This window comes from Ostrinia furnacalis, unplaced genomic scaffold, assembly GCF_004193835.3.
Source record: "Ostrinia furnacalis isolate ACB-3 unplaced genomic scaffold, ASM419383v2 OfSCF7680, whole genome shotgun sequence".
NCBI classification, from domain to species: Eukaryota; Metazoa; Arthropoda; class Insecta; order Lepidoptera; family Crambidae; genus Ostrinia; species Ostrinia furnacalis.
In genome coordinates, this window is record NW_021137919.1 from 657,474 (window position 1) to 729,562 (window position 72,089).

Below are 72,089 nucleotides of genomic sequence, written 5' to 3' on the forward strand. Positions count from 1 at the left end.
CACGCGCATAAAAATTGGTCAAAGATCCAATGGGTCTCAATGTCCAGTTACATGTGATTTATTTGGAGTTGTTGAAAAAAGAAAGCGTTTTGCATCGGTTTGTCTTTCGTTTTGCATCGGTTTGTCTTTCTACTTTTCCATTTTGTTATGAGTAGGTACAAGTATGAGACAGTTTTGAATTGTTTTAGTCGAAGAACTTTTAGGCTTTGCAAAAAGAAAACTACTAGAAGTATGTAGTACTTAACAATTATTTTGGAGTTTCTCTGCATAATAATATGAATATTTTGGTTACGTATTTATTTACATCATCGTCATTTCAGCCACAGGACGTCCACTACTGAACATAGGCCTCCTACAATCTGGTTCCCATGTCTAACTAGATTTTCTAAGTTTGTAATTAGATATATTAGTGTAAGAGTCTCTATGGATATTTATTTATGAAGTAACCATTCGTTTTTAATCTGGCTTATGCACAACTACATAATGTTACTCGTACAATGGCACTAAGTTTAATCTACATTTCGCCTTCATCTGCTTACATTAACGTCGCTCGTGTTCTAGAAAGTCATTAATTAACAATAACACATTTCATTACCGATTTAATGTAACAAAAACAAGCCATCAGATTGCTATTAAGCCGGCGACAAAATGTAAAAACAATTACTATAATTAAATATGAGAACAGCGCTTTACATCTAGTAGTTTCCTTACACCTGCCCTAAAAAGAATTTACGTCCGCCCTCGAGGCTAGGGCTGTCAACGAAAATAAATAGATAAGTACGCATCGAACGTTTAACTTTACGTTCAAATACTTACTTACGTGTGTTTTCCTAATTTTTTAACAAATTATATTTATAATTAGTCTGTTTCAGTTCAGTACAAGAGGATGTGATAATTTGCCATTTTCCATACAATGAGAGTAAAAAGAGAGGAAAAGCTAAAAGAGGAAATGTATTTTGGATTACTGTTTCTTAAAAAAAATTAAAACTTGATACTGTAACAGCTAGTGCAGCTGTGACTTATTTATAAATAGCTAACTTATAAATATTTTGCTGCATATTACGAATAATTTTCCATATCAACTTATACCAAACTGCCAACCCTATAAGCACACCTAGGCGACCCTAGTAAGTGGTAATTTACTTCTGTCGATATGTAATAATTCGTAAAAATAATGTTTGTTGATACAAAGGTTAATGAGTGTTGTCTTAATTAATTTATCGTTAACAAATCTATTAAGCTTTTTATTTATTTAGCCACTGCGATCTACAACTCGTCTAACATTGTCATTAATTCCTTGCCTCTGTAGTTTGGCTTTTACTTTTGGAGATATTTTGATAATTTTCACAATATGATTCGATTTATGGCGAGCCGCTCACGATTTTTTATTTCAGGCGCAGAATCTTTAAAGATTAGAAGTCTTACTAAGTAATTCAATACTGGATCATATTTACTGGTGTTTTCTTTCCTCACCAAGTAAGTTAAGATGACTCGGACACTCATACTGAGAGGTCTCTCAGTCTCTGTCAGGAAACGTGGCATCTTTAAAACAAAACCTACCATGTCCAGCTCTGGTGTCATCGTCGCTCCACGCAAGGCCGCTGTTCCTCAAAATCCTGTTGACTGAAGACACCGAGGGTATGGAGTGGGGCTCACACACTTGCAATGAGTATCATCTCACGAATAGGTACAACAGTGTTATAGAAGCGTGGACTCTGTAGCAGACACCATAAAGACCAAAACAAAAGAACACCTACCATGTCCAGCTCTAGTGTCATCATCGCTCCACGCCAAGCCGCTGTTTCTTAGGATCCTGTTGACTGAAGACACCGAGGGTATGGAGTGGGGTTCACACACTCTCACTGAGCAACCTCTCAGCATTTTGTTCAGAAGCATATCTTAAAAAGATACCGTAGAAACTTAACAAAAGAACTCCTACCATGTCCAGCTCTGGTGTCATCATCGCCCCACGCAAGGCCGCTGTTCCTCAAAATCCTGTTGACCGAAGACACCGAGGGTATGGAGTGGGGCTCGCACACTTGCAATGAGGATCCTCTCACGAATACAACAGTGTTATAGAAGCGTGGACTCTGTAGCAGACACCATAAAGACCAAAACAAAAGAACACCTACCATGGCCAGCTCTAGTGTCATCGTCGCTCCACGCAAGGCCGCTGTTCCTCAAAATCCTGTTGACCGAAGACACCGAGGGTATGGAGTGGGGTTCACACACTCTCGCACTGAGCAGCCTCTCTCGGATCTCCCAAGCGAACATTCCAGGGTTCTCTTGCTTGAGGCGCAGGATCTTCTTCACCACGGTAGGGGTCGCCACTTGCTGTGAAAGAAGGTGAGAATTAGAAAAGGTTTCGTACAAATGTAATTGATTACACAACTTGACTTTAATAGGTTCAACATGCCTGTAGATTTGGTTAAAAAATGCTTTAATAAACAACGAAGTTCATCATTTTTTGTTTTATTTGGAAGGAAGATATTCAAGGTTAAATTATGAAAATTTTCCAATCTGAAACAACAGCTGAGTAGCTTTTATGGAATTCTTATTAGAGCTATTGATTACCAAGCTGCAGAAAATAAAGGAATATTTAAAATTACATCGTAGTAATTCGTTATCGAAACCAGCGGCTTTAGTTCTAAAGGTAAGTTCACACTCACGCTCCAACAAAGATAATAGGAATCCTACTAAAAGACACCGCATTATATCTCTCCATGAGTGAAAGGAGTCTCTACATATATTCTGGTTAAACAATTCAATATTCAACTTTTATGAAACTAAGCCAGAATATTGTTAAACGAAATAATGGATTCCGTTTGACTTTCCTTTCCATCGAAAAGATTGGATTTATTGAGGACTTAGTCGGGGTGACTTCTAGCTATATCTATGGGTATAGTTAGAAACGTAATAGAAGCTCATGTCCCCTAGTAGACAAAGTTACAAAGGTGAACGATCTAATTCGGAAATTGTTTAGATCTGGCGAAATTACTTCGATCCATGAAGAAATTTCGGAACAAAAAATGTCTTTGTCTAGGCGTAGTGTGATCACAGCCTAATATCGGCCGGCATTTGAGTCATTCGTCACCTGTTATGGCCATAGTTAATTAGTGAACATTTTGTGAGCATACACCAGCACGAGATATGAATTTATTATGAGGCTCATGCTCAACGTTGCAACTCTTTTTGTGTCGTTCAACGCACTCGATATACTATTAAGTGGACGCGTTAAATTCTCAAAATGTAGACAATTGGCGGAAAATATTTGGCATCTTAGTTACTGAATTTTATTCCGAATGGAAGCAGCAAAAACTTTCATTCAAATTGAAGCTTATTTATTTAGTAAAAAAACACACCAACAAGAAGCTCACAAATTAAGAAAATTGATGCTCAGTTTTTGTCTGTGATTAGTTTCCACCTTCATGATCTATTATTGAGTTTACTATACGTACCTACCTACAATACATACTTATTTTGCATGTCGTTTGAGAACACGGCTATTTAAGTTATATAAAATTCACGTTAAACAACTAAAAAAATAATGACTTTAGACCATAATGAGTGGGATCTACAACTACATATTTAAATTTAATAATAATATAAGTAATGATAAATCGAAAACCTTCGATCGACTGCACTTGCAATGTCCTTAAGTATTCCAAGTTTTTTGTTGGAAAATAGCACCTATTACAATAACCCGTAAGCTGTCACAGTATTTACGTTAAATACCGTACTTTAATGATGGTATAATGACGTGGAAACCGTGTGACATGTTTGTACCGATCAGTGTAAAGCTAACTGACTTGATGTAATGGTCGGGTTCTGCTTGCAAATAACATGCGCTAAGTCTTTACTAGAGAACATAGTTACATGAAACTCTATTGAATTAATACTGGGACAAAGAGCGGTTAAATACTACGTCCGATCCGAACCCGAACTAAATCCGTGATCGCTTGATTCAAACGAAAACTCTTGTTCTATCAAGGAGCTATCCGTAGACGTAGAATACTATTGTATTACTTAGATGTCTATGGAACTATCGTATTTTGCCCTTACCAGTTGGCGCCAATGTGGTGTCAAAAATCAAAATCAAAAATATTTTATTCAATTTAGACCACTAGTGGCACTTATGAAAATTGGAATACCTAAATCCTGGTACTCGCTAGTGGCTAAGACAGTTACGCCAACTGGACAGCGCTAAAATGAAGCGGTAAAAGGATTATTGTAATTACATTCAATAGAGTGGCGTCACTCTACTAGAGTAAGGTCCTGCCACTCCTCGCCAATGGCGCTAAATGGTGAATGCAATTGCGATACCCTCCATTGGATTTTTAATAAGCTCGAATCAGTTCTTAAGCGTAGATTAACACTTGAGCTCCGTTCCAGGACACCGGCCCAAATTATCTATAACAATTACACCGCAGCGCTACCGCATCAATAAACTCATAAAAACAAAATAGATTCAGAAATGAACATCGAAGATTAAAAGATAAACCGTCGGTGCTTATCGGAGTACGAGGATAATGAGCAAAGCCGGGGCATAAGCTAGGCCATTAAGGGGCACCTGGCCGCTCTCACGGGCTTCATTTGAAAGCCAATATTGCTGCCCTGAGTGCACGCCAGAGATAAATGCCCTTAATAAAAAACAGCAATATTGAACTTGTTTGTTTTTCGTAGTAGCAATAAAGGAGTAAAGGGAATTTGATTTTGGAATATTCACCGTTGAATTAATAGACTCATGTTATGGTGGTTTAAGCCACAAATCGCGTAAGTATAAAAAAGAGACTTTCAGTTGGTGAAGCGTTGGCGGAAAAAAACATCTCATAGCACCGACATTTTGTAGCGTAAAAAATAAATTAATTTTAAATAAAAAAGAGAAATAATTTTTCAAATATTTTGTTTTAGTCTCAGCATAAAGTTTGTGATCGCAGATTCAAATCCCGGAATAGACAAACGGGTAATAACGACCAGCCCACAAGGATCTCATACTTGGGTTGTGATTGATGATATTAATCTACTAGATAGTAGAGACTACTTGATGACGGATTTCTTTTCATTTTAAATATAATCAGTACTTAATGGGTGTGCCATTTCTCGAATCATTTATACTGTACCATCAATTAAACTGCCTAACTGAAATGAATTTAATAAAACATCGAAACAGCATTTCGCTAAAAGTTAATTCATCCAATCCATAGAGAATGCTTTAAATATTATGACAAGTGAATTTCAGAACGCATCAATTTAATTATAGTTTAGCTCCGCAACGGACGTAGCCACGAATTAGGAAATAATAGAAGGCTGCAAGTTCACTGTTTCCTTTGCCAACAAAAAAATAAAAAGTAAAAGCTGAAAAAACATGACGGTCGATGTTGAATAGAATATCGATTGAGCATCTAATGGCGTAATTATTGGTTTCCAGATAAAATTGACGCCTTGCAATGGGAGTGGGTGCTTTAACACACCTCGTCTGAAGGCTACTATTTACACATTAAGTCTGACAGCCTATTTAAAAGTGGTATAATTATTTTTTTAAGACCTGCGTGCGAGTCCGTAACGTGCGAAGCAAAAAATGGACTCTGTAATGGATTTTTGGACTAGTTTCGATAATTGTTTAGTAGCTTATTGATTCTATCAAACAGATGTTGCTCGTGTAATTGGTGGGTGTAAGATCTTGGCTATTATTTTTGGGGTAAAAAGGTAGCGTGTCAAGATTTTTTATAGTTTTGTAACATCTTCCAGAATGTGCAAAATAAAATTAATCATGAAATACTTAAAATAATGAGTAATGTGTCTTTTCTTTGATGAATTTAGTTCACAGTATTTTATAAGTTAAGTAAAATGTATTCCATCCAAAGCTTGGATCCAAAGTCCTCCATGATTTTGCATATAGTTAGTTATTTTAATTAAGATTTTTTTTAGATAGTGTGTTACCAGTAGCATTGCCTATAATAAAAGTTTCAAAGGTTGTTGACGTTGTTGTTGTTGCAAGTAATAATAAAAATGCAGTTAGATCGGAATTTTAATGTTTTCGATTACCTCGTTATGTTCTAGTCTTAAGGTGTTTATGGACTATAAAAAGCCAAAATAACGAGAACTACCATACACTGCAGCCGTCACGATTAGAATGGAAAACCTTGATAAATTAAACACCATCTAGTCCTTGCGACGAATGGGCTTGATGTTGTGAGCGTGCATGGGATCACATACTATACTACAGTAGAACTTTAGACAAAAAAATATATATTTAACAATAACTTATTTTTCATGAAGTAAACGATGCGCAAAGATATCGCAACTCTTTGGCAGAGCGACAATAAATGTACTCTGTGGCACAAAAATCTAAACACCTTGATTTTCATACCATTATCCATATTTTATTGAAGTCAAAGCCTCAGAAATAACTGCAACGATGTCTCGTTCATCATGTCTTAGATTTTTTCGCAGTTGAGTGTATTCCATTATAAACTACGGAAGATAATAAAACAAATGATTGCTAGTTAACAGAATTCCGTCATTTATCATTCACAAGTCTAATGACGCAAATAAAACTAGAAATAAAGCGCGACCAGTAATGGATAAATAACCAAGGCTCATGCCCTTAAAACAAGCAAAGAGAGTAAAACCGTACAGCCTAATGCGTAGCGCGGTGGCAGAGGCTGCGTGAACGCATTCCCGCGCGTCACGGAGTCGGAGTGTTCCGTTCTCCGCGCGCGACGCTTTTTGCACTCCCGCGCATCAATCATAGCTTGACACATCCAATATCGGTTTTTGCAGGGCCGAGTCGAGATGCCGCAATATGCTCGTAACTGTCCACAAACGCGTGGACGATTAGCGTTTCTTATTACCGATTTCTATTAGACTTTCCACCTTACTGATGGGGTGAAAGATAATTTGCCGGGGCGTGAGACCCGTTGGTTTAATGACGGATTGATTCGATATTAATTCGAGTGAGGAAGAGATGACGTTTCTCCGTTAATACGGAGTTAATGGGCTACTGCAGGTGCATCGTCTAAGAGTTGACATGTTTTTTACCATGTAATAAATAGGTCAGTGTACTGGAGAACTCTCTAGCTGAGCATGTGTTTTGAAGGAATATTAATAGTTTGCGAATAATGTTTAGTACTAATGAGTTGCTTGGCAGCTCCTTAGCACAATCCTTAGTGAGGATGTCTTATAAAGTACAATTGGTAACGTTATCAAGGTTCCGTGCAACTTTTCAAAAAATATTTAAAATGGTACAGTCATTGATTTTTTTTTTGTTTTGGACTTTATTGTTTTTATTAGTTATCAGAAATATTGTCCAGAACCACAAAACACTGTTCACTTACAAAAAGTCTGCATAGCATTGCGAGCTCAGTCATCAAGATTCTTCCTACAGCACCACTTTTTGTTCCACTTCAAGCAAAGAATCACAGGTCCAAGGCTATCGGAAGGCGCGACGAAGGCCACGGGAGCGAGATTTAACATTTAATCTCAGAGGATGTGAATGTTCCCTAGTAATTACGGATTTTTGCAATAACATAGGTGCTCACTGCTTGCCCACTGAACGAGTTTGATCGGAAAGACTTCATTAAGCGAGAAATAAAACCGTGCATTGCGGTTAACGAGACAATCGGAAGTCGGATTGGAATTCCGAATGACCATGACTTATGCGGGTCTATCAAAGGCCTTTGCGATTGCTTACTTCAATTATTTTCTTCATGCAGTTTTATTAAACCTATCGTATAGCTTGGTATTCAAGAAACTTTTATTTTTAGCAATAAATTGTAAATTGAGTTTATATTAAAGTAAATTTGGACCTCGAAAATAGTACTGTACTAGAGGAGTCCCCCAAGGGTCAATTCTAACACCGATTTTATTAACTGTCTTATGAGTGTGGTAGGAATAAATCTTCTTTGTATTCTAGTTACAATTAAGTATTGAGTTGTTTCACATTTTAAAATGATTCTGAAAATGACTTGGGTCCATTCAAAGCTAACATAAAATCTAAAATCTGGGGGCACGGCAGTGCCCCCACCAAGTCGAGCAAAAAAGCGGCACGGCCGTACCATCCTTTTCTCGAAGCAATTCAGGCCATTTTCGACCGCCTGTAACTTCGTTGTGGATAAAACTAGAAGGCTGAATTTTCATTAGCNATTTCACGAAGCTTTGCATGTGGTTAATAACATTAATCAGTACACGCATTAATTTTGTTCAGTCTCTTTGTTTATTAATAAATAGAAATATCATACTAAAATTGCAGAAACACATTTGTTTGTACTGGTCTGGGTGTTTTCTTTCTATAATATGTATGACGTATGTACAGGGTTCTGTATCGAAAATTACTATGAGCATCACACGCGGTTACCTGCTTACCTCTGTGCACTCATGGGAGTTTAAGCAGAGGTCCCTAGAGTTTGACTTTGAGCTTTGTTTATAGTCATTACGAAGCAGACTGATGGGAAACTGCACTGGCTTGAATTCGAAAAGGCAATTTGACGGTGTTAGGGGAATTCTAGGAATAAATACAGAGTCTCCTCATTGAGATTGAGACATTTCAATTTGAGATTTCACTTGACATTGAACACAATCTTACATGGAGTTTTCAAACACTTGTAAAAATAAAAAGTAATTAAATCAAAGGCACTAAGTAGTATTGATATCAACTTCGAAGAAAATGACTGCCAAATAAAATAACTTTCTACCCGTTCCACACGTCTTTCATGAATTATATTAAGGAATTGTTAAGCTAAATTTCAAGTAGATTGAACCAAGGAATCACTTTGTCCCATACAAACTTTGCCCCCTTTTTTCACCCCCTTCATTTCATGACCCCATTTCGGAAAATCTTTTCTTATGAGATGCCTAAGTGCCTACGTCATACAAAGAACACACCTTCCAACTTTCAGGTCTCTACGATATTCGTCAGTCATTTAGGACAAAGCATTTTCATTAGTTGTCCAATACTCTATCGTTCCAGGTATGTCATTGACAGGAGGGCGCTACTATCTTAATGGGTTATTCATTAGTCCCAACTTTATGCCACTTGACATTTCAGAATCGTTTGACTTTAGATACCTAAGTGATTTGTAAGCAGCTGCCCCTATATTTGACCTATTTTTTATTATTTATTTGTGTCATTGTGCTCTTCTAAAGAGTGTAAGACGATTATATGTAAGTAAGTAAGTAAGTAAGTAAGCATTTATTTGCTGCACACAAAGTCACATACATAGTTCGACAAAATAACATAATACAATATTTAACATGCACATTCAAAAATAAAAAAAATAATAAAATAAATAACAATGAGAAATGAAATAATGTGAGCAGAGTTGCGGCAGCAAAAGGTCTCCGTCTCAGCATGTGTCACAAGCTAATGCCTGGACGCTGATTTTCAGACGGCGGCCGACGAAAGTGGAGNTCCGAATGCAAATTGTTTTGATACAACCAGCCAGGATTACGTCGGACATAATAACACTTCGAATCCCGAGTGAGACATCCAATAAATAGCGATAGGCACAAAAGCGGCAAACCGAGATAAACTCGACATATCGACAATAATTCCAATATGTTTTATGAATCAGCTTTACGGTATTAAGAGGCGCGTAATAATATTGACAATATAATCCGACGGTGACCATAAACGGTGTTATCGTATGATGCCAGCTTAGCCCAAGAGTTCGGGCCGTGTTGGATATTTATGCGACGTAAAATCGTGATATATTCCTAATGTGGAGTCAACTGTAACTCGCGAATGTACGGAAAAGTGTCGCCGCGTGCGCGAGGTCGCTGCGAGCAAGCACTGCTAGGTTGATGACTATAGTTTATACTCCGTAAAAAACAGCAACTTTTATCAGAAGAAAACTCCGCAAAAACAAGAATGTACAGTATTATAAAATATCTAGCGTAGGTCTACATTGATGATTTGATAATCATCATCATCTCAGCCATAGGACGTCCACTGCTGAACATAGGCCTCGCCCAAATGTTTTCCATGTTGCCCGGTTAGTAGCGACCTGCCTGATTTGATAATATTAAGTTTTTAAACTAAATCTACAATTTAATGTCTAATAGGAGAAAAATCTGATAATCTGACGTAAGAGATTCCATCCAAAGTGATAATGAACATATTAATCAAAGGAGAGCATCTGGGGATATTAATTATTATTCTGGATCAATCTTAGATCCTTAAGACAATAAGGAAAGGTCATTTTTAAATAAAACAACAAAACGCAACTCGACTATCGAAACATCTGATTCTACACGAAAAAACGAATCGGATACGTTTAAATTTCGAAATTGTGACAATTAGGGACAGGAACACAATCGGACGGGCGATCTGTGGTAATTTGTAAGCCATGGGTCATGGGATAGTCGGCGGGCGGCACCTGTCGGGCTATCGCGATGAGAGCGCTTAATAACTGAGCTTTGGACAATTCGTATGTAAGGGACATTACATTTTGTAGAATGGGGCCTAATTTTTCGAGCGAGCTGGTAATTGTGCGACGGTTAAGCTAGATCAAAGCTTAATGAGGGTTAAGAAGCGTAAGTAAGTAAAGTAAGGGACCTATTAAGGTCACAAGAAAAAGAAGCAGTTTTATCTAAAAATATGGTGGATAAGGCTAGATTCTTACCCATAAGCAAGAGCTGCTTGGCTTGACTCTAAGGCTTGAGTCTTATTGCGTATTTTGGTAGGTATGTACTATAATATTATGTGATTGGATAGCTAAATTGGGCGTTATCAAAAAGTAGATTAATTCGTCTAAAAACAAAAATGAAAAAATCGTCTAATAAGTTTTAATCACGAAGACTGAAGAGTACTAGCTCAATTTACCTCATGAGTCCAAGTGATTTAGTTAAACATGTCGCCGGATATGAGGGTGTTTTATATGTCCAATGATGCTTAATAGCCTCGGGGTAGTTCACGCAATTGACATTCGTTTGAACCACGACACAGGGGTCGGGTCGGGACTTTTGCGATAATCGCGTGTTTTTCAAACGATGGGGACGATTCGGTGAATCGTTTTGATATGTATTTATTTTTTATGGTGATTTATGATATCTAGTACTGTTGTTTTTTTTTTCGTTTTGAAATAAAATGAAGGTTTATTAGTTAATTGTTTAAAGGAGAGCTTTGTAAACAGGTGGCAATTTTTGATCGAATCGAAAATCGAATTTGTTCTATCTCCATACAAAAAATAGCTTTTCGACCATATTTCGACATAAAAACTGTCACATTTGGCAACTTGTCTACGGGGCTGGTTTTACGAGTGACCTACAATTTATTTATCAAAGATAATGCATATTTTTTTAAGTTAAGTTCGTGCAAACTTAGATAAAGCGAACAATAGAAAAATCAATTTTCATGAATTTAAATTAAAATATAAGTTTATCATTGAAAACAGATATAGATCGCAGTGCAGTATGACATGCCAAGTAGGCATTAACACTCTCTAAACAATATAACGTGTAAAATTAATTATTCACGCGGGCGACACTGGTGATGTTATTACGCGGGCAACACTGAATGTAGCAACTGTTTGTTTTTAAATCAACATGCTTTTGGAATTTTTAATGCGGATTAGTTATGGGTTTATTTCACGATAACTATGCAGTTAATCTATCCATTTATTACTGACTGAAAAGCTATGTAACACGCTTTATTTACATCAAATTATTTAATGTTTTTTTTTCGGAATTGCTACACCTACTTTGTTCATACTTTTTTTAGCTTTTCTTATTTTGGGAATAGAAGAATTAGTGTGACAGTAGGAACATTATCTATTTAAAGCTTAACCACTTTATGATTAAGTCCTTGACAGCTTATTAGGAACTTATCAGACAAATAATGTGTGTGAATCACCTTTTACGGATTTTTAATGATTAATCTGTATCTGATTAGCATCAATTAGTATTTTGGAAGAGTTTATTTATCTATGAAAGACAATTTTTTACACCTTTTAACTAACTAAGTAAACGTCCACTTTAATTGGCATGTTTGTGATATTTAACAAACCATCTAATTTGTCTGTTTGTTTTTTATATAATTCTACTTTATCAATATTCCTTTAACGTCGTTTCTATAAATAACTAACCTAAGATGGATATAGGCAAGATAAATCTGTGACAATCAGTGACAATGTTGTGGTACCACCATACCACCCTGATAAGAAAAGGTTTAAGTTAAATATACAAAACTGTTAAAATAGGGCACGCGTAGGTATAAAAACAAAGGAGCATTTTGGACTAATTTTAATTAATTTGGGTAGAGACCACCACCACCACTTGACGCAAAAATCAAGAACAGGTAGGGTTTTTATTTCCATGCAATAAAAAGATGAAAGATGTAAGCTTCTATAAAGAGCATGATATATGTCTTTCTACATCCAGCCTCTGCCAACTACTTGCTTCAGGTCATCGGTCAATCATTTGTTTTATCTTTACTTTTTTGTTCCAAATGAGTAATTATTATTTCTTTCTTCCTTTTGTGGAAATTGGTAATAATTTTCACAAATCCAAAAGGTGAATCAAATCTTCGGAATACGATGGAGTTATATCACGCAGGCGCCAACGTGTTAATTGGCTGTAACGCGGCGAATCAAACTTAGGTACTCGACAGCACATAAATCTTAACACTGTGGCATCTTATGTAGTTGTAATAACGGCGATTTTTCAACAAAAAATGTATTAGTTATACTGACGATATACAGTGCACTACACAGTGCGTGGCAACTCTTGCTCAGCGTGCCATATCAGCTTTATCTTTTCATAATTGCTTACTTAAGAACATTGCAAGTTATCTAATAATGACTACGAAAACGTCTCTAGAGCATTATTTTACGCTACTTAAAAATGATACAAGTCCGACTCTAAATGTGTAAGTTTGTAAAATTGTAACTAATACATATTTCGGATTATGATCCATTTAAGTACCTATTGATCATAATGATTTCGAATGTCACATTACCTAGGCCTTCTAAAAGCATTCTAAAAGATAATAATATGCATTCTTATGCATCGACATCAATGTTTCAAAACAATGTTTTAATTAAGAAAAAAATTTGAGAATTTAGTTAGTAGTTATTTTGCTGTTCGATGCATAGTCCTACTAATATTATAAATGCGAAAATTTGGATGTCAGGATGTCTGGATGTTTGTTACTCTTTCACGCAAAAACTTCTGAACGGATATTGATGAAACTTACAGTATTATTTTTAATAAACCAGAATATAGGCTATAATTTATAACGATCTGTGACAAACTAAATTTTACGCGGGTGAAGCCGCGGTCAAAAGCTAGTAATTAATAAATTATTATACAACACAATCATAGAGTCACGTATAACCTTACTGAAAGCATTAGATACAGAGATTCTGACTAGGTAGGTACTAGCGAATTCTATTTATCTTGCCTCTCAATACGTGGGTATCTATAGATATGAAATAAAAATCCCCGCAATCCGAAGCCTGCAGCAATAATAAATCGCTAAGCACAATAAACCGCGGTGTGAAAGTGCCTGTAGCGCTCCGCCCCCCATAAAAGCGCCCACTCATTACCGTCAAAGAAAAACGGTGTAACTTTGGACCTCGGCTTGCCCTTTACAAATTGAGCTGTCCTATTAAATATTAGGGGGGTAATACAGAAAAAAGTCGTTCGTTTATGTATTTTTAATCTTTATTTTATAAATATATGTGCGAGTAACAATAGACTCAGACATTTTCTGGTAGAGCTTTAATTTTTTTTACTCAAATTAATATGTTACGCTGGCATATCATTCTGAACTTCTATCGTTACAGGATTGACCATCTTTCATTTCTTTTCAACTTTATCGTTCAAAGTCTATACCAAAGGTTAAAGTTATAGTTAAATTTAAAGTTTTGGTGGTGCAACTTAGCCAATGTTCTATACTTTTTGGTATTTACAAGTCCTCTCTATTATGTTTACTTTTATCTGAGAATATTTAGCTCCGGTAGTAATCTATCTAAAATTTGATACCGTCCACTATATCGGTAACACCAACAATCACCTTAAATAACACTTTTTCATGAATCATTGAACGTCACAGTCAAGTCATTACACCGAATCCAAAACTGAAGAATATTTGCCATTAAAATAAAGATAAAAGCTAAGAACATTAAGACGCAGTGTGAAAGTGCACAATAGTGCCGGCGCAAGGCTTAATAGTGGGTAGTAAAGTGTTGGTCATAAATCCTGGATGGGTCTAAAGCCTGCAATACACGTTGGCCGAGCTTAGGCCAATGCAAAATACGCGGACAAACATGTGAACACTATTGGCCGAGTGCGCGCGAGCGCCTTTGATTTGCACTGAAAAACCGACAACGTTCCGAAGTGCGGCTAGTGGTCGCGAGTGATCGCAAGTTGTAACAAGATACGCCAAATGAGTTCTATACACGTTGGCGGTTGACTTACCTCGGCCAACTAAGCGAGCGAGACCGAGCGACGGCAAGACAATACAAATCTACTGTCTACACCTACACCTGTCTTGGTATTGGCGTTCACTTGGCGACGCTCGGCCAACGTGTATTGCAGGCTTAAGAGATGCAGGGCGATGCAAGCAAATATTGGAGGTCGATGGTGGAACTGACAAACGATTAGGTTTGGCTAGGCTTTGTTTTAGAGATATTGAAGTTTCAAAAATTTCACGAATACTCCTTCGTTGCAATACTTTAAAAATAGAGTCAGTGGTAGACATAGACTTGTTCAGTGTTTTTTTAAACTTTAATAAAATCTTGAATGGGAAATAAAAAGCAGATGCTACCTACTCAATCTATAGGAATGTCTTAAATATTTCAAGTTTAATTGCCTCTAAATAAAAATTGACTTTGTTACTCTACACAACTAAAACAGTTTAAAAATTTTCGACGCGCACCATTCTGTCGCCGATTACAATTTCTACGGCTGTTTTCTTCAGAAACGTTTCGTGTTTAACAGCGATTAACGGTAATTTTAACGAATACCGGTAACGAATTAACAACGGCTTCAATTTCAATCAAATGGAAGCCGACTAAATGCTTCTGAAGTGATCGTCGATGATTTTAGAAAAAGCGTGTCTTATTGTTTTTATGGGTGGATGTGTAATGCGTTTTTCGCTGTAACTTTTAACGTTACGTTGTTAATAACGGTAAATATTTGTCGGAAAAAACGCGGGCATTGGCGTGCCTTCCCACACTAACGATTTGCGTTGGTCGCGTTATGATATGTTGGATTTGAGCATGCTTCAAAATTAGTTTGTTATAATTGCTGTAGTACTCGTAGGTTTATCACAACGAATCGTAATACAAACGTAGTTTTATATAGTAAGTAAGTAAGTAAGCATTTATTTGCTGCACACAAAGTCACATACATAGTTCGACAAAATAACATAATACAATATTTAACATGCACATTCAAAAATAATAAAAAATAATAAAATAAATAACAATGAGAAATGAAATAATGTGAGCAGAGTTGCGGCAGCAAAAGGTCTCCGTCTCAGCATGTGTCACAAGCTAATGCCTGGACGCTGATTTTCAGACGGCGGCCGACGAAAGTGGAGAGCGGCGGTAATCGCCGCAGCAATTCGCAAGGGTATTAAAACACAAATGATAAGGAAAAATTAAATAAATAAAAAGTGAAAATTAGTTAATGTCAAAATGATATTATTAAATTATGTAAAATTAAATGTCAGGAATAGGATTAGCAGGTCAGTATTATAAATAATGTCAAATTAGAGGGGTCGACTACACCTGGCCATTAGAGATTTTTTGGAATGCCAGTATGTGCTTTTTAAGTTTACTTTTAAAAGTAAACTTGGTCATAGCTTGCCTAATGGGTGGTGGAAGGTTATTCCAGCACTTCGTAGCCAGGTACCTAANAAAATTGTTTAATTTATGTGGGAAACGGAACGTTGATGAGTGAGTGAAAGGTTTGAATGAATGAAAGAATGGAATGAATGGATATAAATTCAAATAATCTAAGATGGCGAGACTCTGATTTTTACTGCAAAGACGAGCGTGTGGTTTTTCAAATAAAAGACGATATTTAAGTAAGTAAGTAAGCATTTATTTGCTGCACACAAAGTCGCATACATAGTTTAACAAGATTACACAATTCAATATTTAACATGCACATTCAAAATAAAAAACAAAATAAATAACAATGAAAAATGAAATAATGTGAGCAGAGTTGCGGCAGCAAAAGGTCTCCGTCTCAGCAATGTGTCACAAGCTAATGCCTGGACGCTGATTTTCAGACGGCGGCCGACGAAAGTGGAGAGCGGCGGTAATCGCCGCAGCAATTCGCAAGGGCATTGAAACAAATTATAAAGAAAAATTAAATAAATAAAAAGTTAAAATTAGTTTAATGTCATAATAATATATTAAATTATGTAAATTAGATGTCAGGAATAGGAATAGCAAGTCAGTATTATAAATAATGTCAAAATAGAGGGGTCGACTACACCTGGCCATTAGATATTTTTTGGAATGTCAGTATGTGCTTTTTAAGTTTACTTTTAAAAGTAAACTTGGTTATAGCTTGCCTAATGGGTGGTGGAAGGTTATTCCAGCACTTCGTAGCCAGGTACCTAAAACTTCCTCTAAAAGCAGCAGTTTTGTGCTGTGGTATGGAGAGCCTCCAAGATCTACCACGCGTATTATAAACTGAGTCCGAGTGTTTCGAATTAAGCTTCCCAAAAAGATATTCAGGGGCCCCGCTGTTCACAACTCCAAAAAGCAAACAGGCAAAGTGCAGGTCGCGTCGGGATTTCATATTGAGCAAGTTGGCTTGGTTGATGAACGGTGTAACATGCGTCCTAGGCGGGACATGCATGGAATACCTTATGCATGCGTTTTGGACACGCTGCAAAACTCGATTAGAGCGCTCCAACAAACATGGCCCAAAGACTGGAAGGCAATAGTTCAACTTGGAGAGAACAAGCGTTTCGGTGAGTTTTAATCTAAGATCCTGACTGAGCTCATCGCGAATCCTGTACAGAGTCTTCAGCTTATATAAGCAATTCCTAGCCAATGCATTGACATGATCCTCAAAGCGAAGACCAGCGTCAAAAGTAACACCCAGGTTTCTTGCTGTCCAGACCCTCTCAATCGGCTGCGCGTTGATTTTTAAAAGGGGGTTAAGGCCTTCCACAGTTTTAATTTGCCTACTTGTTCCAAATATCATAAATTTGGATTTTGTGGGATTGAGTGTGAGTGTGTGACTCTCGGCCCACGAGTTAATCCTGTCCAACTCGGAGTTAAGCTCACCGACGGCCCTGCAAGTATCACTTGGGTCAAATGACAAGTAAATCTGGAGGTCGTCAGCATACATGTGGTAACGACATGTCTTCAATACTTGTGGCACGTCTGCGCTATATAAAATAAAGAGCAGCGGCCCCAGGATAGAGCCCTGAGGGACTCCCCTATGTATTGCCCGCTTTGCGGACTGCTGGTAAGAATCACCGGAACACACCTCCACGAACTGTGACCGATCACGCAAGTAACTCGCGAACCAAGAAACAGTGTCCCTGTCAAATCCATAGTAGGAAAGCTTAGACAGGAGTAAGGGTACATTGATTGAGTCGAATGCGCGTGTAAAATCCAACAAAACAAGTATTGTAGCCCTGCCCTGATCCTGTGCAGCCAGTATGTTGTCCACAACGTCTAGGAGCGCCGTTGCTGTACCTCGCCCCCTACTGAAACCCGATTGATGGGTCGGTAGTATGTCCCTTTCTTCAAGAAAAGAAGTGACCTGCTCATGCACCACCCTTTCCAAAACCTTGGATAGACATGGCAACAAACTTATAGGTCTCAGATCTTTGAACTGCTGGGGATTAGAAGTCTTGGGAAGCGGGATAACTTTGGCGGTTTTCCAGAGAGTCGGAAACGTGTGGGTGGTTATGGACTTGTTGACGATGTTGGTGACAAACGGCAACGCATGCGGTAACGTTAAAAGGATCATGTCCAACGATATATCATCCACTCCTCTCGCGTTGGATTTCATGTTGAGCAAGATTTTACCCACTTTGTCCACAGAGACCGGTTGTAAAGAGAATGAGCCGAGACTGTGCCTGTGGTATTCAAGATATGTCAGGTTAGATAGATCCACCAGGTCGCGTCCCGGCACTGACAGAAAGTGATCATTGATGACATTAGGGTTATTTAGGAAGTGGGGCAAGTCACTGCTTGGCCGAGAGTCAGGCAGAACACTGTTTTTGAGGTTCCTCCATAAGGATACTGGATCGTGGGCTTTGTTATTAATCTGAGTGTTGAAATAAGCGCGCTTCTCAGACCGCAGTACCGAGGTGGCCAGGGACTTGAGTTCTTTGTAATTGGCTCTGTTGGTTTCCGTCTTATCTTTACGAAATTTCGCAAGTGCGGCATTACGCAATTTCATTATCCTTTGTAGGTTACTTGTTACCCAGGGTGTTGGTTTCTCTCTAGCTTTGACCACTCTCACAGGAGCATGCTTGTCGTACAGCGCCGAGATAAGCCGGTTATATATGTCAACCATGTCGTCAACCGAGTCCACGGAGCATATAAGGCTCCATTTGAGCCGGACAAGATCCTCATCGAAATCCTCCCTAACAATATCTCTCAGAGGCCTAAATATAATGGTTCTAGATGGGGGCCTCTCCTTTTTTAAGTTTAGGGTGACACTGACGATGCAGTGCCGGTTCAGGTCAGGAATATGAGCGATATTGACGTCCCTCACACGGGCATCAGTGCAGACAACATCAATTAAGCTACTACTCTGTTTAGTAAAATGTGTAGGTGCATCGACATATTGTTCCAAATTAGTGCAGCCAAGAAATTGATTGAATTTCCTGGTCTTGAGGTCACTTGGGTCGAGTAAGTTGATGTTAAAATCACCGAGTAGGACTGTGTAGTCATGATCAGAGAAGGACACAATGCTGTCTGCGAGGGCGTCAAGGAAAGTGTCCACGTCAAGCCATTGTGGTCTGTAGGCAGTACCAACTGCGATTTTCCTGCCATTAACAGTCAACCGGATCCACATCTGCTCGATATTGGCCAAAGGATGATCCAGGCTACGAGCCACCACCCCACGCCTGATGTAAAAACCAACCCCGCCGCCACGTCCGCGGCACATGGTCGCGGGACGCGGGATATGGCGCAGTCGGTAACCAGGCACCACCGGCGCCTGGGCTGAGCCGTGATCACGCAGCCAAGTCTCGTTGATTGCTATGATGTCCGGAGATACATTCAACATTTCCACAATGAAATCATCCTGGGACGTATTAAGGGAACCCGCGTTAAAAAGACTTATTTTTAGAAATTTCATGGAGGAAGAGAGCTAAGCAAGCAGTGTAAAGCCTAATGTTCTGAGCTTCTATTGCTAAGTTATTAATTAATTTAATACGAATACTGTGCAATTTTCGGAATCTTACCAATATTTTGCATAAATATATCGAATTTCTTAAATAAAGAAATAAATCATAATACCTTGTATCCAAGAATTGGGTTAGCCGAGTTCTGCACGGGGATCCAGCCCAGCTCTAAGGCCAGCTGGAAAGAGCTGGAGTAAAATACATCCAGGCGATTCGCTACTGGAGTAGGAACGACTTCTGCCACCTTCGCCACGTAGGCCTGGGTTGCAGCCACCACCAACAGAAAGAATAGGCACTTCATCATCATGATTTAGAAATTATCAACACGGGTTCTAATGCTTTAATGCCTTGGAAGAACACAGCAAGGAAATAAATAGTGGCTTTTAGATAAGGTTGTTGATAATTGAATTATTCAGTGATAAGGGACTTTATTCGATTATTGATGAATGAAATAAGCCCTACTGAAATTAAAATACTTATTGATTCCTTTATCAGATATCAAATCTGGAGCCCTTCTTAGCCATGAATCACTGCACTAATTAGTCCAATTCTGTTACTTGCCTACTTATCATTTACCTATCTTCTTATCGATGCTAAGCATATTATGAACACAAGATAATAAGATATACAGGGTGATTTTAAAAACAGTATCGATTTTTTTAATAATCTCTATAAAACAACTTTTGCTGATTAATTAGGTTTTCATTATGATAAACATATTGAAAAACTAATTAGCAGGTGCCTATATCTTATGTTTTATGGTTAAAGCTTATTTTCACGCGCCAATAATTCTATTAAGCTTTGCAGTTACTTGTGTGTACGTATTTTTCTATGAACGAAGTAAATTATCCCCATGAGCTATTAGGCATACGGCTAGGCAACGTAGTCGTGCAGGAGGCTGCAAGGAAGTGGGACAGCCACAGTAGGTAACACAGGGTCGTTCAGGAGAGTGCAAGGAAGAGGTGCACCAACCGCAGTTAAGGAACGGCTGGGACGCACAAGGATAGGCGCATCAAGCTCGTAAGCCTTGATAGGGTTACACTGGTTGAGGTGGCCCTTTTCAAGACTTGGAAGCCTGTGGGTAACAAGCCATTGGACGTGGAGAGGGTCATTAATTATACGTATATTTTCTACTTTTCCGAACTTTAGCGCGGGAACGGTTTATCCAAAACATTTGAATTTGGTCTTATTCAATGCAGGATTAAGTGCCCTTCAACCGTCATCAAGACCACTTTTCGATAGGGTAAGTCCTTTACGCGGTATAACCGGAAAACCGAAAAAACGCCCCTTTCGGGGGCCCCCACCACTTAAGCACAACTCCGTCGAAGTCGAAAACTTAGGAGAGTCTTAATGGGCAACCAATGAAGCCATTAAAGCAAAAAAATCTTTTGTAGGAATTATTTCCGATTTAATCAATTTTTGTGTTTAATTCTACTGGCCTACTAAGTTACTGATTCTGAGTGGTTCACCCAGTATACCTATTATGACCTAAAATTTTATTGTAACAGAACTTTAAGAATTTCTTTTTTTCTCCAACACAACGTCTTGCTATGTCCATCCATCTTGATGAAAATGTGAATCATTATTTTTAATAATAGCTTAAACTCATTATGAGTTAAGCCGTTTATCTAGATAATTATGTGCTCATAATAGGCTTAGTATCGATATGAAGATAAATTAAAATTAAGAAACAGAACAGTGGGCTGAGTGTGAGTTTACATAAAACGCGCTCAATGTATGAAAATTTTAGTTTTTGAAAGTTTCCCGCTAGGGGCGCTTTACAATCCATCATACATTTAATGTCATTTTTTGATGTAAACTCACACAAGGCCCTCTGTAGGCCTAAGATGCGCGCCGTGATAATTTATCGACGTCAAAATGTATGGGCAAAATCGATAAAATGGCGTGATAATTAACCGCTTATCGCGGCGCGCATTAAGATGGCCTAAGACACACCCTTACTGGTCAATAATTATAGTGCATTGTCAATCACTGGCTAACTGGGATAAAGGAAGACATTATAGGTGTTGTCTTATATCAGTGTGTTTATTACATTTACCAATAATAATTATCGAAATAAGCCCCTTATCACTTATCAATACTTTTAGATTTTCACAAAGCTTATCTTTTCTGATTAAATCTCTTTTCAACCGACTTCAAAAAAGGAGGAGGTTCTCAATTCGACCCGTATGTTTTTTTTTTCCAAAGAAAGCATTAAATTAAATGTTGGGAAATTCTAAATCATGAAGTGAATAATCTTTCTGTTGGCAGTGGCGGCCACGCTAAATCTTTGGACACAATGCTTTAAATGCAACTACTTAAAACAAGATTGATTTGCATATTTAAAAGATGAAACTTCATTCTATCAAATATCATTAATATCATCAAGTCATGATCTGCACAGAACCGGTCGTTATAATAACCGGTCGGTATATCCTTGGCCTTTGTCCAGCAGTGGATGAAACGAATGAATTTAAAATACCTCTATTCCTGTGCTGCCTTACTTGCATTACTACTCTTAAAAAAATATCAGTGAAGTTTAACCAACAGTATCAACACAGACCGATTTTTTTCTAAGATTTTGATTACATACACATAAGGTATTAGCACTACTAATAACGAATATTAAATTATTTCTAATAATTACAAGTATTCCGCATGCAGAGGTCCTACCATTTTATCAGGTCGTCAGTCTATCTTGCCTGTTGCTCTGAGCTACAAAGGGTTGGGGTGGCGATCATTGAAGACGTTATGTTAGTTATTAGTTTTCAGTTAATTTAGTTTTTGGTTTTTGATTCTGTTTAGTTTTGTGTTATTATTGTTGTCTTTTTTTGTTTTTTTTTTCTCTCTCTTTTTTGTAATCACCGTCCATAACGCCCCCTGTTGCGCGCCTTCTTGACTGGTAGCCTCAATATGGCCCCTTCATCGTGTTGGTACCCGCTGAAAACCAGCTTCTCGACATGGCGCTTGTTATGTCGCGAATATAGCTGAGCGGACGCCTCTTCAGCATAGCTTGTAGTTTAATGTTTAATGTTATATGTACTGTATTTTTATTTTATTTTTCTATGCTCAATAAAGTACTCTTATTCTTATTCTTATTCTTATGGAACCTTACCTAAACTTGGTACTAATGATTAGATGACGATTTCTCTTCAGACCTTTTTGGATCTAGTTTTACTTTTGTGCTTTGAAAGATAGGGCTTAAAGTTGATCCCTAAGAGAGATGTCATACGCACGGGTGATGTGGTGCATCGCCGCAGCGGCGTCGCAGCAGCGTGGCGCCTGTGCGTAAGATTGTGTAGAACTACGGAGCGACACCGTTGCGGCACCGCAGTGCTAACGCCTGTGTGGCATCTCTCATATACTTGAATCTGCCTCTTTGTATTAGTCGCAAAGCCTATCCAAGAGCCCTGAGTTGCTTGATAAAATCACGCAATAATGTTGTCTCATCAACAGCCCTTTACAGTCCACTGCTGGACTATGAGCCTCCTCCACTATAGTGGAGGGTTTTGCCATAATCTCCACGCTAGGCAGGCGGGTTGGAGATCGCAGTTTAAAAGATTGATGTTTTTCAGAGAGCGCTGCTGCCCATTCTCTGTTTGATGTGTAGTCCCTAAGTCGCCTCTTACGACACCCGCGGGAAGAGTAGGGGTTGGTGACAAATGTATTCTACTCTGCCGTCACCACACGGTTGTCTACTTGCCTTACATAACTGTCAACCAAACTGCACAGGCCTGCGTGGTGGAATATGGTAGGTATTTATTAAACACCCAACAATTCTTGCAAAGAAAATAATGTTAGTTTATTTTGCAGACTATCATCATGACATTCTAAGTTTTAGTTTTACAAACAAAAAACAGTGCTTTTGCTAAGAGTTTATTTCAAAATCAAAATAACAGTAGGACATGTTCAAGTGAAAGAGTTCTTGACAAAGACTTCTTCTTATTGTTTATTCCATCACAGTGTAAGACGGGCGTCCATCCCGTGTGAGTGGGCTATGGAGCATGACCCACCTACGGTTGGACCACTCACTGGCCGCAGTTCTGGTGAAGGCCTGGACTCTCGCAAGGTACCAGGTGTCCAACTGAAGGCCTCCTACACTGGCGCTTTTCGTATTCGCGTCGACTACAACTTCCCCATGTATGTTGCTCAGATCGTCGGATATGTTGGATACATCCTGGAAAATGAACGTTGATTTTTTAGGCTTTTGTTCATCATTGTCTTATTTTAATAACGTAGGTATTAACATTAGTTGACAATAAATACAGGGTGTTTGGCGGAAGGTTAGACAAACTTCGTAGGTGTATAGGTAAGGTCATTTTAAGAATATAAGTTCGCCCATTTGACCCTAAGTGAGCTACTTTTTTTTAAATTGATATTTTTGTTTTTGTTTAATTTTTTCCAATATTTGACCTAGCCTCAATTTTTTTTCTCGCGTGTTTTCAACAGCTTTTGATATTTGATATTAATATCGAATATATTTTTAGTCAAATAAACTAAATTTCAGATCCAAATAATGATTGGATAGCTAGTTACGAGCCGCCAAAGTTTAACAAAAGTACAAACCGCGATAAAAAATTCAACTTAAAATTCGATTTAAAAAAAAATTAAAGGCGATAGTGGTGTTAGAAGAAGCTTTATATTATTATGGAAAATTTTTGTATTATTATTCCATTTTCTTCCATAAACTTCGAATTTTTGACGAATTTCAATATCTAATTACTACATTGTGGTATATCATTGGAAAGAAGAGAAGTTAGAGATGTTTTTAAGATCATTGGCAATCCACTATCACCTTAATTTTTTTTTTTAATCGAATTCCAAGTTGATTTTTTTATCGTGGTTTGTACTTTTGTTAAACTTTGGCGGCTCGTAACTAGCTATCCAATCATTATCTGGATTTGAAATTCCATTAATAAAATAAACGATTTATTATTTATTTATTATTTATTATTTATTATTTATTTTAAATAAAAACGGTTGAAAACACGCGATAAAAAATTTAAGCAGTTTTTAGGTCAAAATTCGGAAAAAATTAAATGAAAACAAAAATATCAATTCAAAAAAAAATTAGCCCACTTTTAAGGTCAAATGGGCGAACTTGTATTCTAAAAATGACCTTACCTATACACCCACGAAGTTTGTCTAACCTTCCGCCAAACACCCTGTATATCAACATTAAATTAGATTACAGTAATTTTGTGTAACTCTGCTAACAAAAAGGTCAATTTAAGTATAAATAACTAATGTTATTGTTATAAATAAAAGAAAAACTTATTTTGATAAAACTAATAAGTAATTACAAAGTTGTATGACTTACCGTTCCCTGGTCCCACACTGTCATCTGAAATGAAACATTTTAATAAATAAATTTGCTAAGTTTTACTTACAATTAACTTTGAAGTAAATAAAGACAAAGCCAAATAGTGGAAATGAATAATGTTTATCTCTATTATATGAGTATGTCAGAAAAATCAAGAAAACGGTACTTATATTCGAGTTTGGGTAAAATTGCAAGAAAATATATTTAAATTCTAATTTTTTCAACATAATCTTAAACAAGTGTTTTATAGTAAATACCCTATATCCAAGAATTTCTGGGTTCTCCACAGGGCTCCATTCTAACAGCACGGAGTTGCCATCAACTCGACGAAATGTATCGAAATGGGTTACTCTTGGAGTAGGAATTTCTTCAGCCACCCTGGCCACGTAGGCCTGGCAAGCAGCCACGAACAGCAAGAAGAATAAGCACTTCATCATCTTGATTTGGATTGTCTATGACTTGTCAACTCGAGGTCTGATACTGCAATGCCTTGGCAGAACATTGTACAGGTATAAATAGTCGTTTGGAGATAAGGATACTGTGATTACAGAAAATTTGATAGCCTTATTCATACATAATATTCTTAGGTATTGGTCAGTGCTTTCTGGCAATCTGACATCAATAAATAATCCATTAATAAAATAATATTAATGACCTTATAAAAAATCTGTGACTGTCTATTCGAGGACTGATTATTATATGAGTCACAGCCGTAACATTTTTGAAACTCTTGTTTTTTATAATAATAATAATTAGTTTATTATCACAGTGTACCATCACAGTCCGCTGGCGTCCCCAGTAAGATGGTGCAACCCAGCCTAAGGCTCAGTTGCACCATCTTATTTTAACCATAACGTAACATGTTAGTGACCGTAAAAGTTTAAAATTTTGTCTGAAGTTTGACAGATTTTTGACGTTTATCAAACTTAAAGTAAGATGGTGCAACCCAGCTAAAAACAACTTTTAACTCCTTTAGACATTTTATCGTGGCGTGCAATAGTTTAAATGGGCCTCGTAACAAGGCTCAAGGGCGCCCAAAGTGCGATGGAGTGGTCTATGTTCGGAGTTTCCCTGCGTGATCGAATCAGAAATGAGGACATCACCAAAGTGACGGGCATAGCCCACAGAATTGCTAAACTCAAATAGCAGTGGGCGAGGCACGTAGCTTGTAGAGATGATGTCGGCTGGGGCAGAATCAGAATCAGAATCATCATTAATTTATTTGTGGTACATAAGATGGATACAGTTAATGGTTAGGTCTCACGATTTGTCATTTCTGACATGCAAAATTATTAAATTAATTAATTATTAAACATTTCAATAAATTCCAGAAAAGTTCTCAAGTGGCGGACCACGGGCCGGAAGACGTAGTGTGGGCAGGCCCCCCACTACGTGAACCGACGATCTCATGAAGGTTGCGGGAAGTACCGGGATGCGGGCAGCACAGGACTGTTATGGAAATCCTTGGGGAGGCTTTTGACCAGCAGTGGACGTTGGTTGAAATGAACGAACGATGACCCTAGGATTAAAAGTTAAATAAAGAATGGCCTTAATAGCCTAGCCATTTGAAATTTACTTTATTTTAAATTGACGCTGTAGCTTATCTATACTTATAATAAATCTGTAGAGAGGTCAATTCTGTACATGAAATATATTTTCAAAATAACTATCAGGGGGTGATTAGTGATCGATACTGATGCCAAAAATGCAATCAGTAAAATTTTTGTCTGTCTGTCTGTCTGTATGTACCTTATAGAAACAAAAATTACTCGAAGGATTTTAACGAAACATGGTACAATTATTCTTCATACTCCTGGGCAGGTTATAGTATACTTAGGAGCAGAGTAGTGAAGAGAAAATTTTGGGAAAACGGGAGAAATTACTCCATTTTTTAAGCTTCCGTCGCGTGTGCAGTCTTAAGCTTAAACGGCTAAACGTAGGCACTTGAAATTTGGAAGGGACGTAGTTTAAGTACCGTAGAGGTGCACTAAGAAAGGATTTCCCGAAATTCCCATGGGAACGGGAATTAGCGGGAAAATCCTTTTGTATGAAAAATCTAAACCGCTTAAGTTAGACACTTGAAATTTGGCATTCAGGTACCTTAATAAACTTAAAGCTTAGTTACTACAGGATATTGCAAAATTCCCACGGAAACGGGAGTAAGCGGGAAAAAACATTTGTATGAAAAAATCTAAACCGCGTAAGATAGATGAAGGGGGTAAAACGGGATCCACGCGTACGAAGTCGCGGGCGGCCGCTAGTTGAAAATAAATAAATGTTTTAAATGTCTTGAACAAAACACGACACGTCATCATCAGCCTATCAACTGTTTTACTGTGATAGTACACTGTTATTATAGGTACTGATGATTATCAATATAAAAAACACTTTAAAAAACCGGCCAAGTGCGTGTCGTGTCACGCGCAGTGTAGGGTTCCGTAGTTGTCTTTTGTTACCACAATATATTTCAGAAGCAAGCAATTACTTCATCTAAAGTCACTTTTAACTTATTTTCTTCTAAGGAATTTTTATAAGCTATGAAATTTTATAACACATGAGTAAAACGACTATTTCTCTTAAACTAACTGTTCTATCTTAACCGTTATAGTTTTCCTTGAAAGTTCATAAAAAGCACTATTATCATGACCAATAGTTTAGTTTTTAGAGAGGAGGACGCCCTACTCGAAAAAAAATTAGCACTTTAAACTTTAACATTTTGCAAACGGATCCCTAAATCGAAAAATGGTCTTAAAAACCCCTAAGTCATTTTAAAACACCTATCAAACGATACCCCACACGATGGGGTAGAAGAAGACAAAAAAACCATCCCCACTTTATGTAGGGGAGCTACTCTAAAAAAAAATTTTTTTACAAAATTTTATTGTACCGTTTTGTCGGCGTGATGAATATACGTTACACTTCCACAAAATTACAGCTCTCTAGTGCCAATAGTTTCCAAGCAAAACCTCGGACAGACATATCGAAACTATAAGTGTTCCTTTTCAGGACTACGGAACCCTAAAAACATCCTCTTGTGGCTGTGACTTAGTATAAGATTTTTGAAAATTTCATCATCATTTTTATCAACGGATTAACTAATTGAAATTAAGTATATTAAACCTGTATTTTCCAACCATTGCCGAAGCATATTATTGTGATAAAATAGGTCTTTATGTTGTCGCCATCATTATCAAATTTCCCCAATCACAGTCATCCTTATCTCCAAACGACTATTTATACCTGTACAATGTTCTACCAAGACATTGCTGCATCAGACCTCAAGTTGACAAGTCATAGACAATCCAAATCAAGATGATGAAGTGCTTATTCTTCTTGCTGTTCGTGGCTGCTTGCCAGGCCTACGTGGCCAGGGTGGCTGAACAAATTCCTACTCCAACAGTAACTGGATTTGAAACAACATTTCATAAAGATGGTGACAAATCCGTGATGCTAGCATGGAACCCTGTGGAGAACCCAGAAATTCTTGGATACAAGGTATAGATTTCATTTACCATAAAATTTTTGTTTTAGTTTTGCTCTTTTGTTTAGCAATATTAATAGTGAACTTTAGCAGTTTTTGCAAAAAATAATGTTTTTGCAGAAATCAAATCGAAAGCAGGTATCGTTTTCTTGTTTTTTCTGACAAATTAATATACTTGATTGTCCGCGAACCTTTGAGTGAGATAGATATTATTAATTTCCACTGATATTATTCAGTTTTACTTCAAAGTAATTCTAACTTGAAAGTGTAGGTACCGACGACATCATAAAGGTAGCAGGAAAGCGCTGGACGCAGGCCGCTAACAACGGGCAATATGGAAATCATTGGGGGAGGCCTACCTTTGTATGTTCAGCAGTGAACGTCTGGCTGAAATGATGATGATGATGATTTGTAACTAAAATTTTGCAAATATTGATATCAATATTTCTTTTCAGATGACAGTATGGGACCAGGGATCGGTAAGTCATATAACTTTGTTTAATACCTACTTCACCTAAGTATATTAGCTATTATTATAATTTACTATAGTTAGAACAAGATTACTTTTTCTTTTATTTGCAACTACTCGTACAACACTTCAGATGACAGTATGGGACCAGTTATTTACCCAGCCAACAGTTATTTACCCTGGGCCCTGTAGTGAATAACACACATTCATGTGTGAATTTTTTGCTAGCAGTGTTACAATTTACTGTAATCTTATTTAATTTTGATTATTTGATTATTAGCTAACGTTAGTTTTTAACGTTTCTGGACATATACAATAGCATGCAAAACTGTAACAATAAATTACAACATCACATTGCAAGACGTGTATTTTCAGATTGCTAAATTTATTCAGTAGGTATTCAATTAATGCCTACGCTAAAAAAGACAATGATAAACAAAAGCCTAATAAATCAACGTTTTTTGCAGGATCTAACCAACGAACAAGGCAAGATATTCAGCGAGGTTGTAGTTGACGCTAGTACGACCAGCAGCAGTGTAGGAGGCCTTCAGTATGACATCTGGTACCTTGCGAGAGTCCAAGCCTTCACCAGAACTGCGGCCAGTGAGTGGTCCAATCGTAGGTGGGTCATGTTCCATAGCCCACTCACACGGGATGGACGCCAGTCTTACACTGTGATGGAATAAACAATAAGAAGAAGTCTTTGTCAAGAACTCTTTCACTTGAACATGTACTACTGTTATTTTGATATTGAAATAAACTCTTAGCAAAAAGCACTGTTTTTTGTTTGTAAAACTAAAACTAAGAAGGTCATGATGATGGTCTGCAAAATAAACTTTTATTATTTTCTTTGCAAGAATGGATGTTTCTGATTTTTTTCTTTTGATAAAACTTGAAAATATAAGTAAAACTAATAAAATAATTGTGGAAGAATCATGAAAATATCTCTAGAAATACAAAAGTTACATGGCTCTAAAGTTGCACATAACAAAATTCGCGCCATTTTGATTCGAAGTATTCACGACAGTATTCGAAGTACAAACAGTAAATCACCCCTGTGGGTCTAGTCAAAACGCACTTTAAAATCGCAAACCCATCGCAAACCAGTCGCAAACAAATAAACAAATCGCAAAAGAGGTCGATAACAAAAAAGGCTTAGCCAAACGGCAAAAAATCGAATCGCAAAGCCCTACCTATCGATAATCGAAAGACTGGATTGAAATTTCCCATGCAAAGGCTTAGCCAACATGCATTTAAAAGATTCAATCAAATTCGAATCGAATCACCCGCCATTTTCATTGCGATTACTAAAACCCCGGTGATAAACTTCGATTCGATCGAAAACCAATAGGGTGAGTTGCACCACCTAACTTTGACCGTAACTATGACGTTAACCGGTGTTTTTTGTATGGAATTTGACAGATTTCAGACGTTTGTCAAAGTTAAACTAAGATGGTGCAACCAACCCTAAGGCTGTTTTGACAAATCCGTATCGCGATGTCGTTTTGACAGCTAGTTTGACAGCGAAGCATAGACGTAAACAGAGAGCAGAAAGAAGGAAGACTACTACTAATTAAAAAAAAAAGCTAAAAAAGTAAAAACAATCGCAAAATCATAGACATTTTTTAACTTTTATTCGATTTTGAATGAACTTATATATCGCCGCGTCGTTGGTGGTTCAATGTGCATTTTGGCTGCCATTTTCCGATCGAATCGAATAACTGGTGACGCGGCGACTGACATTAGCGAAAACTTCCTATTGGTTTGCGATGGCATTTTGACTAGACCCACTGTGGGTCTAGACAAAGTGCAAATTATAAACCCTCTGTTAAAATCGGTTAAAAGGCAAAAAGGCATCACATCCTTCCTCTTGCCATTAGGCGTGAAATATCTGATATCACATATCTTATAAAAGTTATCACAGCTGAGATTGACTGCTCTGAACTCCTAGCTAACATTCAATTTAATGCTCCAAAAAGAATTCTGCGCAATAATGATCCACTATACATCCCCAAGGTAGACTCTAACTACAGGCAAAATAGTTTTCTCTGGCGNAATACCTACGTTATTAGTTGTTAGTAGCATTGACAAAAATAAAAAATGCCACGGAAAAATGGCAGTTTTTAGCGTTAAAACCAAAAAAATATTGTAAACGCCGTATCTGTATTGAAGATAGATAAAGGTTTACACCCTGTATTTTAGATACAATTGTGAAAATATAGCAGATACATAAGTATTTTTGTTGATGTAAACTCACACTCAGCCTACTGGTTTATTAGTAACATAATATAAAAGGGTCATTCCATAAAAATCTGTATATTTTCGACGTCATTTTGTCCGTAACTTTTTTAAGATGCTTTTGAATACTTTATTAGTGTAAATTATAGGTTATTAATTAATTATGTTATGTCTAAAAGGGCCAGTCACTTTATGCTTTATTTTAGGAGAAATTATAATTTTCCGTTTTTTCANAAAAAGTTAATTATTTGTATGGAGTTTTGACGGATTCGATTTTCGATTCGATCGATTTGTCTAGGGGGGCAGCCCCCCTAGACAAAACGCACTTTTTGATCGAATCGAAAATCGAATCCGTCAAAACTCCATACAAAAAAGGGGCTTTTCGACCACTTTTCGACTGGTTTGCGATTATAATTTGCACTTTGTCTAGACCCACTGATTTAAAAAGAAAAAGAAGACTTTGACATTGTAATGCGACTCTATAGTGTCATTCTCGACAATGCGTTAGGGGTGGTAAGCATTGTGATTAAAACTTGAAAAGGTGGCCTGACATCACGGCACCGCCTATGTTTAAGTTCCACGCGAAAATATGGAGGTAATTTAAATAATTTATTTGTCAGCCATTTCTTGATAGATTTCAAAAATTACTTCACCGGCTTTTTAGTTTTGGTCTATATTTTAATCCCATTCAGTGAAATCTAATGTTTTCAACATCACGAAACTTGTCCATTGTTGGGTGATTAATAAATACATACCTACCATATTCCACCACGCAGGCCTGTGCAGTTTAGTTGCGAGTTGTGTAAGGCAAGTAGACAACATTATGGTGTGATTGTATTATACCAACTCAGGGCTCTTGGATAGGCTTAGCGACTAATACAAAGAGTCGATTCAAGTACATGAGAGATGCCACACAGGCGTTGGCGCTGCGGTGCCGCAACGGTGTCGCTCCGTAGTTCTACATAATCTTACGCACAGGCGCCACGCTGCTGCGACGCCGCGTCGGCGACGCACCACACCACCCGTGCGTATGACATCTCTCTTAGGGATCAACTCTAAGCCCTATCTTTCAAAGCACAAAAGTAAAACTAGATCCAAAAAAGTCGGAAGAGAAATCGTCATCCAATCATTAGTACCAAGTTTAGGTAAGTTGCCATAACTTCAATGATCGCCACCCCAACCCTTTGTAGCTCAGAGCAACAGGCAAGATAGACTGACGACCTGATAAAATAGTAGGATCTCTGCACGCGGAATACTTGGAACCAGTCGAGAAATTATCTATACTTATAATAAATTTTGGAGAGAGGTCAATTCTGTACATTTTTTTCCTTTATTCCATCATGCGATCAGTCAGAAGACTATGAACAGATTTGTTCTGTGATTATCGGCGATGAAAGCAGAATCCCCACTGGGACTCCCTCCATGGTCAATTCTGGCTCTCCATGATGTCCAGAATGTGCCGTCGCTTCAGTCGCCGCATAGCTTCTGGGATTGTGAGCTGCAATTCTGTACATGAAAAATATTTTCAAAATAACTATCAGGGGGTGATTAGTGATCAAAAATGCAATCAGTAAAATTTTTGGCTGTCTGTCTGTCTGTATGTTCCTTATAGAAACAAAAACTACTACTACTAAACAGATTTTCGGTGTAGTGTCGTGTTAATCTAGCTCTTGGGTCGCCGGCTAGATTTGTGACAGGTGTACACATACACTCGTTGTTGTCCGTAGAACTTCTCAACCTCTTCCAATAATTCAGGCCCCAACGAGATGTCTCTGCCATCCTCGGTCTTCAGCTTGGTCAGTTGGCTTTGGCCAACAGACAGATCCCTTGCGAACACTTTAGAGCCTTTGGTACGCTCAATCGCCTCTTTAATACGATCTGTATTAAATTGGCGTAGGTCGTGAGTCAAATACTTGGAGATCTGTCTGTTAACCCACTTACTCCTACCAGGTGTTATAACACCGCTAAAAAGTAGTTCGGAATATCCTCAGATAAATTATAAAAATATCGAGAATTTGTTTACTGTTCCTTGTATTTTCTCTTCATTACGAATCAAGCTGTAATTGAGTATGTTCGATATCGCATATTTACTTTATTTTGTTAGTTTTTTATTATTTTGAATTCTGTTATTTAGTTTTGTGCAAAAACGTCTAATAAATGGTAAGATATTTCATAAACTTGCTATTAATACCTCAGATTATACTAGTTATTATTTTATGTACTACTGTTTGCTACAAAACAATAAACATATGTTTTTGAAAAGCTTTACATTTATGAGACTTTTTATGACAAAATTACGATCGGTGTTTTAACACCTGGTCGCATAATCCACGTCTAACCTGTATATTCATTAAAAGTTTAGGCCACGATATAAAAGACCGCTGAGACTTCACGAAATTGTGGACGTATTAGAAAACATTGACGACGATGCCCAGATACCGAATCACATAGCAATTTTACCACCAGAAAATGCTAATGCAGAAGCAACGGATGAATATTCTGGTGAAGAAGACCACGTTACCTTACAAAATCTTCCAGATTAGCCTGGTTCCGTTTATCTAACTATAACCTGGAAGATTTTATCAGGTAATGTGGTCTTCTTCACCAGAATATTCATCCGTTGCTTCTGCATTGCTACTTATAGCGTGTAAGCTCCAGGTTCGCAACTTAGAGCCTAGGCAGAAGTACTGTACGACAATTTATTAGTCTTCTTCAGATAAAGATGATAACATCCCGCTCTCTGATTTTTTTAAAAGTAAGACGATATGAATCTAATGATGCCTCCAATGCAGTTAGTTCTTCTGCCTTGAAAGTACCTACCGCAATCACAATTACAACAATACAATATAGTTCAAGTACCTTCTGTGAAAGTTCTGTACCAAAATGTCTAAAATATACATGGCACAGCAGTCATACTCCTAAACAATATTTATGAAGAATGGCACCACAACCAGGGTCCACGTAGCTTACATCCCTCCCTGTGTACAACTTTACTTACGAGTACTACACGCAACTGACATGTAAAATTTGCAAGAAAAAATCAATTTGGTGTAAAAAATGCGCCACGTACTAAAGCATCCTAGGCTATGATTTATGTCTTACCATATACAATAGCTCTGAATAAAATTTTGGTATTTTTTTTAGTAAATGAGTATAACTTACAACTCCTTTTTAACTCTTAAACCTAACAAAATCATAGTATGTTTTTTTCTCATAGTAGTAGTTGTGGTAGTAGTCCATTCTCCGACCAGGTGTTTAAACACCACCCATTTTCCGGCTTTTCCAGTTGACCAAGAATTTTTCTAATATTTTTCTGTGGATACTTGACCTCTATTTAGAAACATACTAAAAATTTATAAAAATTGAAAAGTATAAAAAGTTTCAGGAGTATCTGGGTTAAGATGCCGATACTGAGCAGCATCTTCAGAGGACTGCAGAACCAAGTTCCGTCTCCCTTCCATAAGTTTATTGGTGAGGTCAGAGATCTTTTTGGTTCCTTTTGAACGACGGGTTTTAAAGAACTTTGTATTCGTCCATATTTTCGCAGTCACCTAGGCATTCGAAACGATTTTGCAACTCGAGCTGAAAGGTTTCGGGGTTTTGGAGATTGGAGTTGGATGGGCGCTGGGCGGAGCGTAGACTTCATCAGTCGTCGCCTCTCGAGCTTGGGTCTGATATTCAATGTGCCATACCATTACCATTCGGTGATCACTTCCTGTTTTGACCGAGTTGATCACAGAGACATCAATATAATATGCTTCTTCGTCGACAAGATGAAGTCGATCTCATTTTTATAGCGCCATTGGGATGGAGCCATGTCCACTTTCGCTGTTTTGGACGCTAACCTAGACTGACTCCGGATCCACGAGGTGTATCAACCCAAAAAAAGGATAAGATATTTAAAAAACGTATTCCTTTGATGCCAGAATTAAGAAGAAGTTTCTGGTTTTGCCTATCAATGATAGATCATTAGATTTTTTTAGGTCAGCAAGTTACTTCTGAGAATTAATTCGTAATAATTATGTACCTATTTCTTTTGATTCAAAGTTACCTTTTTTAATAAAATTATCGTTGTTTCCTTTACACCAAACCTAAAGTAAGTTTGAAATGGATTTGGAGCGTCAGTCCCCAATAACCATTTTAAAACCTAGGAAGTACGCTCATACTAGGTTTGGATTCTGGTTTTTTAAAATAAAAAAAAATAAAATAATTTTATTTCGTTTACAAGGTTTCTTTAGTTAATAAGTAGATTGGAGCCTCCATTTAAGCAAAAAATGCCTGTGTTTGGAGGGACCGCTCTTCAATAGATGTATATGTTACGGTTAAAGATAGGTGTGAACATAAACTTAAGATTAGCCGGCTAAACTTAAGTTTATCTTCGAGAAGCAGCTAAAGTTCGATAACATGTTAGTTTGCGTCGTGATATTCCATCTTTAGCCGGCTAATGTGCACATTAGCCAAAACGAAACGGCTAAAAATGTATTCGATGGGCGCGCCAGGCCGGCGGAGGGCTTGAGGGGGCGGTTGGGAGACAACGCGCATTTTGTAATTTTAAATACCTACAGAAGATCCTTTAATGACCAAATGGTTCCTTATTATTTTATTTTAATGATTAGGTAGACATTATTTTAAGTAATTAATATTTTGTTATTGTAATAATTGTAATTTTGAATACCTACATAGATACACAAAAGTATGTGTAATGAAAGTGATTATTTTTTAATAAAGTTTTCGTGTCAAAATAGTAAACATTATTACGTTGTTTCCTTTTCCATTTCCTTCTACATTTTTAGCCAAGGGCCTACGGTTACACTTAAGTTTAGCCGGCTAAAGATAGAAGAAACTAACATTAACACCTCGTCGAAAATAAACTTAAGTTTAGCCGGCTAATCTTAAGTTTATGTTCACACCTATCTTTAGCCTCTGTTCAATATTAAGTGTTATTGTGCAAGATAATGTGAATATGTGTGTGTGTGTGTGTGTGTGTGTGTGTGTGTGTGTTACGCGATAACTCCGCCAATTATGAACCGATTTGAACAAATCTTTTTTCGGCGTATAGGTAATACCTCAAGGGTGGTCCCATTTAAATTTAATAATAGAAAAAACAACCCCCAAGGATGGAAAATTGCGGATGAACTTTTTTATACGCAATATCTCCGCCGATTATAAATCAATTTGAACGATTATTTTTTTGTTGAATAGGTATTATCAAAAGGGTGGTTTCATGCGAATTTGAAGAAAATATTTCACCCCCAAGGGTGGAAAATTGGGGATGAACTTTTGTATACGCAATATTTTAAATTTTTAGTTTTTTTTTCTGTTCACGCATTTGAAGTCGGTTTTATTTTTTTAAAAAGTTAATTATTCTAGTATACGAGGGTCATAATATATGGATTTGTGTGTTTTGAGGGTAATATAGACTATATATAATTTCCTTACCGAGAGCAACCCACTGGTGTTATATAACATATCGGTGGGGAAGCGTCTCTTCCTAAAGTACATGACTTTAATAAGAGTACGCTGCGCCCTCTCAAGGTTAATAAATTGAGTTTTTGCTGCACCACCCCATACAGGAATGCAGTAGGTTAAAACGGACTGTGCAAGAGCTGTGTATATTCGGTTGAGAAGACAATTAGGCGAGTTCTTTTCACTATTTCCTGGCATCACATGTCTGAGGGTTTTAAAGATCCATACTAGTTTCCTAGTTCTAGAGATGATGTGTTCTATATGTGAGTACCATGATAGTCTTTGGTCCATAATTATACCCAAATATTTTGCTTCAGCCAGTTTTTACGAAGTAAAAAAAAAAGAAAACCATTTGAGTGTTAGTAAGGGCCATAAAACTTGCTATTTAATAGTTAATTAATTTATTGATTGTAAAATATATAGTTAAATTATTAAGCTTCAAAATAAACATCAATAAGTTTTCAAAAGTTTGAGTATACCAGTAGGGTAAACGAAAATGTGTTTTTTCGCGCTCCTGTAAAATTTACTCTGCTGCTCATACTAGGTTCTTAACCCTAGATAGCTAACCTCCGTCGATTCGACGGGCATTGGAAAGAAATAATGTTGTAACTTTTTAATGCCACGTCCAAACATTTTGTCCCGACTAGCCAACTCAGAGGCCCGGGAGTCCTTTGCAGTGGTGTAGACAGTGGACAGGTAAGTTTCATAGTTTTCAAGATATTTGATCTTTGCCCGTCGCGTCGTTTCGACGGATGGTTAGCTTTACCGTAATTAATTTATTTCGAGTGCCCGCATACATGTTTTTAATAAATTTGAGATTTTTTTAGATTTTCATCCTGTTTTCATTAAAAAACGATAAAATAATAAATCTACTACTATATGAAGTTACTAACAATGCCTTGGATGCTAGTCCTGCCCGTGAGACCGAAGACTTTCTGGTGGAAGATGATGTGCAAAGTAATCATAATTATTAACTATCAGATTATGAGGAAAGTTATGTAAACCCACCACAAGACTTGTCTTCAGGCGTGGAACGTGATTCGTCAATTATTTCAAATACCGTTCCCTCGGAAATTACAAAAATCTGCATTATATCATATCAAAATATGCGGTAAACATAAAGTTGATTTTTGAGTCACTTGCGCTAAAAAGAAAAAAAAATATTTTATGATTTTATTACTTTTAATGTTTTTACGTACAATATTAAGTCAAAAAACCGATTATTTTATTTTAAATTTTCATTTATATTGCATGTCAAAGTGGTTACTTACAAAATGTTTCAATTTCTTTAGAGGTCTAAGAAAAGATAATTTAATTTAATAAATAAATAAATTAGGTGAATTTAAATAATGCACATTTATTCACAAACATATGAAGGAACCAAACTGTAAAAAAGAACTAAGATTTTTTGAATTACTTCGTCCAAAAAATAATGTTTTTTTAATACCCGTCATTTCGACGGATGGTTAGCTTAAACAGGGTACGCCGGAAGGTTAGCTATCTAGGGTTAAATGGTTCAGCCGCGCGGGCGGAAAGCTAGTAGTGTATAAATAAGTCTTGGTAAAAAGCGCCATCTATCGCCATTGGCTACGAAGTCGCGGGCGGCCGCTAGTTAGAAAAATTTCATAATCGTTATCAGTAGTGCTAACCTTGTGTGTATAATATGTAATCAAAATCGTAGAAAAAATCGGACTGTGTTAATAATAACAAATATATTAAATATAACAAATATGTAAAAAAATAGAAAACAAGACAAATTAGTATTCACAAATGTTAGTCATTTAACCTATCCAAGAGGCCTAAGGCGATCTAACATCACCCAGTATGGTTGTCTACTTGCCTTACACAAACCTCTACACAGGGCCCGCGTAGTGGCGTCTTAATCACCTCATGAATAAGAATGATTGTTATTCTTGTAGTGATATGAATGTAACTTTGCAAACTACTGTGGCATTATGACTTTATAACATTATAATTTTATAGACAAAAAAACAGTGCTTTTGCTAAGAGTTTATTTCAAAATCAAAATAACAGTAGTACATGTTCAAGTGAAAGAGTTCTTGACAAAGACTTCTTCTTATTGTTTATTCCACCACAGTGTAAGACTGGCGTCCATCCCGTGTGAGTGGGCTATGGAACATGACCCCCCTACGGTTGGACCACCCACTGGTTGCAGTTCTGGTGAAGGCCTGGACTCTCGCAAGGTACCAGATGTCATACTGAAGGCCTCCTACACTGGCGCTGGTCGTACTAGCGTCAACTACAACCTCACTGAATATCTTGCCTTGTTCGTTGGCTAGATCCTGAAAAAAAAGTTGATTTATTAGGCTTTTGTTTATCATTATCTTTTTTAGCGTAGGCATTACTTAAATACTGAATTTTGGCGTCCTAAAAATACACGTCTTGCAATGTGATGTTGTAATTTATTGTTACAATTTTGCATGCTATTGTATATGTCCAGAAACGTTAAACTAACGTTAGCTAATAATAATTATATCAAAATTAAATAAGATTACAGTAAATTGTAACACTGCTAGCAAAAAAGTCACACATGAATGTGTGTTATTCACTACAGGGCCCAGGGTTAATAACTGTTGGGTGGGTAAATAACTGGTCCCATACTGTCATCTGAAGTGTTGTACGAGTAGTTACAAATAAAAGAAAAAATAATCTTGTTCTAACTATAGTAATTATAATAGTTGCTAATATACTTAGGTTAAGTGGGTATTAAACAAAGTTGTATGACTTACCGATCCCAGGTCCCATACTGTCATCTGAAAATAAATATCGATATCAATATTTGCTAAATTTTAGTTACAAATCATCATCATCATTTCAGCCATAGGACGTCCTCCAATGATTTATGTTGCCCGGTTGGTAGCGGCCTTCACTATAAATATTGCTAAACCAAAGAGCAAAACTAAAACAAAAATTTCATGGTAAATGAAATCTATACCCTGTATCCAAGTATTTCTGGGTTCTCCACAGGGCTCCATTCTAACAGCAAGGATTTGTCACCATCTTGATGAAATGTTGTTTCAAATCCAGTTACTGCTGGAGTAGGAATTTCTTCAGCCACCCTGGCCACGTAGGCCTGGCAAGCAGCCACGAACAGCAAGAAGAATAAGCACTTCATCATCTTGATTTGGATTGTCTAGGACTTGTCGACTCGAGGTCTGATACTGCAATGTTGTGATGGAACATCGTAAATGTATAAATAGTGGTTTGGAGATAAGGATACTGTGATTGGGGAAATTTGATAATAATGGCGACGAGATTAAGACCTATTTTTAACATTAATCTAATTTAAATTAGTTAATCCGTTGATAAAAATTAGTAATAAGATATTTAATGAACTTATCAAAAATCTGTGACTAAGTATGAGTCACAGCCGCAAGAGGATGTTCTTTTAATTTTTTTTATATTGATAATTATCAGTACCTATAATATAATAACAGTGTACTATCACAGTAAAACAGTTGATAGGCTGATGATGACGTGTCGTGTTTTGTTCAAGACATTTAAAAACATTGATTTATTTTCAGTAAGCTATAGCGTCAATTTAAAATAAAGTCAATTTCAAATGCCTTGGTCATTAAGGCCATTCTTTATTTAATTTTTAATCCAGGGTCATCGTTCGTTCATTTCACCCAACGTCCACTGCTGGACAAAAGCCTCCCCAAGGTTTTCCAAACAGTCCTGTGCTACCCGCATCCTGGCACTTCCCGCGAACTTCATGAGATCGTCGGTCCACGTAGTGGGGGGCCTGCCCACACTACGGCTGGTTTTAGTGTCACGCGATCTGTATGAACTGCTAGGGAGCGAGCGGTTCCTCCGGACCACATTACTCTAAAACGCTCCTTAGAAGTTCATACAGATCGGCCGTGCGGAGCGGATCCGCACCGGACGGTCCACGTGACACTAAAACCAGCCTACATCTTCCGGCCCGTGGTCCGCCACTTGAGAACTTTTCTGCCCCAACCGACATCATCTCTACAAGCTACGTGCCTCGCCCACTGCCATTTGAGTTTAGCAATTCTGTGGGCTATGCCCGTCACTTTGGTCACTACGGATTCGATCACGCAGGGAAACTCCAAACATAGACCACTCCATCGCACTTTGGGCGCCCTTGAGCCTTGTTACGAGGCACATTTAAACTATTGTATGCCACGATAACAATGCAAGTCAATGTTAGGGTACCCCAGGTTTTTAGGGGTTCAGAGCCCCACATAACCTGCCGCCCCCCAGCGGTAGGTATGGACAGGCAATTTTGCTGCGTAAAAAATACTATCATAATTTGTCTCTTAATCCTTGCTGATAAAATTTCCATTGATCAAATCATATAATCAGTTGGGTAAACTGGTTATCAATATGATAACTGAGTCATTAAAGTTTAAAAATAAAATTACAACTTACTGATATGCAGCTGTCAAGTAATCACTATCTTTTTAGGGTTCCTTTGAATAAAAAAAAGAACCAAAAATGTGTCGTGCGTGACTTACGAGTGCCAGTAGGAAAACCCTAAGATTTTTAACAACGGACGACTTGCAGTAAAGACGATGACTACAACCCGAACGAGTTAACTGAGCACCTGGCAGCCGTGACGTCACATCGCCGCTCTGTGTGCTTACCATGAGTTTACGTTAGGTGTGCTCGCTAGCGACTGCGTAAAAAATTGACATTAATTTGTATGATATATTGTGCAGCGCCCCTAGTGGCTACTTTCAAGAAACAAAATCTTCATAGAGATTTTTGACGTACTCGCTAGCGAGCACACCTAACGTAAACTCATGGTAGGTACACTGGTACGGGCGGGGCGGGGCGAACGCGGGGAGGTTCGCAGTTAGCTCAAATGGGTTGTATTGTATTTTAAGGCTATCACTTTTACTAATCAAGAAAAATATTTCTTTAATTAAGTCCTGCCTAAAGTAGTTAAATAAATTGACGCAGAAAGTTGTTTTAAGCTGGGTTGCATCTTACTTTAACTTTGATAAACGTCTATACGTATTAATATACAAATTTCGACTTTGACTTTGACGTCAAAAATCTGTCAAACTCCATAGAAAATAATATATTGTATTATACTTTCATGGTCACTAACATAAATATTATTATTGACGGGATTGCTACCATGTACCTTAATTTAACCCCTCAAGGATCATAAGACCGCCGGCGGTTATTGTCCATACAAAATCTGAAAATAAGATGGTGCAACTGAGCCTTAGGCTGGGTTGCACCATCTTACTGGGGGACGCCAGCGGACTGTGATGGTACACTGTGATAATAAACTAATAATTTTATTATTATTACCTATTTAAAAAAAATAAGAGTTTCAAAAATGTTACGGCTGTGACTCATACTAATATCAGTGTGCCTACCATGAGTTTACGTTAGGTGTGCTCGCTAGCGACTGCGTAAAAAAATGACATTTAAATGTATGACATATTGTGAAGCGCCCCTAGCGGCTACTTTCAAGAAATAAAATCTTCATAGAATTTTTTGACGTATTCGCTAGCGAGCTCACCTAACGTAAACTCATGGTAGGCACACAGTCGAGTTGACTCATACTAATATGAGTCACTGATTTTTGATAAGTTCATTAATGTATTTTTTATCAATGGATTATTTATTGGATTCAGATTGCCAGAACGTACTGACCATACCTAAGAATATTATGTATGAATAAGGCTATCAAATTTTCTGTAAGCACAGTATCCTTATCTCCAAACGACTATTTATACCTGTACAATGTTCTGCCAAGGCATTGCAGCATCAGACCTCGAGTTGACAAGTCATAGACAATCCAAATCAAGATGATGAAGTGCTTATTCTTCTTGCTGTTCGTGGCTGCTTGCCAGGCCTACGTGGCCAGGGTGGCTGAACAAATTCCTACTCCAAGAGTAACCCGTTTCGAAACATTTCGTAGAGCTGATGACAACTCCTTGCTGTTAGAATGGAGCCCTGTGGAGAACCCAGAAATTCTTGGATACAGGGTATAGATTTTATTTACCATATTTTTTTTATTTTAGTTTTGCACTTTAGTTGAAATTATAATATAAATAGTGAACTTTAGTAGTTTCTGCATAAAAATAAATTTTTGATCGGTTTTTGCAATATTTTTGCAATTTTTCCCAAACTCAAAAGTAGGTACCATTTTCTCGTTTTTTATGACAAATATAGAGATAGACAATTTTCATTTCCATTGATATTACGAGTATTCGGACTTGTCTTTATTTACTTCAAAGTTAATTTGTCAGTAAAACCACAGAATAATAATAAGTACTACGTACAGAAGTTTTACTTCGCGAAGGTATTTAAAAAAATGTATGCTCAATGTCAGTAACAATATGGTGTAATTTAGCCTGTCTCAAGAGTCAAGCACCATTTTGTTGACAAACGTCAGTGATCGGCACTGCGCCGAAGCTATAGGGCTGACTTCGGTAAAATGGTGACGTGACGTAAGGTGCCAAACTGCGGAAAATGGCGGAGGAAATACCTAAATGATTTAGCATGAATTATCATGAATAATATTAACTACTTATTTACCTCTCAGTGTCCTGAGGCAACTTAAAAAAGTACATTCTGTGTTTTTATTATTATTTAGGCAGTTAAATACTGCACAGTATTTAGTACACCATTTTCTTTATTTTCTTCCATCATACACAAGAATACGCGTGCGTGAGTCAATGTTCGCTCGTATTTGAGGCCTTGTCGAATAGTNATACTGCACAGTATTTAGTACACCATTTTCTTTATTTTCTTCCATCATACACAAGAATACGCGTGCGTGAGTCAATGTTCGCTCGTATTTGAGGCCTTGTCGAATAGTATCCTGTAGGTGGGCCATCGTGCGTGTTTTGTTTTCGATGTAAACTCGCGGAGATGAACAGGCCTGGTAAAACTTAGGAAATTATTGATTAAAATGTTTCATTTCAGATGACAGTGTGGGACCAGGGAACGGTAAGTCATACAACTTTTTAATTATTTATTAGTTTGAACAAGATAAGCTTTTCTTTTAATTGCAACTACAACACTAGTTATTAACCCTAAAGTGACCTTTTTTGCTATCAGAGTTACAAATAATTACTGTAATCTAATTTAATGTTGATATATTTATTACTAGCTTTCCGCCCGCGGCTTCGCCCGCGTGGAATTTTGTCTGTCACAGAAAAACCCTAACACGCGCGTCCCTGTTTCAAAAATCGGGATAAAAACTATCCCATGTCCTTTCCCGGGACTCAAACTATCTCTATGCCAAAATTTCATCAAAATCGCTTCAATGGTTTAGGCGTGAAAGCGTGACAGACAGACAGACATTAACTTTCGCATTTATAATATTAGTATAGATCAGCTAAAGTCTTTAGCCCCTTTGGGCATATACAATAGCATGCAAAATTGAGATAATATTACATTTTTCTCCACAACTCAGCACTAATATTTTGTGTAGATATATTTAGGACGGCTAATTTGTTCAGTATTCAAGTAATACCTACGCTAAAATAAGACAATGATAAACAAAAATGTAATAAGTAAATCAACGTTTTTTTCCAGGTTGTATCCGACGATCAGAGCAACATACACGGGGAGGTCGTAGTTTACGCGAGTACGAAAAGCGCCAGTGTAGGAGGCCTTCGGTTGGACACCTGGTATCTTGCGAGAGTCCAGGCCTTCACCAGAACTGCGACCAGTGAGTGGTCCAACCGTAGGTGGGTCATGCTCCATAGCCCAATTTGGCCGCATGGACGCCAGTCTTACACTGTGATGGAATAAACAATGAAGGAATCTTTTTCAAGAAGTATTTAATATGAACATGTATTACTGTTATTTTGATTTTGAAATAAACTCTTTACAAAAGCACATTTTTTTTTGTTTAAAAAACTAAGTAGTCTAATAATTCGCAACAAAGTTTAGTAAAACCAATCTGGGTTACAACGCCACCAGGAGCAGACTGCAGAGGGAGTACAACAGACTGTGCAAAGCATGTGACGTCGATATTTTTTGTTATAAGCCATTGAAATTTAGGCGCGCTGTTCTGAGGTCCCTTACAGCGGCAGCAAATACCTAAATAGTCACTGTGTTTCTATTTGTTAGTTTTTAAATTTGCAACTGTCCACATTGCAAGCCGTGGCAGCCTTTAATTAAGACAACACTTAGTTCTAAGCACTTTTAGTTATAGTAATTCCACGTATGCGTGTTTGTCTTGTTGGTTGTCCAATAAATAAAATAATACCCAAAATCACGGTAGAGTTTTCTGTAAGACAAGTAGATAACCTTACTGTGTGACGTTATTAAATCGCCTTACAGCTCTTGATTAGGCTTGATGACTAACGCAGGGTTCCAAACAGTGCGTGCATTATCCCTAAGGGCGTCATGAGGCGATCGAAAATAAATGTAGAGAAAGAATTTATACAAAATATTGTGTCGCAAGAAAATAGAAACCCTCCAAGGATGTCACGGTACTTAAATAAAAAGTTTAGGAAGCCCTGCACTACCTGACAAGTGACATTAACCTGGGATCAACTTTAAACCAGCGACGGAGATGCGTGTGGTAAAACTTAACCTTGTAGTTCTAATCCCATCATTCGCTGGATTATTGTGATGGGGCGAACCCAAGCATTATTTATTTATCAATTTTTTTATTTATTAGGACAACCAACAAGACAAACACGCATTATTTATTATTTAACTTAGATAGAGGGGTTAACGGGACTATTGTAGTAGTTTATGCAATACAATTAATGACTCATATTTAAAATAGTACTAGATGTATACTAAAAAAGTCGATCAAAGGAAAGCATAGGTTGTATAACTTCAAATATTGCCACCAAAATTCCCTTTGTAGCTCAGAGCAACAAGGAAGATAGACTGACGACCTGTAGATGGTTCGAAAATAATTTGAAATTGACGTTATTAATTTGGTTGGAATTGAAAAGTAATAGTATGAGTACCTAATTAATTATTAGGAACCAAAAAGTGTCTGGACGTTCGAATGCCAGTATGTTATACCTACGATGTTCAGCGTGGGACGACTTGCAGCAATAACGAAGAAGCGACGCTGGCAGCTTTATTATTTATAATATTTTTTTAGACGATATTATGCAATATTTTCCATCTCTTTCTCTACATTCGTCAATTCGTCCCATTTACTTTTTTCGTGAAACTTTAAACCTTATGAATGTCTGGTACAGTTGTCAAGATAAGTGCCTATTCAAGAAACATAATATATTTTAAAAAACGTGGGAATTGTAATTTTCCGCAACTCGTCCCAAATGGCCATAGGCTTGTGGTCCGAGTTGGTGAATTACTTCAAATTACATTTATTCTAATACGTCATAATTACATTATTACTATTTATTTATCCTGTAAAATCGGGTAAAGTAGTAAAAAACCGAACTATGCAGTATTTTATCCGTGTGATATTATTATTAGTATTGCTGCCTAGAAATGAAACTAAATGCTAGCACATGCTATTAGCCACGATTCCACATGATGTTTATTCAAATTCAAAATTCAAAATTCAAATTCAAAACGTTTATTTGCTAAAAACACAGTAATACAGGGTGACAATATTAAAATAGGATCATGTGTTTAGTCTGATCGCAGACGTGCAAAAATTATAGGATTCAATAATATAAATGTCAAATTATTAAAAAAAATGTCAATGTAAAATTAAATTAATAGTACCTATGGGGCCATCCATAAAGTACGTCACACGAATTTCATGATTTTTTGACCCCCCCCCCGTCCTTGTCACAGGTGGTCACATTTCTGAGCCCCCCCCCCCCCTCCCTAGTGTGACGTCACATGTTTTGCAATTTCACATCGAAAAATTATTAAATTAACAGCAGTTCCGAAATAAGTTTTATTTCTATTTAAATTAAGTANCACTCCTCAATTAAAGGGTAGATTAAGTCTGCTAAGAGTCCTGGAGAGTGGCCAAGTCACGATCTTTATAATGTAGCGAGAGATAAATAGAGTAGTTCAAACGCGAATAATAAGAAAATATGTTCAAATATTTTAATATTCTGAAGTCGAAACTTCAAGTCACGTGTACGATAAAATATTTAAAATCGTTTAATACGAAAATTTGTACTAAAATTGTCTGGAGCTTAAATACCTATATCTAAATAAAGGCCCAACAATTTTCTACTCAGTAAAACACAGGCCACTTACAATTTCTTAGTATATCTATTAGTGACTCAGATGCGTCCAAGAAATTAGTCTTAGCGTCTAGGACAAGCCCTAAAATTAGGCACAAAGTGACTTTGCCGTCGGCCTTTGAATTGTGTCTTTGTCTGAGGGTATTTAGAATAGAATAGAATAGAATAGAATTGGTTTATTGACACATTAAAAAGACACAATACAGAAAAAATGCACAAAAAACACAAAATAATACATAAGCTATAAAACAAAGAGTTAAGGGTAAGAGACCCCCCTCCCTAGTGTGACGTCACATGTTTTGCAATTTCACATCGAAAAATTATTAAATTAACAGCAGTTCCGAAATAAGTTTTATTTCTATTTAAATTAAGTATTTTTTTATATGAAATCAACATTATATCAAATATCTGAAACAATTGAAATGTGATGTCACGAAACTTGGGACCCCTCCCACCCCTTGTCACACCATGTCACACTTTGTCAACCCCCTCCCCCCCTCTTTACGTGTGACGTACTTTATGGATGACCCCTATCAATGTCGCCAATTAAAATATTCCTTACAAAAATTATCATATCAAATATGTCATCTATATAAATAAAAATTAATTGTTGTTCGTTAGTCTGATTAAAATTCTATTGTTCGTCGAGGTATTCCCTGACTGAATAATAGCACTTAGTTTGTGACTTAGTTAATAGCCAGGCGTGTATTTGTCTTTTAAAAGACAGCAAAGGTAGTTTTAGGGTATAGTCAGCGTCAAATAGTTCGTGACATCCAAAGTAGTCAAAAAGTTCACAACACGTCTTTATTACAACCGAAATAAATAATATAAATGTGTTAACAAATTTTTGGCCACTTTTGGTGTCATGAACTATTTGACGCTGACTGTACTACCTTATCATAATGGCTCTAGCCTATTCTCCAGTATTTAATAGCAGGCAAATAGGTATAATTACTTTTTTATCTTAACCATTATTTTTTGAATCCTTGCTGATAGCTTTCCATTGATCAAATCAAATATATTAGGTATGTTGGATAAGTTATCAATGTTATAACTGAGTCATATCATTAATTATGATTTATCATTATCTTGACTATAATTAGCCAGGCTTAATTATAAAATTATAACTACCTGATACCTATACAGCTGTTAAACTCAAACGAATTAAACAATCTTTTAATTTTTTTAGAATTCTCTTCAACTTAAATATAAAATAACAAAACCCACATACAAGTAGGTAGGTAAACCGTCATTTTTTCAGAATGAATAGATAGGTACCTACTATAATTAATTAGGTAAGCGCCTTGCACTGATAGACTAGCAAAATTTTCTGCGCCAATTCACTCTAATTTAGGTAAGTACATAATAATTTAAAGAAATGATTTTACTTGATTATAACTGACAACCATCATCATTAGTCATCATCATCGACATCTTAGGCCTTGTCTACGGGCTCTCGGCTTCTTTTCATAATAATTAGGAACTGCATAATGATTTCTACTATATTCCCGCGTGGTGGCGTCTTCGTCACCTCACAATTAGATTCTTTCAGTGGGAATGTAACGCAGACCACCGATTTTTAGTTGGCCAGTTGGACCCGATTTTAATTTGTATAAAGAATCGGCCTGCTATGCCCATACTGATTAACTGCGCGACTAAACTAACGGCCAACAAAAACTCGGTGTCTGCGCCCAGACTCAAGGGATTGTTAGTTTTCTTATAAACAAAAATGCAGTGTTTATTATAGGAGTTTATTTTAAAATGACAACAACTACAATCTTTGTCAAGATTTCTTCTCATTTTATTCCATCACAGTATAAGACTGGCGTCCGTCCCTGCGTGGGGTATGGAACATAACCCACCTACTGTCGGACCACCCACTAGTCGCAGTTCTGGTGAAGGCCTGGACTCTCGCAAGGTACCAGATGTCATACTGAAGGTCTCTTACACCGGCGCGGGTCGTACTAGCGTCAACTACAACCTCCCTGAATATCTTGCTTTGGTCGTTTGAAATGTCACCCTGAAAGAGATACGTTAATTAAGCTGTTGTTTGTCATTGTGTTGTCTATAGATATACTAACGTATACTGAACACTACAAACAGAGTAAATACAAATGAGTAGTTCATCTTCATAGAAACCAAGAAACGCACGGGCGCGGTTTGTATGTGAGCGCGCCAACACATATGCGGCGCGCACGCACTGACAAAATTTAGCGGGGATTAGCGGGGAGCCAGTCGTGGTCGCAAGTTCAGTATTGTAAGTAGCTAAAGTTAGGTGATGGTTTAAATAAAGTTGTATGACTTACCGATCCCTGGTCCCACACTGTCATCTGAAACAGAACAGTGTAATCAATATAATAATAATTTAAAATAAATAAATGATGCAGTTAAAAATGTCAATGATAAATAATTTTGATACCCCACTGGATAGGTTTTGAGAAAAAACAATTTTTTTTTAAAACATTATGGCGTATATAATCCGCCATTTTGATTTTTTTTTTTTCAATTTTAATATAGCCAGTGTCACTCTCATGATTAAGACAAATCTAACGACACCTCTAACGCTAAAATCGGTCAAGCCGTTTAGGCTGTAGGCCGTGCTAAAGAAATACCGTACATACTTACACTCGAAAAACATAACCCTTCTTTTGGCGCAGTCGGGTAAAAATCAATTCAAATTCAATTAAAACATAAAATATTTACCCTGTATCCGAGAATCTCCGGGTGCTCCACGAGATTCCATTCTAACTCCAAGAATCTTATAAAACCTAATTGATATCCCACTTCAAATTCAGTAACTGTTGGAGTAGGAATTTGTTCAGCCACCCTGGCCACGTAGGCCTGGCAAGCAGCCACGAACAGCAAGAAGTATAAGCACTTCATCATCTTGATTTAGATTGTCAATGACTTGTCAACTCCAGGTCTGATGCTACAATGTCTTGGTAGAACATTGTAGAGGTATAAATAGTCGTTTGGAGATAAGGATACCGTGATTAGCGAAAATTTGATAGTACTACCTTTACTATCAAATTTTCGCTCGTTCAATTCAATTCAAATTCAATTCGAGATAAGTTCTCTTTTTATAAACTGGTCAGATATTATAATATTTTTGTTTAACCCTTAAGTAACACCGTGGGGTAATTTTTTACCCCAGGCGCATAAAAATTGATATATCTTTTTTTCTACCGAAGCTAGTGCAATGTCGTTTTGTGTATTCTCAATGCAGAGTGTGCGCTTTAAGCTCGTAGACGCGGGATGTGAAAAAAATCATCTGTTTGGCTTGTACAGGTAGGTGGGGTGGAAAATTACCCCAGGGTGTTAGTTACGTATGCTTTAATTTATCATCACCGAACATCTTATTAATAGGTTTTTACAATATTTAAACAAAATGAGTAAAAATTTATATGACGATTAGGTAGCACGTTGTCTCGAGAATGCAGAAAAATAAATAGAGCTTGATTTACATGATACTTTTCGAACTTTGAAGACATCCCCTCAGAACACAGCGTTCATAAATTCGACACAGAAAAAGAGCCCAAAAGTGATAATTATGTAATAATTCAGCGTGTCTGATGTGTTTTGAAAAAAATAATTAGGAATAAAATAAATAAAAAATATATTTCCATAATTTTATAAAAAAAAAAGATTTTTTTTATTTTGCTTTATTATAAAGCCACAAATTTTCGTTTTATTTCATTTTGTGTTTCAAATATGTATAAAACATCTATTCAATGTCCGATTAGTGTAAGTTTTTGGTTCCCACAATAACTTTCCAAGATTTTTCTAGAAGATCATTGTGGAGACTATTAGTTGCCAATGAAAAAATCTTTGTTTTTTGTTATGATTTATTTAAGATGTTTCTTTACGCTAGATAGACGTCCGTTTAAAACAATAGTATAATTTAGTGAGTCCATTAATACACTGTAAATCACAAATTAAATTGAATTTAAATATTTACTTAAAATTTTTCAATTTCCCTTTGGGGTATTTTTTTTACCCCAGGGTGTTCTAAGTGTAACCAAAAATAAGGATGTTACTTAAGGGTTAACTTAATAAAATTGATTGTTTATAAGAAGTTTTGTTTGTTTCGTCTTCATTGCGAGCTTCTGAAGATGGCTTCTTGAAACCTGCACGGGAAGACTGGTATAATCTATAAATCCAACAGCAGTAGAAAATAAGATTGACTCCACAAAACAGGCAATGCCTAGCGTGAAGCTTAGTCCTTTTGTCTTGTTTTAGTTAATTTGTCAATATATATTTTCTCTCTTAAAAATTATGAGATTTCCTGGCATACTAGTACCTAAGTCAGATATTGGCTGATTAAAAAACGTTGTGTGTAACGTATCATGCGTAAAGCTGGGTCCAGAAGGGAATGTGTAATGTAAGATTACGTGTAATGTAACACGAATTCCACGTGTGGACGGCACTACGAGCATTACATGTAAAGTGCTGCCCATACTATTTCCATTACATTACACGTTGCATTCCATTACGCGTTACACCCGTCTGAACCCGGCTTAATGTATCTTGTAATGGCATAACGTATTTTCTTTTAACTGTTGAATAAAGCGACCGCGAAAACTATACATTGAAAGCATCACGAAATCTCAGAAACTACAAGCATCACGAAATCTCAGAAACTACAAGTGCTACGAGTCTAAAATTTTCCTTTCAGAACGTAGATGCTCACTAAGAACTAACCAGTATAATTTAAAATTGCCTACACTTGCTTGTCAAATTCAAAGATAAAGTAGTAAGTAAATGCTTATCCGATTACGAAGAATAGATACTATTAGATACATGCTTAGTTATTAAACTAGAAATTAGCACGGCACTAAATAAATATATTCAAAACTGCCACGCGGTCTCGTGCTAGATGGGCGTCTTAAAGGCCACCTATCAACGGGAGCGCGTGGTAAGTAACTTGCTTCTGAATGTATTGTAACTTCCTACTTTTTTATATTTTTAAACCGGCAGACAGTGGTGACTGAGTTTGTTGCGGCGCTTCTTCTCAGCACTTGCCAAATGTTTGTCTCGAAGCGCTGGTAGGGCAAAAAAAGAATGAGACATGTATAATAAGAGCATTTGACGATTTGCAAGAGCTAATTTAATTAGTCTAAACAAGTAAAGAAAATTTTGATTTTGATTTTGAAACTTAAATACAGATAAAAAGGTTGCAGGAAATCATTAAGGCAGACTTGATATTATGATAATGATATTTTAATTAATGCTTTTACCTGATTGGATACCAATCCTTGACTAATAAGCAGCCCTTTTTTTAACGTCGGGAAATGCTTTGCGCATAGGTACCCATTGGTCGATGGGAACGGCCTGTGGGTTATGTGGGACTCTCCCCGCCTGCTCACTAAGGGCGGGGCCTACCCACTAAAACCCGACGGTGTCTACCAGAGCCCAAAGAAACGGAGCTGCGAGTTATTGTCCTATCTCGGATATTAGATTCAACCGCCTCTGTGGTCTAGTGGTAAAACCACCTGCTTCGGACGCAGAGGTCCCGGGTTCGATTCCCAGTGAGGGCAGATTTTTCTGTTCGGTTTGGTTGGTGGTAGGGCTTGTTCTAAGTCCGCCTGGCTAGCTACCACCATCTTACCTAAGTCTGTCGCCATAACAACAATGTTATCAGCATTGTTGTGTTCCGGCAGTTAGAGGTAAGATAGCCAGTTCCTCTGTGGTTGAGGATTCCGGGTGAAGCTNATCAGCATTGTTGTGTTCCGGCAGTTAGAGGTAAGATAGCCAGTTCCTCTGTGGTTGAGGATTCCGGGTGAAGCTCGCTTCCACCTTCAGCCTGATCGTCACTTACCATCAGGTGAGATACAGGCCCAGAGCTTCCTCGTTGTGGATAAAAAAAAGTCCGCAGCTTCGCCTTAGGTTAAAGGGCTGGCTTTGAGGAAACCACCAATCCTCTCCTCCAGTTGTTTTAGGTTTTCTCCTCGCGGCCCTGGTACAACAGGACCCCCGGCCTCTGCTGATCAGAGAAGTGCCGAGAGTGACCCTCCAAAGAATGGGCCCGGGAAAACGCCCCGCCAGCTCAGGTTTTTAAAGATGTCCCCTGCGTCGTGTCTCGGGAAAATGCCTTGACGCCCCCGGCCCACTCAATTGTGGGTTACGGGTTGCCCAACAATACGGCTAGCACAAAAAACTTTCGAGTTCGAATCGTTTGCGTGCTCGAATCACCATCAAAAGATTTAGTACGAAAACTACAACAGCGCCCTTGTGAACGTGTCGTAAAGTGAAAATTGGATGAGAAATGGTTGAACGAAACTTATTTTGAGAATCAAAATTGTCACGTTATCGTTTAATTCGAATGTTGAGTATCGAATTTTGACGAATACGCAAACGATTCGAAGACGAAAGTTGTTCATTCTAGAGGTACAGGTCCTTCGAGTTGACGAGACCTGCCGTGCAGGTGAGAAGTTAGCCGCCCGCGTGAACAGTCCACGCGGACGTATCCCAGGGTGCACCACGAGGAGGTCCCTCACCATCGCACCCCAAGATGATGCAACCCAGCCTAAGTAGGTACGAGTATATTAATTATTTTTCTGTCAAGCCGCGGAATATCTGTGTTATCAACACAGCCGAGATAATCGTAGATGCCATTACCATTAAAAATATTTTAATCCTTTGATAAAAAATGTATTTAAAGAATTTATCAAAAATCAGTAACTATCATATTAAAAATAATTAGTATGATTCAGAACCGGTAGGTACAGGATGTTTATAAAAGTTTGTTTATTTTTTTGTAATAGTTTGCGAATAGTTAATCACTGTAGTTTGTAATCTTTGATAATTTAATATTTTTAGGCTGGGTTGCACCATCTTACTACACTCGCGAGCAAAAATATGGAATCACCCTATTTATTCCGAGCGATCATAAGAACTAAATGACTAATAGAAGTTCAATAAAAAATGGTACCATTTTAAAGGTGATATTATAAACTTTAAATTGATACCATAGATACATACAATACATAGTCATTCAGTTCTTAAGACCGCTCGGAACACAAAGGGGTGATTCCATACTTTTGATCGTAAGTATATAACTTTGACAAAGGTCAAAAATTTGTCAAACTCCATACAAAAAGCACTGGTTATCGTCATAGTTACCATTAAAGTTTGATGGTGCAACTCAGCCTTAGTCTTTAAAATTCCCATGCACCCCGCTAACTGTGAGTTGGCGATAAGAACTCACTTCTCAAGTGCGCCGTTATTTAATTTTGTAGTTGGGTAGACGATGGATAAATATCTAGTTGGTATTGTTGATCGAAGTTTATAACCGACTAGCTTTTGCCCGCGGCTTCACCCGGGTGAAATTTCGTTTGTCATAGATCGTCATAAATTATAGTATAATGTTATTCTGCGTTATACACAATAATACTGTAAAGTTTCATCAAAATCCGTTCAGTGGTTTTTGCGTGAAAGAGTAACAAACATCCATCCAGACATCCAGACATCCAAACTTTCGCATTTATAATATTAGTAGGATACTATTTTCCAACAAAAATGGATAGTCTGATATGCTGTCGACTGTACAAATAATTATAAGGACTCATACAAAAGACATTCTAATTGATGTAAATACCTATTACAATTGGATAAATTATGAGGATTGCGGTCTCACTGGGACTTCTCGTGCCGACTATTGACTAACATTTAATACCTCTGGAAGGATCCCTCATAAATATGTAAATCCATACGATTCACCATCTATTATTCTAACATTGTTCTAGTGTGAAATTTGGCAAATTTCTCTTTCGGATAAGTTTTGGGAATAAATTAAATCAGTATTTTGCGATCTGATTGTTTCAAAGAGCGTTCGACTCATAATTTTGTCGGTAAGTGACTATAGATGTAAAATGCGAAGTTTGTTGATGATGTCTATTGGAATAACTAAATAAATATTATACACTGTCGCCCGTATTCACAAACGTTACTATGAGGTCTCAAAGTGCGCATGGACGCACAGGTCGCACAGGGTCACGCACGCACGAACCAATCACAGAGCTATATTCAACGCTGTGCGTTCGATTTGCTGCTTCACTTAAGCAAGCATCGTTTGTGAATACGGGTGAGTGCCTGTTCGAGGCCGCATCTTTGAAGTCCTTGAAGTAATTATAGTTAATTACTATTTTAAAAACTAGATGGCACTGTCTTGGGTTATCCCGCGGTGTCAAAATTCATTAAACGAAAGTTCTAAAACATTGCAATGACTTTCTTTTAACCCTTGATCCTTCAGTTAAGAAAGTTAATTTATCTTGTTTTCATACGAAACAAGTATTATTTAATACAATTTGTCATCATTCATCTAATATTCGTGTCCTTAAGGAATCGCAAACTGTTTCAATAACCTTACTTAGATTAAGATCAATCTAAGTTTTACTGATCCCCGATTTGTCATCTCTGGCCCTGGGGTCCTTTGTGAAATATCGATACCACGATCCCTTTTGATCCCTGGTAATTGCTCTCGATTGTTGATTAATAGGGACATGTTGAGTTACGTACCCACGTTGACTGTAGATAATTACATATTATGGGGTCGGTAAGCCCCTTTTGAGAAATGGGATGAGTTAAAGATAGAGTAACTACATCTAAGTTCAAAAATAAAAGTATTTTTAAGGACATTATTCTTTTCAAAGCTAAAATATATTGTATTGGTTGTATAAAAATGTTTTCATAAATAATTATGAATAATCCTTAATGCGCGCTATCAAATTCAAAATAATGAAACATCATTTATCAGAAATCATAAATGTTGTAAAATCAGTGATAAAAAATGATTTTATTTTTCAGTTACTGTCGAACAATAAATTATGTTCGGTAATAACAAAACAGTGTTAGTTAATTGTTATTTTTATTCTGCTCTTGTCTCAGACACACTCATACAAAATACTTAAACACTTTGCGATTCAGTGTGCCAACCATGAGTTTACGTTAGGTGTGCTCGCTAGCGACTGCGTAAAAAATGACATTTAAATGTATGACATATTGTGCAGCGCCCCTAGTGGCTACTTTCAAGAAATAAAATCTTCATAGAATTTTTTGACGTATTCGCTAGCGAGCTCACCTAACGTAAACTCATGGTAGGCACACAGTACGATCACTTAACTTACCAAAAACAAATGTCTCACAGTTATAATAATACTGTAGATTCTATGCTCATAGTGGTGGTTTAATTTCTAAAATGTGCAGTATCCATGAACGTCGCGTTAATTCCCTAAGTCCGCCCATTGTGGTACGTTTGCTCAGGCGTGCGGGGGACAATGGCGTCTCTAACTAGCCTCTGCCCGCGGTTCTGTGTGTTTTGATTATTTAAAACTAGGTTTTGACCATTACTTCGCCCGCGTGAAATTCAGTTTATCACAGAAGGATAGGATTTACTTGAAATTGCTTAGTTATAGTTGTAATTATTAGGACTCTTCACGGCCAATTCACTCAAAACCGTTCTAATTTATAACCGATACGCTATTTTGATATACATGTATATGTTACGGTCAAAGTGATAAATGTGAAAATTATGAATAATCGCCGGTTATTATGAATAATTACCGCATGATTTGGTAAATGTGATTAATATGAGGTCATTTATGTGTGTATAAAACTATATAGGCGGCTTAGGGGTGGCCCAAGGGCCACCCCCGCCGCACCTTAACCTATTTTTCACTTTAAATCAAAACATTATGTCATAGNATGGGGGCCCCACTGGAGTTTTGAATCCAGGGTAATTCCCAGAAATACAGTAGAGTCTACCAGATCGATTGCATTATTATTAAGTTCTATTTGAGTACTAACTGTTTTTACGTTAGGCAAAGAGAATTTTATACATTTTGTTTTCTTTGCATTGAGTTGTAAATTATTTGTAGTGAACCAACTTAAAACTCTTGTTAGTGCATTATTTACATCGTCAAAGTTATTTTTACTTCTGTCGATATTAAAAATCATAAGGATAAGTCTGGATGTTCTTGACAGAAGGCACGGACCGTAAACAGAGTCGCAGTAATTAAATCTGCTGAGGACCAAGGACTCACAGAGTAGAATTCTGAGTTTCTCGCTCAGGTAGGGTCGCAACTTGTACAGGAGTTTGAGCCGATAGAGACTATTTCTTACACACTCCGCTACATAATTTTCAAATTTCAGATTACAATCCATAACAAGTCCCAGATTTCTGACTGCGTCAACCCTTGCGATAGGTTCTCCGTCTATATTAATGTTTAGAGTTACATCTTTGAGTTTAGCAATGTTTTTGGGTGTCCCTATAACCAAGAACTGGGACTTTTTTGGGTTAATCTTTAAACAATTTGAGCTGCTCCAGTCAGAGATGCTGTTCAGGTCTTTGTTCACTTTAGCCACAGCAACGGCAAATTCAGCCGGTGCAAAAGAGAGGTACACCTGCAAGTCATCGGCATACAGATGGTGATGACAATTTGCGATAGTGTTAGTGATGTCGGCACTGTATAGGATGTACAGGATTGGTCCCAGAATGGACCCTTGAGGAACCCCGCGAGTAACCATTTGAAGTTGAGATCTCATCGAAGTGCCGTCCACCCTTCTCAACTCTACACACTGCAGTCGCTGGGTCAAATAACTGTGGAACCACTTAACTGAACCATTGTCGAGGCCATAATAGGTTAGTTTGGATAGCAGCAGAGAAATATTAATTGAGTCGAAAGCCCGAGAAAAGTCCAGTAGTGCGAGAATTGTTAGCATCCCCCGATCCTGAGCAACCAGCAAGTTATCGACCACATCCGCCAGTGCAGTTGTCGTGCCGTACCCTTTCCGAAAGCCAGACTGATAACGAGGGAGGATGTCATGTGCTTCTTTGTATAAAAAGATTATCATCTGTGCGTATACCAATAGTCCTGTCAATGTAAGATTTAAGTGTTGAGGCTGGGCATAGTACAAGGTTTTCCATAATGTACGGTAATAATATATAGGTACAATAATAAATAAATGGTTGTTAAAATTAATCGAGTCCGGTTTTAATGTTTTCATCAATTTCATCTACCTACTTTTTAATTTATATTTAGTCTGGATACAATAAATAAACTCGGAGTATTCATTATCTGTGCAGAAACCAGAACTAGAAGAGGTATACACTTAACTGTAATTTTTTTTTTTTTTACGGAAATGATAATTTAATACCAAGTAGTGTCATATTTAGGCGGTCTGAGGCGAAACAAGCTTTTGAGAAAACTTTTGATACAGTCATTAGTAGTAATATCCTGATATAACAGTATAGATAAAGTCAAACGGTAACCATTGAGAGTACTGTACTGTAACTAACACCAGAATAATTGAATTTGTCCGTTGAGTATTCCAATAAATGAGCTGAATTTGAATTACAACCATGATTTTACACTTTAAGTATATTGTATAATATTAGTATGTACTATGTGAGAAAGATGTCATTAACATATCCAGAGAATTAGTAGGTGCGTCCCGCCTCAACAGCGATTGCCTGATAAGTTGCCGACCATCAGGGTTAAATCCGCATGGAGAGGATGATCAACTCTGAAGGGCGAACACAACAGAAAAAAAAAAAAATCGGCTTGATAACTCCAGTGTGTAAATATTTAAGATGATTAATTATTCCAAACAAAGACATACGAAGAGCAATTTGAGACAATGGTTTTTAAAAGTTTATGTCTTTTAAAAGTTAACGTCTCCGGACATTTTATTTTATTAGAGAATGCTTAAATATAGATAAAGATCGCATTATAGCAACTTTTTAATGCCACGATTAAATATACGACAGCAGTGGCAAAATGACAGTTCCCAAAGCGATGGAAAAAAAAAAAAAAAAAAAGTTAAAAGAAGAAAAGACTGTCACGGAGAAAAAGAAAGGTTACCCAGCAAATTAATTATGATAAGACAGCCATTAATTTTACAAATTTTAACGAGTTTTAACGAGACCATCTCTCAACGCCATTTATGCCATGTGTTTGCCACGTAATAAAGCGAGAAAAGCGCCTTATTATTGAAATTACGGCAAGCGACAGCAGGAAGAGTGAATGTTGCGCTTGGATCCACCCCGCTCGCCTATACCCAGCCCGGCAAACACGCCGCACCGCACTACCCGGTAAGCATTATCTGATTGATAGAACCAACTATGTTCTCTCGTTCCATTCCAATTTCATAATGGAAGGATTGTTTTTAGGGTGCGCCAAAAAGCCGGTGAAACCGTCAGTCGAAGCTCAACCGGACGCTAGAAATATTTATGCTGGGACACGCCTGCCAACGTCACGTGAACGTGAACATCCCCTTGTAAGTGCATCTGCGCCACTCGTCTTTTGCAGTGAGATAAAGTGTTTCCTTACATTAGTTTTAAAGGTGTTTCTGACAAGCAGGGCACGCAATGGCGGCGGCAGGTCGTTCCAGCACCGCGACGCAGCGAATCTGAAGGAGCCTCGAAATGCTACAGTGCGATGTCTTGGAGTGGCAAAGACGTGGGTGCACTGCCTCCTTGGATATCCGCTGTAGACCCACTCCAGCTTTAGGAACAGGTATTTAGGTTTCTTTGTAGTAATGACTCCAAACATCAAGGTGGCTAAATGAAGTCTCCTACGTGCCTCCATCTTCATCATATTTGCGGCATTAAGATAAGGGGTGATGTGAGAGCGAGGCGGAACCGAAAAACAAAACCGCGCACATGCATTCTGCACTCTCTGGATAAGTTTGGATGTTCTTGACAAAAGGCACGGACCATAGACAGAGTCGCAGTAATTAAACCTGCTGAGGACCAAGGACTCACAGAGTAGAATTCTGAGTCTCTCGCTCAGGTAGGGTCTCAGCTTGTACAGGAGTTTGAGCCGATAAAGACTATTTCTAACACACTCAGCTACGTAACTTTCAAATTTCAGATTACAGTCCATAACAAGTCCCAGATTTCTGGCTGTGTCAACCCTTGCGATAGGTTCTCCGTCTATATTAATGTTTAGAGTTACATCTTTGAGTTTGGCAATGCTTTTTGGTGTCCCTATAACCAAGAACTGGGACTTTTTGGGGTTGATGGTTAAACAATTTGAGCCGCTCCAGTCATAGATGCTGTTCAGATCCTTGTTCACCTTAGCCACAGCAACGGCAAAGTCAGCTGGTGCAAAAGAGAGGTACACCTGTAAATCATCAGCATACAGATGGTGATGACAACTTGTGATGGTGTTAGTGATGTCGGCACTGTATAGGATGTACAGGATTGGTCCCAGAATGGACCCTTGAGGAACCCCACGAGTAACCATTTGAGGTTGAGACCTCAGCGAAGTGCCGTCCACCCTCCTCAACTCCACACATTGCAGTCGCTGGGTTAAATAACTGTGGAACCACTTAACCGAACCACTGTCGAGGCCGTAATAGGTTAGTTTGGATAGCAGCAGAGAAGTATTAATTGAGTCGAAAGCCCGAGAAAAATCCAGTAGTGTGAGAATTGTTAGCATCCCCCGATCTTGAGCAACCAGCAAGTTATCGACCACATCCGCCAGTGCAGTTGTCGTGCCGTGCCCTTTCCGAAAGCCAGACTGATAATGAGGGAGGATGTCATGTGCTTCAAGATAGTCAGTAAGTTGGTTACACACTACTCTTTCTAATATTTTAGAAAGGCACGGCAAGATGCTTATAGGTCGGAGATCCTGGACTGTGATAGGCTGACTTGTCTTGGGTAGCGGTCTCACAACTGCAACCTTCCAATGCTTTGGAAATACGCCGTCCAGTATCGACCGATTGACCATTGCAGTAATAGCCCCCAGCGAGTAAGGCAAAGTGAGCAAAATCATGTCGAGAGTAAGACCATCACTACCCTGTGCGTTTGATCTCAGACCCCTAATGGTCTTAAGGACTAAGTCCTCGCTAACTGTGAGTAGTGAGAAGGTGGCAGCGTTACTGTGCCTATGATGCTCATAAAAGGTCAATTGTGATATTGTAACTCTGTTTTCACCTGGCACATTCAGGAAGTGTGTGTTGATCAAATCTGGGTCGCTGAACGAAGAGGGCAGGTCATCAAAGTTCTTTCTGGTTGGCAGAATAGTGTTTTTTAGATTCCTCCAGAGCTGTTTTGAGTTGCTCAAATTATTGTTAATTTGCCTAGTAAAAAAACAGGTCTTCTCACGTTCAATTGCATTCAAGACTAGGTACTTCATGGTTTTGTAACTGTTTTTGAGGTCTGAGGTTTTCTGTTGCCGGAACTTTTTGTGATAGTCATCTCTGACACGAATCATCCCCTTGATGGTATCAGTGATCCAGGGATGCGGGGGTTGTTTGAACCTACGTGTTCTTATTGGAGCATGCAAGTCCATCAATCCCATGACACACTGTGTGAAGGCCTCCACGAGCTGGTCTACGTGGTTAAGACAGTTAAGTCTAAGACCACTCCAATCGATGGTGTTTAGGTCCCGTTCTAGTTGTTCCAGGACTATGTCCTTGAAAGGCCGGTATGTGACCCATCGGGGACTGATTTTCTCAGTTTTGATCCTGAACTCTGCCGAAAGCATGGCGTGCCCTCCCAGATCCGGAGAATGCCTCACTGATACCCGCAGTGCTCGCAAATCTGTACAAATCACATCAATCAGAGTCTCACTATGGTCTGTGAAGTGAGTTGGCTCAGTCACTAATTGCTTGAGGTTTTGACTGTGTAAGCATTGCACAAGCTCCCTGCATCTCCGACCGCTTCCATCAAGCAGATCTATATTAAAGTCTCCAGTCAAAATTAGTCCATCCGCCCAAGTGAATGAGGCAATAGACTCAGATACCGCATCAAGAAACAACTCCGGATCCTGCCAAGGTGGCCTGTAAGCTGTGCCGACTACTATGACCTGATTGAGAATGCGTGTAGAAATCCACATCTGCTCCACCGATTCTGTAGTGCTGGGATGAGAACAAGATTTCACATTTATACCTCTCCGGATGTAGAAACCTACCCCACCCCCTCGGCCTCTCCTAATGTGGCATGGCCTCGGGGTATGTCTCAGTCGGTAATCAGTTAGTTTAGGAGCCCTGTCCCCCTCCCCAGCCCTCAGCCAGGTCTCGTTTACAGCCATTATATCCGGAGCCAAGTCATTCATTGCTACTATAAATTCCTCCTGTTTAGTACAGAGAGATCCCGCATTGAAAAAACCGACCAATAAATTCTTTAACCCAAGGCCTGTGATGTTTGTACATTATAAAAACAACATTGAACTGCCCCAATGAGATGTTCTTTATGTGTAAATACACTACTCAAATACAAAAATAAAATTAATTTGAAAAAGTTAATATTTAGAATAGAGATGTAGTCTTTAAAATTATGTTTCTTTTTTCTCAGCAATATCCTACATTGGAACAACCTGTGATAGTGTGAAATTGTATCACCGCTGGGAATTATCAGTACCGAACCAACAACAACGAGACAAAAAAGCGATAAATGAAGCATACAAAACAAATTTTGGGTAAGCCAGTTGTTAGCAAAAGATGCTTTGATACTATTTTTACAAAGAATGTGTGACTTAGTAAATATTTTTATTATTTTACAGTCGACCGCCAGTCACTGCGCCGGGGAGCCGAACACCCTCACAACGTCCTCCATAGAGCGCAGCTGGAAAACCTGCGCGCCGTCGCCTCTACGAGCGAAAACGCGGCCCCTCCTGGTCCAAGTGTACTTCCACTGGAGACGACGGCACTCCTCCCGAACCCGGTGAAAGAGCTGGCGATTCAGCCGGGTCAGGCGCTCATTGATGAAAACTCTCGCTCCACCCTCGCCGGTGACACCGCGGCGCACACGCGCGGCCTGCAGCAGCTCGTCGCGCAGGCGGCGCCGCGCCAGCCGCACCACCAGACGGCGCGCGCGCCCGCCCGCCTCGGCCGGCGGCGCGCCCACGCGCTCCGCGAACACCACGTCCCGCTCGTCCAGCGCCACGCCCAGCCGGCCGGCCAGCACCGCGACGCTGTGCACGGCGCTCTCCCCCTTCTCCTCCGGGAGCTGGCCTATCTCGAGGTCGGCGAGCAGGGCCTCCTGGTCCCGCTCGTTGAGCTCGAGCCTGAGCTCGGCCACGGTGCGCTCCAGCTGCGCGCTCGCCCCCGGCCCGGGCGCCGCCCCGGCCTCCAGCCGCTGCTCGAGCGCGTCCATCCGCGCCGCGCCGGCCGAGGCGCCACTCTGCACGGCGAGGTTGATCACGTGCAGGCGCTGCTCGACGGCTCCGACCTTCTCCTCGCAGCGGATCACCCGGCCCGTCAGCTCCCTTATCTCGCCGTACACGGCGTCGATCCGGGTGTGCATGGCCCGNCGTGGCGCCGCTCTGCACGGCGAGGTTGATGGCGTGCAGGCGCTGCTCGACGGCTCCGACCCTGTCCTCGCAGCGGGTCACCCGGCCAGTCAGCTTCCGCACCTCGTCGCACACGGCATCGGTCCGGGCGCACACAGCCCTCAGCTCCTCACGCACCTCCTCGCGGAGCTGCCTCATCTCCTCCCGCACCTCCTCTCGGAACTGCCTCAACTCGAGGACCAGCGCGTGGAAGTCCGGCAGCTCCACGGTCAAGTTGTGCGCGGTGTCGTCCAGCGGCGGCCGCTCCAGCATGGACACGTCCAGATTGACGGGGCTCACTGCGGAAGCGCCCCTCCTCACGGTGACGGCGTCGACGGCGGCCCGGACCGGCGTGTTCGAGTTGTCACGCTTGGGCTGCGCGCTCACACAGGTGACGCACCGCCACCTGTCCCGGTGCTCGCCGATAAGTGTGCTGTGGTACCGCTGCTCTGTGACCCCGGCACATTCCAGATCATAGTGCAGCCCACACGCGCGGCACGTCAGCACCCTCCGCTTATCTTCGATCCTCTTCAAGCAACCCCCGCAAGTTTTGTTCTTAGGCGACATATTTACGGAGTGAAATGAATAGTGTGAAAAAGTGACAATAAAGCTTGAGGTAGTGCACTGTGTTTGAACTGAGTTTTTGTTTATTATGAGTTCACCAAGAGCGTCACAAACAACACAGGATGAAGATCAAGGTCGAGAGACCTTTTTCAGTAAGTTTTCAGAACGAAATAATAATTTTAACACTATTTACGAATAATTTACTTAGGAGATGTTAAAAAAGCGTACTGTCACAACAACTTCCCAAAGTACCCTCAGTATCAGTATTTGCCCACAGAATACTAGCTTGTCTGTAATTTAGGTGAGGGTATGTATTTAAGACTCAGTAATCAACATTAAATTGCTTTACAGCATCGAACACATGCATCTTGACTTAAAGCCATGTAAAGGAATAATTTCCAAGATTAATAGTGTAGTGTAGTGTATGTGAAATGACAATATACGACTTATGTAGAGATTCTTACTACGTATGTCAATTTGGCATACTTCACAGAATATGATTTGTGCTAAAATATTGCTTTTATTCTTATGTAAGTTGTCTGATTATTGCATTATCTACGGTGTCAGACTTAATAAGGGCAAAATGGTAAATGTTATTTGGGACTAGGGACATACCTTCGTAAGTAGGTATAATATTTAGTGAAAATATAAATAAATCAAAGGGATTTTTTTACCAGGACCGCAGAAGTGATACAAAGATGAATCGGAATAAACAAGAGGTTCACTATAATGGCGCACATTAGCCGGGGGCGGTCATTAGGCGTCCCGTAATTTCGTCGATGTGATCTGTTCGTTTCTGCTCGCCTGGTACATTACAGTGGCTGAACGGGAATTTAGAGTGTCTTATTATAAGAAATACTGGAAACAATGTAAACATAACGAATTAACTTAACCAACGTTTAGAATTGAAACCCAAATTACATCAGGTTAGAAGAACCGTGTCGTGACTGATGTCATTTGGTTACTAAAAAGATACGAATGTCAAACTTATATTCATCTTAAAGAAAGACAAAAACAAAAAGATCAAAGAAATAGCAGTATTCGAATTGCAAGAAAATATAGGACAAAAGTTTAATACAAAACCTAAGCAACTGTAAAAAATAATTTTACATTTCCCATCTTGTTCATAAAGGACATGATAAAACATTTATACTCAAAGTCACATCAAAGCTCGAGGTCCCATTGTGTTCTTGCCATTGTAAAAAATTCAAACAAAAAACCATCAAACGTTTAATCGCAAGATGTCTGGAGCGAGCAACTGACCTGATGCTCGGAAGACTCAATCGGGACGTTCCTGTTGGAACAACCCTTGCTCAAAGAGCAGGAAGGGGACGGGGATGTAAGGGTGGTAATTACGCTCCATTTCAAATAAGAAGTCTCGGGGATTTTCATCTGCAAGAAGTTAAATTACTATAATATTGCCGCGAGTCGGGAAATGTACATAGAGACGAGCAACTTTATGATGAACTGTGGTACATAGTTTTTCAATAGAGTAGAAGAAAATGGGAAAGCAGCTTTTTATACACACGAATTTGTGTAAGTAATTTGAAAAATATAAGACCTAAACATGTTATATCTTCCAAGAATGTTCAATAGGAAAATTTTCGACTGTCTCTACGAGTAGTGTAATAATTTTGTTGTACTTTTAAGAGTAAAATTGTAGAACTATACAAGCTGGAAAAGTAAGAAATAATGTTATAAAACGGACAGAACCACCAACACTCCTAGAATAATAGTTAAAGCAATCGAAAGAAATGACAACTTCACATAATGACAACTCTAGAAGAACTAGAACTCTAGAAATAATGAAAATAAAATATCAACAAGTAGTTGACATTACGTGAAGTAGACCAAATGCGATTTGTCATTGTGAGAAATAGACATTATGAGAAGTTGTCTTTTAGCGAAGTTGACATTTTAAGAAGTTGTCATTTCGAGAAGTGGACATTTTGCGCCCCGGTTGTCATTCCGAGCTGAAACGTTTATATCGACGATTTTATGCTATCCACTCTGTTTCTACCACCTCCGTGTGTGGTTTGTTACAAGTTGTCACGAATTTCAGCACTTTTCGCGTTACATTGTAAAACTGTGACACAGACGGGGCAATTAAGCTTGCGTCCGGTATTTTCACCACCTCGAACTAACGAGGCCTCACGACAGATATGATGAGCCACCATTATCGGACTTCAGAAACGTTCATGATAGCACAATCTGCAGAGACATTTTTGTTTTGTTGCTCTTGTAATAACCAATCAATAAGATGGCATAGCAATCTCTTTGCTAAAATATTAAAATGTCTTCGAGTGTTCTTTCCCCCAAAACCTTCGTTAGGGAGACATATCGTTGACATCTGTTATTTTTACTGTAAGAGATTCATATGTGACTGAGTCTTACCCACATAAATACTACCTTTTGGGAACATAAATATGAACGAATACGCTCATTTTATTGTGATTTGTTTCCTACAGACCATATTCAGTGATTTAGAATGATTTGTAGAATGCCTACCGAAATAAATGTGCTTAGTTTGTTACCATGAAAAGTAAGCACTGGACTGCTCATACTAAAGATTTATAGTCTCGTTCGGCATGAGATATGTAACGTTTACTTAGATAAATGTTGTTTCAATAGATAAAAATATTTTGTATTACTTATTCTTTTTAGATGAGATATCATTCTTATTTTAGTGATTTATTGTAATATCGGTTATATTATAAAAACACAATATATCTTTATTCCATTTGAGTATGATGTATTGTTACTAGGGCATGTAATATCGGAAGGTTTTTAATTCCGATATTGGATTCCGATATTAGATCTCAATATCGGAATTCCGATATTAATATCGGAATTGAGTTCATGTGCTATAAAATTAATATTTGCTTATATTCGTAAGAATTCTGGATTGTTTACAATAAAATAATGATTTTAATCAAAATCTTTAATTTGATACAAAACAGCACTTCATAAAATTGAAGTATTTTAAAACCATTTTTACGTTATGGGTATCTAAATATTTGGTTTTTTATGTCACAAAAGGCAAACGAGCAAACGGATCACCTGATAATGAATGGTTACTGATAATGAGCCTATATGGACTAGCAAATAAAATTAAAGTGTTTTTGTAAAATCACAGGTATCAAACAAACTTTTATACTCCTTCATTATATTACCCTGTTTTATGTTGGCGGAACGAATTTTAGAGTTATTCAAAAGACGTGTTACAAAAATTGTAGAGAGTGGTAAAAAACTTGAATATGCTTGTAATTTGTTCCTTTTTGATTATCGATGTACAACTCACAAAACCATCATCATGTCAGCCATAGGACGTCCCCTGCTGAAAACAGGCTCCGATGCTGATTTTCACAATGGCCGGTTGGTGGTGGCCTGCATTCAGCGCCTTCCTGCTACTTTTATGAGGTCGTCGGTCCACCTTGCGGTTATGAGTCCTACGCTGTGCTTTCCGGTACGTGGCCTCCACTTCAGAACCTTGCTGCCTCATCGTCCGTCTGCTTTGCGTACTAAGGCAGAACCGTTGGAAGACCTCATCACAATGCTCGAAGACCTTAATCGAGTTTCCCATCAGGTAGGCCTTCGGATGAATATGCAACAAACGAAGCTTATGTCGAATGTCCATGTTGCTCCTTACCCAGTTTCGGTTAGGAGCTCGATTCTCGATATTGTTGACAAGTATGTCTATCTCGGACAAACGATCAGCTAGGTAGTTAGATGCAATTTCGAGAAAGAGGTAAATCGTCGAATACGAAGACGAAAGTCTTTAATTAGTGTGTGTTACCAGTGATGATATACGGCTCAAAAACGTGGCTTTTGAATATAGAGCACAACGTGCTATGGAGAGGGATAAGCTTGGTGTTTCTTTAAGAGATCTAATCAGAAATGAGTAGCTCCGTAAACTAACTAAGGTCGCTGACATAGCCCGACGGATTAGCAAGCTGAAGTGGCAATGGGCAGGGCACATAGTACGCAGAACTGACGGTCCATGTCCAGTAAAATTAATGTTTGAAAGGGAGTTGAGATGTCGTTCTTTGTTGACCAAGTACCTATGGCAAATGCTAAAATTGATTTAGGTCAAGTTAAATTAACCATAAATAGTAAAGATATTAAAATATTTGCAGTGGAACAAAAAGTGATGGTGAGAGACATGAGAAAACCATTGGTCTTTGCCAATCATGTACTTTGGGCTTCGTGGCAGGTTGTGGCGAGTTTGAACGCTTTGTTTAAAATCTCAATTAAAACTTTTATCTGATTCCGATATTACGATATTGGGTCGCTCAATATCGGAATTGAAATATCGGATCTCGCAGTCCGAGATTCCGATATTACGAGATTCCGAGATTCCGATATTCCTGCCCTAATTGTTACGTGTGTACGCGATATGTGTATGAAATGGTTCATGATCAAAAAAATAACTAATGGGTAACTTTCGCCAGACTCCCCATAAAATGACCAGGACAGCAGAAACACACAGGAGTCAATTTTATTGTACTCACTGGGTACCTCGACAATGGCATTAAATCGCGCCGAGTGAATTAGCTCGAGGGGGACTACTCGACCCCACTTCGTTGCAATTTGCGGCAATTTGCCGACACTACCCCGCAACTATGCTGCCCTAGTACCCGACCCGGTACGCTGCATTGTTAGGGCCGTGACGTCATCAATGTAGCCCGGTGAATAAGTTGTTACTTACTTTGCAACACTCGGAAGGGTTGCCCCTTTTTACTTAATCGACTCCTTTTTTACGTTTAGTCGAAAGATGCTTATTAATACCAATGTTTCGAGACACATGCTACTATGTATTTTGCTCAATAGTAAGTTTTCGTGCTAGTACCGAGAATATGTACCTTAACATTTATCAAGCAACTCGTTGCAAGCCGTCTCGCGTAACTTAGACACTGGCGCCCCCTACACGAAGCGGGTAATCTCAGGCAATGAGCCTGGCTTTACGATAATTTAATTTGGGAGCAAACGTGGACGAGGTTTGATGTCGGCTACAAAGGTGTTTGATTATAGGCCGCGGGCCCACTACGGGCGCCCTGTAATTGGGTGCGTGTGGAACTTTCTGGTAGGTTTTAGTTTGATAATTAGAAGTAGGTAGTTAATTAGATGTTATTAATATGAATTTTCATATAATTTATTACCCATTTCTTACGGACACGCACTATACGTTCATCATAGCTGTGCTATCATACAGTTTTTATATTACAAAACAGAGTATAAAAAACTTTTTTCATAAACGCACATCTGTTCCCAGAAGGGAAGCCCGTTCAAAAGAAACAAGATCCCGTGGGAAAAGTTTGCTTAGTAACATGCGCTTAGCATACCAGGACAACATACTTCAGAAAGGATATTTTGAGTTTAAAGGGCTCCAGTAGAAAGGGATAGCTATAAAACTGGATTATTAAAATAAGAAATAAAGGGCCATTCATGGGGAAGGTTGGATTCTTGATACTAACAGAAACAAAAGGATGTCGTTGACATGTCTTGGCGAGTACCAGGATAGTATGAAATATAAGCAGGTTACCAGGACGGATAGGATCGATGGAGGGGGTATCGAAATGGATCGCCCTACAAACGGCCCCCACCCGCCGATTCCACTATCAACCATACGGCAAAAAATAATTTATGACAGGTAAATATTTGTAAGAAGGAGGCATTAACTGCCCATTTCATAAAAAGCTCCTCCTTTAAATAATTAAAGATGCTCTTAAAACAAAAGAGCAGTAGGGACATTTCTTGGAAAGCACCAGGCTGGCATAATGCACGAGGAGTTCGTTGCATCGCAGGACGCATCACAAATAGGGGACAGAAAAGGGCGTGGCATCGAGAGAGACGGCAACTATGTTAGTAGAGACGTAAACATCCGCTCAGGAGGGTGAACCGTTTGCATTATTCATATTAATGGCGGTCTTAAAAAGTGCCAAGTTTATTGTTTTCAGGCGCCACAAAACGGGACAATGCCTAAGTCGTAAATGGAATTTCGCGAAATAAAACTCGGCCAAGCGTTGTTTGTCGACAATTAACAAATTCGTTTGCGCACTTTGCGCCCGGAACGACAATGAGGGTGGAATTGTTATGTTCCGCTAGTTTACGGCAAATATTGACACAAACATATTTTCAATAGATTTTGTAAACATTTAGGTCTGACGCGTTGTTATGTTAATTAATAACATACAATACAATATACGGGGTCAACTGAATCGTTGCGGTATCAATTTTATGCTACAGCATTCGCCTGATAGAGAGCTCTCCAAACATTTTTCTTTCTTTCTTTCTCTGGTCTAATTTAGCAATGTTTTTCGAGTTATTAAAGTAAGTTTTCATAAATGTTTGGGGACCGTTAGTCAAATACATTTCAATACTCTGTCAAGTATAAATATTTCTAATTTTCTACCCACGTCGATTTCATTTTTAAAACAATTATAAAACCGAGGATACAAACAAAACCAATCAACAACAAAATATAAAAGGTAATTTACCTGTTTTATTTAAAAACAAAATAAATCGTTGCAGAGCGATGGCAAATAAATATCAAGCAATGAACCGCTGCCGTAAATAAAGCTCTGAAAACGTTTATATTGCTTTTACCTTTATAAAATGCACGTTCCAATAATATTAAAACTTTAAATATTTTGTTTTTATTCAGTTCATTCCTGGAATGTAGCTTCATAAAACTTGTTGCTTTGTATCAAAGTAAAGTTTTCTCAGAATAATTATGATCAGCACTCTCAACTGGCTCTTCAAAATATTCTCAACTGGCTCTTCAAAATATTTACTTACAATATTTTTATAAGTAAATTCAAATATTAAAGCATTGAAACCCCGATGTTTTTATTTTCTAGCCTAGTATAATTATTTCTAGGATTTACCTAATAGTTAATTAAATAACATTCCACGCTAAGGCGTTTCTAACATAGTAAATTTTGTTACCAGGATAACATGAGATGCATTCGACTGATCAAGTACGCAAATACACACAAGCGTCCACGCCCCTTTCTTTTTAGACAGACAATGACAAGGATAGCACACAATGCCGTAGCGCCGTCCCATTCATCTGATAAAAGTGGTAACTGACCAGGATCACAGGACTGCATGCACGATAAAGCCGCCCATGCACGGTAATCTGCTGAGCGGTCATTACCCGCGTCGGTGGAGCGATGCGGCCGGATAGGGCTGGTAAGTGTCGGGTTTTATTTGCGTGAGAATTGTCATGAATACAAGATGGACATAGCGCTGTGGGGGTTTAAAAAAGGTTTATTTTCTATTTATAGCTTTAGACATGCAGCTCTGGGACAATCTGGGTCACACTATGAATTTTTATAGCCTAGCATAACTATAGTGAGTATAGTGTATTGTTGACACATTGCAAGTACTGTGGTCAATGTATTTTATTTTATTTCACTTAGCTACTTGATATTACTAAAATTCCGGATAACAAAATGACGACAAGTGACGCCGAATCATGCTAGTGGAGTTATTTTCTTAACCTGAATAATCCTAACGAAGGTTCAGAAAAGGGATAAAGGTTCCACGATAAGACCTTCCCCAGAAAGCTTTGTTTCAGGTCTACCAATTAATTCAGGAAACGTGGCACGTCCCAAGATCTGTTAAATCCCTTAAGGATTAGGGTAAGCACTGATTAACATTTAAAATATAAAAAAGCGATAAGAAATATTCAGTGTGATAATTTTATTTTATTTTATTTTATTTAGGATAACAAACAATTGTACAATTCAGATATGCAGTAAAGTTATACATCGACATTTAGTTATTGTACAACCCGCACCGCTATCCCCATCTTACAAACATGTTTTGCCTCTTTGCACTACTAGCTGATCTATGGAAATGAACAGAACAATCCGTGGAACCCACGGATACCTCTATTCATTCCCACAAATAATTTAAATTGGAATTTCCCAAGTGAACAGAGTTATAAAACAGTCAGACAGTTTACAGCATATTTTATAACAATATTCTGATTTAAACAATGAATTTAAGATAATAAGAATAAGCAACAAAATACGCAAAAGTCTGATGTTTTTTATCTTGATCGCACAATAAACCAATTGGTCATGGAATTTTATTTATCAAGGTGATACAATCTCAAAATATTTCGGTATTTCAAACCCAATCATAAGCTCAAAGCACACAGTAAATTTTAATCTTTTTTTATTTCACAAGGAGAAAATGTTTTGGTTTAAACATTACTCTGGTCATATTTCAGTCTGATCTGTCACATTTGAAGCGTGGCAGCCCTGCGACGGCATGACACCTGGCAGTTAATTGCACAACTGACCGCGCGCCGCGACAAGTGGGCAAACAGTGCGGGTCGCGTGCGGATAATCGCTTTGTTACTTTTGTCGCAAGACTATCAGCGGGTCGGTAGTAGCGTGAATGGACAGCTTCACGGTCCCATTCACGCAACTACCGACGCGCTGTCTTGTTTAATGGGCCTTCACTGAAAAATTGTTGGGTGTCCATTAACAAAACTTTTACTTACACAAAAGGCTTGTACTTACGAACTGTAAACTACGAAAACGGTAACTGCTCGCTCCTCTGACTGACTTACTTCCATTGCTGGACAAAGGCGTCCAGCCAAAGATTTCCACAAACGGTCTTTTGTTTCCCGCATCCAGTCTCGCGACCTTCACCAGATCGTCGGTCCACCTGCCCACCCTACGTCTTCTGACCCGTGGTCGCTACTCGAGAACTTTTCAGTCCCAACGGCCATCAATCATCAAATAAGGCCGCTTAACTAAA

General features: G+C 38.2%; 4 protein-coding genes across 7 annotated transcripts; 2 read left to right on the forward strand and 2 right to left on the reverse strand.

The window, feature by feature from the left end:
* Positions 1 to 23,192: 23,192 nt before the first annotated feature.
* On the reverse strand, positions 23,193 to 39,510 carry LOC114365911 (uncharacterized). 4 transcript variants are annotated; one of them, XM_028322624.1, is made up of 3 exons: positions 39,267 to 39,497; positions 24,654 to 24,677; positions 23,193 to 23,510 (listed from the first exon to the last, which is right to left on the reverse strand). In XM_028322624.1, the coding sequence occupies exons 1-3, from the start codon at positions 39,447 to 39,449 to the stop codon at positions 23,283 to 23,285; spliced, it is 435 nt and encodes a 144-aa protein (XP_028178425.1). In that variant the 5' UTR covers positions 39,450 to 39,497; the 3' UTR covers positions 23,193 to 23,282. The 4 variants fall into 4 exon arrangements, with proteins under 4 accessions (XP_028178425.1, XP_028178426.1, XP_028178428.1 ...); XM_028322625.1 differs by lacking the exon at positions 39,267 to 39,497 and adding an exon at positions 24,914 to 25,158; XM_028322626.1 differs by lacking the exons at positions 23,193 to 23,510; positions 24,654 to 24,677 and adding exons at positions 38,306 to 38,613; positions 39,061 to 39,084 and having other exon boundaries at positions 39,267 to 39,510.
* On the forward strand, positions 27,907 to 29,382 carry LOC114365912 (uncharacterized). The gene is made up of 3 exons (XM_028322628.1): positions 27,907 to 28,151; positions 28,593 to 28,616; positions 29,074 to 29,382. The coding sequence occupies exons 1-3, from the start codon at positions 27,969 to 27,971 to the stop codon at positions 29,290 to 29,292; spliced, it is 426 nt and encodes a 141-aa protein (XP_028178429.1). The 5' UTR covers positions 27,907 to 27,968; the 3' UTR covers positions 29,293 to 29,382.
* Positions 39,511 to 48,202: 8,692 nt separating the features above from the next.
* On the reverse strand, positions 48,203 to 49,404 carry LOC114365914 (uncharacterized). The gene is made up of 3 exons (XM_028322629.1): positions 49,174 to 49,404; positions 48,777 to 48,800; positions 48,203 to 48,490 (listed from the first exon to the last, which is right to left on the reverse strand). The coding sequence occupies exons 1-3, from the start codon at positions 49,354 to 49,356 to the stop codon at positions 48,272 to 48,274; spliced, it is 426 nt and encodes a 141-aa protein (XP_028178430.1). The 5' UTR covers positions 49,357 to 49,404; the 3' UTR covers positions 48,203 to 48,271.
* An 8,628-nt stretch (positions 49,405 to 58,032) lies between these two features.
* LOC114365915 (uncharacterized) lies at positions 58,033 to 61,876 on the forward strand. The gene is made up of 4 exons (XM_028322630.1): positions 58,033 to 58,561; positions 58,640 to 58,746; positions 58,830 to 58,985; positions 61,772 to 61,876. The coding sequence occupies exons 1-3, from the start codon at positions 58,414 to 58,416 to the stop codon at positions 58,977 to 58,979; spliced, it is 405 nt and encodes a 134-aa protein (XP_028178431.1). The 5' UTR covers positions 58,033 to 58,413; the 3' UTR covers positions 58,980 to 58,985; positions 61,772 to 61,876.
* The last annotated feature ends 10,213 nt before the right edge of the window (positions 61,877 to 72,089 follow it).

What these genes read in the sequence shown, in the direction of transcription:
- LOC114365912 (XM_028322628.1), top strand. Translation starts at nt 27,969, where the DNA reads ATGATGAAGTGCTTATTCTTCTTGCTGTTCGTGGCTGCTTGCCAGGCC. An exon ending in CAGAAATTCTTGGATACAAG is followed by an intron (nt 28,152 to 28,592) that starts GTATAGATTTCA and finishes ATTTCTTTTCAG; the next exon opens with ATGACAGTATGGGACCAGGG. An exon ending in CAGTATGGGACCAGGGATCG is followed by an intron (nt 28,617 to 29,073) that starts GTAAGTCATATA and finishes CGTTTTTTGCAG; the next exon opens with GATCTAACCAACGAACAAGG.
- LOC114365914 (XM_028322629.1), bottom strand. Translation starts at nt 49,356, where the DNA reads ATGATGAAGTGCTTATACTTCTTGCTGTTCGTGGCTGCTTGCCAGGCC. An exon ending in CGGAGATTCTCGGATACAGG is followed by an intron (nt 48,801 to 49,173) that starts GTAAATATTTTA and finishes GTTCTGTTTCAG; the next exon opens with ATGACAGTGTGGGACCAGGG. An exon ending in CAGTGTGGGACCAGGGATCG is followed by an intron (nt 48,491 to 48,776) that starts GTAAGTCATACA and finishes TATCTCTTTCAG; the next exon opens with GGTGACATTTCAAACGACCA.
- LOC114365915 (XM_028322630.1), top strand. Translation starts at nt 58,414, where the DNA reads ATGCCATGTGTTTGCCACGTAATAAAGCGAGAAAAGCGCCTTATTATT. An exon ending in ACGCCGCACCGCACTACCCG is followed by an intron (nt 58,562 to 58,639) that starts GTAAGCATTATC and finishes GATTGTTTTTAG; the next exon opens with GGTGCGCCAAAAAGCCGGTG. An exon ending in GTGAACGTGAACATCCCCTT is followed by an intron (nt 58,747 to 58,829) that starts GTAAGTGCATCT and finishes TCTGACAAGCAG; the next exon opens with GGCACGCAATGGCGGCGGCA.
- LOC114365911 (XM_028322624.1), bottom strand. Translation starts at nt 39,449, where the DNA reads ATGATGAAGTGCTTATTCTTCTTGCTGTTCGTGGCTGCTTGCCAGGCC. An exon ending in CAGAAATACTTGGATACAGG is followed by an intron (nt 24,678 to 39,266) that starts GTATAGATTTCA and finishes GTTTCATTTCAG; the next exon opens with ATGACAGTGTGGGACCAGGG. An exon ending in CAGTGTGGGACCAGGGAACG is followed by an intron (nt 23,511 to 24,653) that starts GTAAGTCATACA and finishes TTCATTTTCCAG; the next exon opens with GATGTATCCAACATATCCGA.